Source organism: Callorhinchus milii, unplaced genomic scaffold (genome assembly GCF_018977255.1).
Source record: "Callorhinchus milii isolate IMCB2004 unplaced genomic scaffold, IMCB_Cmil_1.0 Scaffold15, whole genome shotgun sequence".
In the NCBI taxonomy this organism is placed as follows: Eukaryota; Metazoa; Chordata; class Chondrichthyes; order Chimaeriformes; family Callorhinchidae; genus Callorhinchus; species Callorhinchus milii.
The window spans coordinates 13,297,985-13,370,073 of NW_024704756.1; the positions used below are offsets into that span (position 1 = coordinate 13,297,985).

The 72,089-nt window shown below is 39.2% G+C and overlaps 1 protein-coding gene across 1 annotated transcript; it reads right to left on the minus strand.

Moving 5' to 3' along the window:
• Positions 1 to 7,776: 7,776 nt before the first annotated feature.
• On the minus strand, positions 7,777 to 47,223 carry LOC103178356 (melatonin receptor type 1B). The gene is made up of 2 exons (XM_007893042.1): positions 47,026 to 47,223; positions 7,777 to 8,687 (listed from the first exon to the last, which is right to left on the minus strand). Exons 1-2 carry the CDS (start codon positions 47,219 to 47,221, stop codon positions 7,825 to 7,827), a joined length of 1,059 nt encoding a protein of 352 aa, XP_007891233.1. The 5' UTR covers positions 47,222 to 47,223; the 3' UTR covers positions 7,777 to 7,824.
• Positions 47,224 to 72,089: the final 24,866 nt, after the last annotated feature.

Below are 72,089 nucleotides of genomic sequence, written 5' to 3' on the forward strand. Positions count from 1 at the left end.
TGAGAGTTATTATAGGGAAATAACAAATAATAAATATATCAATCGCCATCTCTCAATTATATTCATTTGCACTGTGATTAAAAGATATTCTGTTCTGATGTTACCTCATCCTTCTGCACAATGCACAGGTGCACAAATAGACAGAGGAACAGGAGAAGCACAGCTGAGTTTAGTATGTGCAGCGTGCTGAAGAAGCAAGGCCACAATACAATTGAGGGATGGAAGCTGGCCATGAACAGAGACAGACTGGGATATGAGCCATTATTCCGAGGGGATGCAGTCAAAGTCCATCTGTCAGATCAATCAAAGTGAGGTCAAGAGCCAAATTGAATCTAACTTCAGAGCCGAATAGATGCTGAGGTTCAGTTCAGCTTCAGAATCACTGAGCCAATTGATTCTTTTAGAAAATGTGTCTGTTAATAGCTTGCACACTTCTAACTTCATGAATTGCTCATAAGTAATCCAAGGCACTCATGAGATACAGATGTTAAGCATCACCTTAGCTCAAGCATTTATAAATTGTACGATTGAGTCATGAAACAGCAAGGTTAAATGAAGTCTAATTGAGCTACCAGTCCAATCTGCATTTTAGACCCAATGACAACATTCACTGCTTTTAACCTACTTTCTGAATCGATTTCAAGCCGGTTGAAAGCAAGTAGCCATATTGTTGTTTAAAACTTAGCTATTATGTAGATTAACAGCCACTGGTCATGGCTAATCAAAATAGTCCTCTGTGAAGGATATCTTTTTAGACACAGAGCTAGGGGGTGAAAATAATAATAATCCTTGCATTTATAACCTTGCATATCGTGCCTTATCACATCACTGCTTCATGTTTCATTACACATTGCTTCATATTAAAACCCTTATTTAGTCCACGATTACAAAAATAGTTTGAAGAGATAATGGAAGGACAGTAGAGTTGGTATTCTAGAAGGATGAGATCAGATTATCCAAAGAGCTTTCTTCATCTGAACTAATCTAATGATGTTGTGATGCCTTATCTTTAGAAACAGTTTAGTTGCAACAGCAAAAGGAGAGCCAAGATTATTTGTGAAATATTGATACTGGACTTGAAAACGTGAATCATATGACAAGCTGCATAACTGAAGTTTTCTTCATCTGAACTAATCTAATGATGTTGTGATGCCTTATCTTTAGAAACAGTTTAGTTGCAACAGCAAAAGGAGAGCCAAGATTATTTGTGAAATATTGATACTGGACTTGAAAACGTGAATCATATGACGAGCTGCATAACTGAAGTAAACAGGATGTCATCGTCAATGCTTGACATGTGTAACATTGGATTTGTTACATACATTTTCAGTGAAATGCATGAGATTCTCTGCAGATATGACTTAGCAAATGCAAATCAATTAGGATGTAAAACATAGTGGGTGTCCATTGTGCCCAAGATTGGTAGATAAGCAGCAGGCTTGTGCTCACAATACGTACCATTCTTAGCTTGAGGATGACTTTGAGAACACGATTCAATACAAGATTCCCCTCACAGCAACATTTATTTTGATCCTTAACTGATAAAGCAGTTAAGGAGCAACCAATGAGAGTAACAAAACGTTTCATCACCACTTTGTCCTAACCCGAAAGATTACTTTGTCTTAAAATTTAAGATTGATCAGAATCGCAAGGAATTATTACACTCAATCTGAATTTCGAAGCCGGTTCTTTTTAAGAGCGGAAGAAAATTTGGCTTACAAATTAAGACAGAATTGAAGAATTTTACATAATTTCTGCGTGACCATAAATTGTAAGGCAATCTGTTTTTTGAAACAAAAACAGGCTAAGGCTAGGTGAAATTTCCGACACATGTCTAAAGTTATCTTCTGGTCTCTTCTGGAGTATGAGCTTGTTGGCACAGCACAAACACCAATAATTTCAGATTTGTATGACAGGAAACTCGGCTGCTGATTTCTACAAGTCAATAAGATGGGACAATATTAAATCGACTTTGGAGAAAACACTTTGCACAAAAGATTCTTCCGAACGGTAGAAGCATTCTGCACTCTTCATCATCTAAAAATTGCCAGTGGCATTGACCCATCTATTGCAAGCAAATCAATATGATTGCTTTGAATTACAGTCTAAATATCTTGCACCATTGGTTAATGGTGCGTTTATACAGCACACTTGGCAGCAGATTGTCGTGACTTGCAGAGTGAATCACTGCAACACATGCAATACAATACCATGGCTGAACCAGTGTGACTTGTGCTGAAAGCTGGCTTCTGACCCCACCTGCAGGAGGAGCTTTTAGGCGCAGTGCGATTTGAACCCGCTGCAATATAAATCTCACTCTGATTGCTTAATTCTGTATCTCTTGGACAGAGAGAACATGGACCAGATTGTGTTTCAGTGTTTACATTTAAAGTGCTCCAAGTCGTTACCCCACGTGAAGTGTACTAGATAAATGCAAGTTGTTATTTAGGTCCATTAAAAACACAATGAGCCCATTTTTGTGTTCTGCTCACTAGTGCAACATAGCCAGAATGGGACAAAAGTTGTTTTTTTATTCAAAAGTGGATGCTAATAGCATTGGTAGTCAAACACACATTTTGAAAAAGTTACTCGATCTTTCTCCCATTTGGAAATCCAGATGGTGAGGAAAAGATAGGTTAGGAGTGCAGTGAAAGGCAGCTAATGAATAACCTTCCTCAGAAAGTACTGATTGGCTATTAGAGTTTTAAATCCTAATATTTTTTTCTTATCTAAGAGATAAGAGTTTAACAATTATATCTGGGCACATCCAAGCTGTAAGAAGATATGGAGCACTAGCTATGGGAACTAACGGTATCAATAACGATCTTGTAAGCTCCTATAGCTGGTTATCCACTTGATATGAACCATCAAGATCAATCAATCACTGGCAAGTAGAATGTAACTATCATAGAGACTCACATCATATAGATTGAAACAGCCATCATTTCTGAAACAGTTAATTGAGTAGAAAGGTTGTCATAGTTCTGCTTATGTACATATGTAACCACTGGAGAACAAGACTACGATGAACATATACCATAGACGTTTATGGTTTACAAAGCCTGCATTTAAGTATCTATAAGATGAAGTCCTTCACATCATATGGAAAGAGAGGACCACAATCTAGCAACAGTGAGAGGTAGTTCTGATTCACAGAGGTTTCAACACCTATTGAAGATTGGAAAATGTGATTCTTGTCTTCTTGCCAAGAGATAAATTGTGTCTAACACAGAAATGGCAATAGTAAATCAATAACAGGTGCAATGTTTATTCTTTTATTTGGGAGATAGTACTTGATTTACAGTTGTCAAGATCAAATAGTATTCTCATGTAATTTTTTATGTTGCTTTTATTGTCCATGTGTAGCTCTGGAGAAATTCAATACCAATTAATTAAGCCTGGCATTGGTTTTGGCATTGGAATTACTGGTTGTGTACTCTAATATGGTAGAGAAATGCTTCAATCTATTTCAATTGCAATCATATCTTTTTAACTCAAATAGTCAGCAATGCTTTACTGGCGAACCTGACATTTGTTTTTTTTGAGACTTTGAATGTTATAATCCAGGTTCACATCCCAATACAGTACATGTGGAGCATTGTGTTATTGGATTATGTTCAGGTGCACATGAAGGATCCCATGGCTCTACTCAAAAACTGAAGGGAGTTTTTCCTGGTATTGGACAACAATCCTCTTGATAAAATTGGTCAGTCACTTTATGGCTTTTTTGGGACATTGCGTTGAGTAAATTGACTGCCACATTTGCCCACAAAACATAGTCACTGCACTTTACAGTCATCACGCTCTTTGAGATTCCTCCAGAGTGACAGGCATTATATCAAATGCAAGGATTATTATTATTATTGTTATTATTATTTATAATGAGTTGGTTGTAATCGAGATGTGTTTTATTCAAATCATTTACCTCCCATTGACTTTATTCTCCAATGATCAGAATGACTTAATTTATCTGACGCTCCCAAAGAGACTACTGAACGATTTTGGTTTAATTGGTAATGTGATCAATTGTTTTTTTTAATAGCAAGAAACATTATTCCACTCCACTCCAAGTGCTTATCCTAATGTCTGCAAATCAACGTAAACTTCCTACAGGCTTTGGAGCAGAAAAAGGAACAGAGGAAGAAACTGCTCCTCTAGTCTTCTGGTCATTTTAATGAAGTTCAGACTGCATATGCAAAACATTATTAGACGTTTTGAAATATATATGAAAAGAGCTACCCAGAGGATGTGACTGCCCTAACTTATTCCTTGTGCACTTTTATGATTCCCTACCAAGCTCCTACAGACAATATGAACTTGTCTTACAAATGGAAAAAATAACTAGAATCTATGCTAAAATAGAAATGTGTGTCTAATTCCAAATGTCTTTGCAGTAACAAGATATTTTATATCAATACGATTCTCCTGTGAGCTTCTAAAAGATTAGACAAACCTGTATTTTCTCAACACTGACTGGAATGAGTGAAAATTTCTTCTTACAACTATATGAAGTGTCATTGACAAAATCTGCTGATAAATAGTGGATACCAGTAGTACATTAAAAATGTTATTATTCCTTTGCCATTATAATACTGCAGTGCTGGCTGCTTCATCACTCAAAATGAGGTGTCAAAAATCCTCATTCTGAATCCCATTTGCACTATCCAGAGAGAGAGCCATTTAAAATAAGAAACTAATATTAATATTAAAAAGCATCATGTTACAAGCTTAGAAACGAATTATTCGGGCAGTGCAAACAGAATTAGACTCTGGACTTCTGTTTCTTACTTACTGAGGGCTAGTTATTTCTGAACGAGCATTTTTAAATTCAAACAGCGGAGTTTGTCAAGGAACAGATTAAAAGCTATAGTCCACACCCTTGGAGAACAAGTCTTCTAACTAAACTTAAAAAAAATTGGTCACTTCAATCCACGATTGTTTGTGGGACACTGCTGTGTGCAATTAATTGGCTGCCATGTTTCACCCACAAATATAGTCAATTCACTTTACATTATATTCTGTGAAGCGCTTTGAGATGTCTAGAAGACGTGAAAAGCTCTGTATCAAATGCAAGGATTATTATTATTATGATTATTATTAAATAAAGTAATTTTGTTAACAGCTGAAGCACAAGAGGAGATTAAAAAAAATAAGTTTCAAACTTTATTCACATAGATTAGTTTTCGGTACAAATTTCAAACATTTAGCCCACAATAAATGCTTTTAAATGTAATGGCAGTTACTGTTCATGCAGGTATGATTATCCATTATCTGCTCTTATTTCTCAAAGCTTGTGCAACAATAGTTAATAGAGACTATCACAAATGGGACTGGTTGGTACCCTCTTTTAGGGGATTTTAGCATAAAATGCATGTTATACATTCAGACAGTTTATTAAAAAACAGACATACCCCATAATGACTCGTGGGAACTCCATTCTGACAAAAATCTGCTCTCAGAGCAGAGTTCCTCCAGGCTCAACGTGATTTGTGTTCTGTATTTCTGGTTATCACAAGGTGTTTCCACCTGGATCCCCACATGAAGGAATCCTGCTATAAATCACCATCTATTAGATCCTCGTTGTTTAATTCAATGAAACTGACAAACCACCTTGAACAAAGCCCATTTCAGGATCATCTCCTGTCAGAGTGGCCACTTGACCTGCCAGTGCAAACCCACCCACCTTTCCAAATATTCCAACACACAAAATACAAGGTACCGTAACAAGTGTGAAGAATTTCCCATCAAGTGATAGTGACCTGAATCTAGAACGAAAACTTTGCTTTGGCACATTATATTAAAATAATGTTCAGCTTCAGTCCAAAACTGAAGTAGAAGCATCGATGATGAAGGACAATGAGGGAGGGAACAGGGTGATAGAAGCGGGGTGATAGATAGCTCGAAAACTGAATATTATGTTATGTCGGCTGTCGAACAATGACTCACTGAGCAGCCACACAATCTTATGGTAGTTGCAACACAGATTGATGCAACACTTTTGGACTATTGGTGAAAATCATTTTAGCTCACTAACAAGCAGCATTAAGGCAAACAAGCCACTGTGCTCTGAAGAGACTGCTGAGAGGTGTCAGTTCTTTTCCTTCAAGTTACCTGCCTGTTGCAAACAAGATGCAAGGAACAATACCATCTCACACTATACAGCCAAGTTGCCTCAGATAGTGGCACTGTAATTCCTGTGAAACTTTGAAGAGTATCACAAATGTGCATGTTAAACATTGTCATGTACACATACTTGTATGGATGAAGCATTACAAATATTAGAAGGGAACCTAAGCATCTGATTTTACTTGATTTAGTTAACATGGTTATTCTGTCAGCCTAAGAGGTTGGGAATAGCATCCAATAAGCAAATATTGATGAGTCAATGTGCATCTTGCATTGAATTGCATTGGAACTTTCTCTAATACTATAAGTCCGCAACACTATTTAGGATATTATGTATTCTATTTATATCAAGGATTTGAATGTTTAAAATTGTGCTTCTAATGAACAAGTTAGATGGTACCATACACTGACACCATACTTTTAACAATGTGTAAACGTTTTATCTCCACAAAAATGTAAGAAGTTAGAAATTGTGAAAGGAATTACAAAACAAAAGCAAATCGTCAAAAGCACTTCGGACAAAAAAAAAGGTCATTTACCATTTTGTTGCCAATTGATATCTCAAAGACTTCCTGCATCTGGTCATGTTCAATCCTTACATTGTTTGTTTGTGCAATGTGTTATCTTCAATGGAGAGAAAATGATTTGTACATAAAGGAAAATAAGTAGAATGGAAAATTGATGCAAAGTTCTGAGTAACATCTCTAAAAGGTTTTGGGATGATACAGCCCCAGTCACAATGAGGTACTTAAAAAAAACTCTTTTTTAAAATATATTTTAAATGATGCAGTCAGTTTTCTGCCCAAGTATAATCGAGAATAAAACTTTAGGTCTTTCTCTTCAAGTACTCTTTTATTTAGCCTTTTCAGATTTCAGCAGTATCTCCGAGCCAACATGAAGATAAAATGAGGAGAATTATTTTTCTATGTTCAGAGAATACTGTAAATTAAAAAAAAAAGTTCTCTGGGATACATATACACTGTCATTGTACTTTGCAAGAGTTAGCATAAGAAATTTACAAAAGATTATTTTTGCTGGTGTTCCACATCCAGGAAGTGTATGCAAACTCAGAAATTAAAGGGTTACACACATAGACATCCATCCTCCTCATTCAATGTGGTTGCATCTTGTGAACCTTCTAACAACTAAGTATGGTCATGATTAATTAAAAACTACTGATCTCAGATCTGTTGGAAAATGAATCAGGACTCCGTATTAAGGAATACTGTAAACAAGCCTCCAAAATCATAACAAAATGGCACACTGGATGCTTATATTTGGTTTACAATGTGATCAGCCAACGTCATTCAAGACTTCATTCGTCTTAGCAAAATAAAGCAAGACTAATTCACGTTAAATATACTTTCCTCTTTCTTAAAAAAAACACATGTCCCAAGTAACAATGAAGCCATCATACTTGAAGCGTACTATCAAAGCAGTGCACAGACATCAAATTCCTTTATAATGCTGGGTATTAAGCTTAACATTTCCCGCAAAGACTGCTGTGCTCAATTTTTCTAAGCAATTAAAAATTGGATATATCCAAGAGTAGAGGCACATGGTGAATAAAGACAGTAAATTATAACACTTGTAATAGAACGGATAGGGTAAGTACAAATGATTTATTTGCTGTTTCAGGAGATCTCTTGGAATTGATAATGATATTCAGTCACAACAGGTGTATTTTCAAGCACTGGTTTACACATCCACTTCTGCTTGGTTATTATTTGTTGCCGCAGGTGAAGGTTTGCTCTTCACTCCCTCTGTTCCGACCTTTGATAGATCCATGAAAAACAGCCTTGGAGACCACAGTGACAGCAGTATTCTCTTGTATTCGTTTCTGAAGTTTTGATTGAGGAGACCGTAGATGACTGCATTAAGGCAGCTATTGAAATACGCCATAAAATAGCTCATAATGAACAACCATTCTGGGATTTTTGGTGCAACTGCCAGAGGATTTATGGCCACAGCTAAGCCAATAAAGTTTAGAGGTCCCCAGCACACTGCAAAAAGCACAAAGACTACAAACATAGTGAGGAAATTTCGGAAATCACTTGGTTTCAGCCTTGCTTCCTCCGGTTTAACGCGTCGCTTTACCTGGATGACCAAAACCCAGATTCTCAGATAACAGTACGTCACCACGGCAATGGGGACCAGAAAGTGAATGACAACCACGGCTATTGTGTAATACGAGCTCACAGTTTGGGCGAAGGTGCAGGAATATACACGTTGGTCATACTTCAACGATCCCACGAAAAAGTTTGGCACGATTGCGAGAATGGTTAAAATCCAGGTTAAACACAGGTAGCAGATTGTCTTTTTGTGGTTGTACAGCTTATCATACTTGAAGCTGTGGCAGATGTAGCAGTATCTGTTGATTGCAATCGCTGTGATGTTGAAAACTGATCCAATGACACTCAGACCCATCAGGAATCCACTAATCTGGCAGTGAATATCACCAAGTGTCCATCCATCGTGGAAAATGGCAACTAGGATGAGAGGATAAGGGTACACTGCCACAACAAGGTCAGCTACAGACAGACTGACGACAAAGATGTTGCCTGCAAAAGAAAAACAGAGAACATGTATAAGTGATAGAAATCATTGAATTAGCTTCCTGTCCAAAGGAGAGTAACTCCAATAATGTATCGCTCTCTCAGCTCTGGGTTATTCTGAGCTGAAAACCCGTGACATTCAGATCCAGAGATATATGTGCTACCAACTAAACCAAACAGCAAACAAGTTTGTTCAGAAGCCATAAATTCCTGGTAATAGTCTCTTGTTATCCCTTTGAACTCCAGAGTAATAGATTGCTTTGTGTTCATCACAACTACAAAACTCTACCTTATAATCCACTTGGGACCATCCAACGGAGACTTTCTTTTACAGAGATATTTCCACAGTTCTATTTCCAGTAGACATGAGTCAATACTGATGGGCTTCGTTCAGTAGAGAAAACCAATTAATAGAGATAAATGGGAAGTTTAATATCTACCAGTGTATCTCAGCTAACGGGCTTCAACTATATTTAACAGTCAGAATTTGCAGAAAATCATGTTTCCCGATTAAACGTACAAGGAAAATGCTATAAAACTGTTATTTCGCACTAAATGTAATGAAGTCAGGAGCATGCACTAATGGTTTATTTTTATATAGTTTCAGTCACGCTAATTATTTACCATCTGTCCATCCCTGCAAGTCCATCTGCAAAGCTGGCTAAAATCCACGCTCATTATGTAGTCAGAAGTCAGAAACCAATGTAACTTAGTCCTGGCACACAGAATGGAAACTATGGTCTTTAATAGCATATTCCCTGAACTAGCACAATCACTGGGGTTAACTATAATCCACTAATCAGCAAGCATCTGCTCACTGCTAGTCACAAATATATCTAGCTCTAAGCACATTTAAAGCCGTATAAACTCTGCTCCGATTAAATCATATGTTAAAGGCGTCGTATGAGAACATTTGACGTTATAATAATAATAATAATAATAATCCTTGCATTTGATATAGCGCTTTTCACGTCGGGAGGACGTCCCAAAGCGCTTCACAGAATATACTGTAAAGTGAATTGACTGTATATTTGTGGGCGAACGCGGCAGCCAATTGCGCACAGCAATGTCCCACAAACAGTCGTGGATTGAAAATGACCAATTTATTATTGTTTTTGGTTTTTGGAGGGATTATTATTAGGCGTGTGGAGTAAGGAAACTTGCCCAAGGTTTCGCCCTGCCTGGAATTGAACTCAGGTCTCTCACTTGCAAAGCGAGTGCTCTAACCACTGAGCTACAGGACTCCACGTTCTTCACAATTGTGACTAAATCACAACAGGCAAATGCGAAACTTTTTTCGTCTCTTTAAAATTATACAATTGTTTTCTCCTCCAACTCCTTTTTTTAAAAAAAAATTGTGGGCTCCAAATTCCTCTGTTCGATAAAGTCAATGAAAATGTCAACATCTACTGCCTCCTCGAATAGTCTGCTCCACATAGTCACCTCTCTCTGTGTAAAATAATTCAATCCAAACTGTCTGTTCATCTTCACCTCTGCTGTGCTCAAGTCCTTGTTCTAGTCTGAAGAGACTCAAGCCTTAAACAACTAAGGTTGGACCTGGGGTTTGCCACCTCATCCACATAAGCCTATAAGGAAACATCCACCTTAGGACAGCATTATCAGTAAGGTCACCAGTGCCATCAGTTTTGGACAATTTAGGGCCATCCAGATAACTCCAAGAGAACATCTTGAGATTCAGCAGTTTGCTTTGTCATGTTACATTCTGACGGTTACTGAAGCACAGTAAAGTAGCACTACACAATACAGCATTCAGAATAGCACAGACGGGGTACCAACAGATTAGAAACATGATGAATCTGGACAATGTTCATCAATTTCATCATAGAACAATAGGAATGCCCTATATAGAATGCAGACAGTCATTAATAATGCATATCATCACATTCCAGTTGATATTCAATTTTTCACAAAATTTTTGATGAGGTCAGGATGGAAATTCAGTTTAATCTTGGAAGTAGTATCTCTGGCTATTCACATTTCCCTAAGCAGATTAAAGTTTCTTTAGTGAGGTAAATTGTGCACTAGAAGATATTCCATACTTTCTGTATTTGTTTCTTACTTTCTACTTACTTCCTGAACAGTTGAAATCCAGATTTGACCAACATTCTTGATGATTTTGACAGAATCTTAGCAATAGAGAAGACTGCATTTTTCACACAAACAGCAGATGAACTACATATCCCACTGAGTTTGTTCTCTTTTGTGTCACGGATTTGTAGCATGAGGTTATGGGGAATAACCTGCCAAATTCCATCCCTATTGCTCATCAAGGGGACAGAAAACCTATGTTGGATTGGTGAATACTTTTGTGAAATTATTCATGATTGAATTGGAATTCATACTTGAATGCATTTGTTGAAGTAATAAATAATAATAATCCTTGCATTTGATATCGCACCTTATTATGACTTCTAGACTTTTCAAAGTGCTTCACAGAATATAAAAAATATGTAAAGTGAACTGACTGTGTATTTTGTGGGCAAAGTGGGCAATTGCGCACAGCAGTGTCCCACAAACAGTCGTGGATTGAAGTGACCAATTTATTATTGTTTTTTTGAAGGAATTATTACCCCCGGAAAAGCGATCCATCAATCGACTAACAACCCGGTTCCTACTTACTGCTAGGTAAACCAAGGTGTGTGGAATAAGGAAACTTGCCCAACATTTCGCCCTGCTGGGAATCAAACCCAGGTCTCTTGCTTGTGAGGTGAGTGCTCTAACCACTGAGCTACAGGAAGTGAATCAATGATGCAAACAGTGGTATAATTCCACTATCCAATTAATATCACATTGCAAGTCCTTATAATTTTCCTCAGAAATGTGGATTGGGGTGGCTTCTTTCTCACTCTTTATTCAATCCAATCACTCTTTATTCAGTCTATACTGAGCCAAAATCATGTGATTCAAGGGTTTAAAATTGGTCCATAACTTTAGTTTCAAATAGACACATTTGAAGACAGTATATACACTGAGAATTATGCAATACAAATGCATTCAAAGGGATCCTTTCTCATTATATTATAATGCAGCTTTACTTAAAATAGATATCCTGGGAAGATAATTAAATCCGTTGGTCATGTACCAATCCATTCTTAGAAACGTTCAAAATGTCTGCTGAGTACACTTTAACACAACTTTAGTAATGCATAACTGATTTAATATCAAATATAGAGACTAAAATAGCCTTCTGAAATGTTGCAGTTTTGGATGGTACTTCTTCAGGCTTTGGGGAAAATATTATTTTTCAAATTAATTCCATTCACATTTATAGAATATATTATTTCAGTAGTTCATAAAGTAGATGTACTTGTTAGACTGAATATCACAAATATCTAGTAAAAGTGGCAAGCAAATACCTTTGATAATATTTGCTAATCAGTGTGCCTTTTGTCAATATATTTCAACGTTTGTTTCTGTTTTGAGGAAGCAAGACATCTCACAGAGATTGCAAACTATAACTATCATTATTCATTCATTGCGCCTTTGACATCGGAACTTTTGTTAAGACCCCCATTGTCTGGGAAGCAATAAGAGCTGGAGTCTCTTTTCATCCTGTCAGGTTTCCAAACAGGAGTGCACGCTTTCTAAATTCATCAATCCATCTATTCGATCTGCATAGTACTGAACAGTTGTGTAGATCAGCATTCAGTTGGCTGTCGCAGGGAACATCAAAAGCCAAGTTTGTAAATTAATGTTCTGGAGGATCTTGTTTATGATGGATTTGTGCCAGGAATCCTCTGGGGATAATAGCAAAGACTTCAGATTTAATTTTAAAGTCCGTTTGTTATTTTGTCTGTTTTCTTTTCCAAACTTGCCAGACTGAATGAAACTTACCCGCTTTATTCAATTCTGGTGGGGTGGATACTTGAATGGTAGCTGGAGTGAATTCCTTATTTAACAGTGATACTTTACCAGGTACAAGTAATTTTTATCCAATATCACCTCTGCCAATTTCACCAAGCAAATTGAAAAGATTGTTTTATTGGAGCTTGCGAGACCTCATAGCTGCTGGATTCTTACAAATGCTTTTCCGATAGATATTTATCTAAAATGTGTGTTGGGGTATAGAAGATTTTTAAAGAACTACTGTTTTCCTCATAATGTTCTTTGCTGGGGGAGTGAGAGGAGAAAGACTTGCATTATTATAGTGCTTATCCCACATCGAAATATCTCAAGACATTTCCTGAGTTATTACTCTTAAGTACAGTTTATAAAATAACATGAAATAAATGAACTGAATCATCTGGAACATTGGTGATCAAGACATACTCAGAAACCCCGTTTGCTTTTCAATTGCATCATGAGATCTTTAATACCCATCTGATCGGGCAGATGATGCCTTGTTTTAGTAATAATAACTAAGCATCTGACCGCTCAATTATGTCATTAGTGTAAGGTACATGCTTGCTTTCTCAGCCGGAGTATGAGTGCCATTGGGGAAGGTTTATCACTAATTCCTGGTGACCTAATTGAGATTTGCAGTGAGTCAATGGGCCTGAAATTCCACCAAGTCGTAGCCTATAAAACTATTTTATCTTAACTGTTAAGAGCGGGCAGGAAAAAATGTGGACAATTCTTAAATTCAGTCTCAATTTGAAAGCCGGCTCTTTTAAGAACTGCAGAAAATTGGCTTCCAAATCAGTACTGAATTTAAGAATTTTCTACAATTCTGCACAACATTATGTTTCTTGGTGGTCTGCAGAACATCAGCCGGGTTTATTAGAAATTGGTCTTTGACTTCACAAATTCCAATATTTTTTTAAGTGTCTGTAGCCGGTGCCAAATCCTTATCTCTCAGCAATGTTGAGATAAAAGGGTTGATCAGATAAAAGGGATGTTTGTTTTGCTGTGGCATGGTTCCCAGTAAAAGGCTTCATTTTTAACAAGAAGGATAAAATATCTCTATTTGCATTTTATTCACTACAGTATTTAGTTGTTTTTGTTCAAATATTGTGTGCATTTCTTTTTCAATTGCCATGCCTTTCCCATGTCCACTTCAGACACAAAGAGAACCGAAAAGCTCTTGCGTGTGGATCACTGATTATAAATAGATCTGTTATTTTATCCCCCAATATCTTCACACTCTCAACAATACTGGTGGTCTCAACAATGGAGGGTTACCAGGCCTGATCTTCTCCTCCATACCCCTTAACTTGACCTCTCCCCACCCCAAGGTTTTCAATTAACCTATTAAAGTTCAATATGTATCATTATAACTTACATGTCTTTTCTTCACCAATTGTCTATTCTTGTAGCCAAATTATGTGTTGACTACAAGAATAGACAATTGGTGAAGAAGATAGTCCACTTTCATTGAATTCTAATCTTAACGTTTTCTTGAACATGGACTTTGCTTCAGCTTAGCTTACAGGCATACTGCAATCTTCAATAAAACACAATTGTTAGGACAGCAGGTTGTGATCATGATTTCTGATATTACTGTCCACTGTGCCAAAACAAATCTGCTAAATGTAATTACACACCTTTATAAATTTAATTGCCATCAGATTATAGTGTTAGGTGTTGGTTCTCGTGGATCTAACCGCAGCAAATCTAATTAAGTGTAACTTTAATTAAAAAGCCTTTAAAGTGTTCATACACCCATCAAATTTTTAAACAGAGTCTGAAAAGTACAGTAGAGCCTCCTTTAATTCTGGAAAGAATGGTGTCAGCCTGGCTCAGTTGATAGCACTCTCAACATGAAAGCCACAATATAAAAAGCACAATTAATATTATTAATAACAAAGATTATTATTTGATTATTTAGAATCAGATGCTTGGCCCATCAAGTCTGTACTGGTACTTTTATTCACATGAGCCACATAATCTAATCCCACTCTCCTGCTCCCACAGTCCTTTAATATTTATTTTCCAAACAACCATCTGATTCCCTTTTTATGGACTCTGCTTCAACTGCAGTTTACAGCACAGAATTTTGCATTCCAATGACCCTCTGTGTAAAGAAATGTTTTCTAAACTTCCCCTTACTTCCTTCAGTGATCAATCATCTTAAACTTGTGCTTCTCAATACGAACTCCGAGGTAATCTGTTATCATTTATCCTTTCACAATGTTTCCTAATCTTGTAGAACTTTATTATCTTGACTTATTAGTACAATCAAGGCCAGGACCAAAGTTTATGTGTAATTGTAATCCCGTTGTCTGTGAATGCATCTTTAATTCATAAAACTACCCACAAAGTAGTCAAAATTGCTCAGAAAGAGATTAATGGAGAGTTTACTGCTAGATGAGTAGGTAGGATCTCATTATTAACAAGATAATGATATAATAATAATAATCCTTGCATTTTGATATAGCGCTTTTCACGTCTTCTAGATGTCTCAAAGCGCTTCACAGAAAATGCTGTAAAGTGAATTGACTATATATTTGTGGGCGAAACGTGGCAGCCACCAACAGTCGTGGATTGAAAATAACCAATTTATTATTGTTTTGTTTTTTGGAGGGATTATTATTAGGCTCTGTGTGGAGTAAGGAAACTTGCCCAAGGTTTCGCCCTCTGCCTGGAATCGAACCCAGGTGTCTCACTTGCAAAGCGAGTGCTCTAACCACTGAGCTATAGGACTCCATGGGAAAGTAGGCCAAGGAAGAGGCCATTCAGCTATCAAACCAGTTCCGACATATCCAATAAATACTTTATTTAAAAAAAACACAAATTGAGACTTTTTGAAAGAAAACCAGTGTACTCCAAAACACAGTGAGGGACGAGAGGACCCATGGGATTTGGCTTCTAACTGGAACAAAATCCAGCACTGTACGAACAACCTTCGAAATCTCTAATGGCCACTGATAGTCCTAAATAAAATAAGGGCAGCCAGACTCAATCAAATAACCAGAAAAATGAAGTCAACAGCAAACAAAGTACACACTAGTTCTTGAATCTCACTTAGAAAATCTGAAACGCACTAAGAGAAGGAAATCAAATCACCACATTCATGCCGTTTCAGTGCTCTTGAGAATTTGTGCGTTGCACAGGTCTATGTTTAGATTGCAAAAGGTGAACAATTCACTTTGTGCCTGTTTGTGGGAACCTATTTTTGCAGATCGGTTTGCAAATACAGAGTCATTACACTTGACAGCAATTACCTGTGAAAGGCTTTGAGATATTGAGACATGCAAGGAATATTGCAATATTAACTAATTCTATCAAACACATATTCCTTAGTGACTTTTAGTTTTAGATGGCTGATATTTTGCAGAAACTTAGAAACAGGAGTAGGCCATTCAGCCCCCTCAAGCCTGCTCCACCATTCTATAAGATCATAACTGATCTGTAACTCAACACCCCCTCCAGAACCAATATATCCTTCCTGAGGTGAGGTGCCCCAAACTGAATGAAGTACTCCAGATGAGGTCTGACCAAGGCTCTATACAGTTGAAGCATAATTTCCTCTCCTTTATATTCCAGCCCCATTGAGATAAAGCCCAACGTCCCATTAGTCTTTTTGATAACTTTTTGACACCTGTGACCTTGTTTTTAGTGATTTGTGTGCGTGGACACCCAAATTCCTTTGCTCCGCCACAGTTCTTATTTTCTCACCATATACAGTTAATTCACTTTACAGTATATTCTGATTTAGAAAATATTGTGTATGGTTGATCACTGCCCCAGGCAGTTCTAAATATTGTACAAAGTGTTGCCTATTTATTCAATTGAACGTTTGAACGTTTAGGAATTTATCCGCCAGTAAAAAGGTAGTCAGATGAACACTCTATTTGATTAGATGCCTGCCTACATTAGCCTACGCTGAAGAGACAACAAACAAGGCGCCAATCTGTGTAATGATAACCGTGGAGTGACTTTTTACGTAATGAATGTCTTTATCAAAGATGTTTTTATTTGTGCATTTAATCAAATTTTTATAGTGTGGCTTCAATTACACTGAGGTGAAGCAGATTTGACGCACTTTGTGATGCAGATTGATAAATGCTGATATTGTAGTACATTGATCAGATTTACTGTGACCTACAAGTCATGGTATCACACCAATGGTGTTATTCCAGTCCAAGAACGCTTTTCATTGTAGAAGGTAGACTCAGCCTTGAACAGCTGAATAAACAGAACTAACCAGCAACAGACTGGATTCCTAAATGTCACGCTCAGGCTATTTATAAGATATCAGCAGATAACGATGAGAGCATCAATGTATTTTGTGCTTCAATATTTCAGGTGTATCTACCTCCTCCTCCCGTTTTGCCCCCAGGGATGTATTTTTTTTTAAAAATCTACTTAAATTGATTTTGGTCTTCAGATTCTCCACATATCCTTTCATAAATGCCAGAGAAATGATGGATGAATTTGGGTAAAGTCTGTCAAGGTAAGTGTAAGAATTGGTCACTGATGTTGAAACAACTGACAGCACATCTTTTGGGTTATCTCAGTTCATATGAACAAGTAAAACCCAATCAATCTGTCCCTCTCAAAATTGTGTGTACCAAAATGATAGAGAATACCAAAGTATTCTCTGCCTCAGAAGTATTAAAATGGAGGGCGCTGATTGTTTGCCAGAGTTGGCAGAGGGTTAACTCCAAACCAGGTTTTCGGAATCTGCACAGAACGCACCATTCCATCACTGTGCTACTTGAGTGATACTGAACATTAATGGGAGAAGGGATTGCACACATTGAATGTGTTTAGCATCGCTTTATGCTTCACATTTCATTTTAACCTGACTTGATGTATAACACAAATCAAAAAGTAAAGCATAACAGGTAACAATTGAACTAGAGTACATTAGCAGTCAGCATAGTAATGTATTTCATAGACTCTGGGTAAATAAGGCACGAAGAGGAAAATTGCTTTGCATATAATATGAATAGTTTAATTGGAAAAATTAGCATTCTTCCTGTGTCTGATTACTCAGTAGGTTAATTATTGAGGAGCGCACAGAACCAAAGCACATAGGTATAATCCTCGAGCAAGTCTAGAGATGAAAAGATTGTGTCCCTAAAGAATAAAATACATTTGGAACAGATTCTCAACAAAAGCAATTGATGCTCTTCAATTAACTAACAATTTTGATGTATGTAAAGGCAGTTTCCAATAAAGCTGGACAAATACTTGAAAGGATGGAGTGGGAGTGGGAGTGGGGGTGGGGGGTGGGGGTTATTCTATTAAGGAAAGAGACAGGCTTGAAGGGATATGAGGATAAGATTGAAGGAATATCCTTGCTCTAAGACCCAGTGCAGGCTTGATGGGCCGCAAGGTCTCTTTCTGTGCTGCTTAAGATTTTTATGTTTCTATGTTTAATCCTAAATGGCAATAGAAACGAGAGTTTGCGTGTGAATGAAAGTTTGCAGGAATGAGACTATCACATTCCAGTGACTCTGACAAAGTGATCCTTTCCCTTTTGTTAAGAGAACACAGTTTAAATATGCAGTTAGCATTGTAATCAACTTGCACAATTGTATGAATAAGACATCATTGGCATTTTACCACAGTTAATTCTGTTGTTAACGAAGCTTTCATTCAGCATTACCTTGAAAATATTTCTAGAACATCATCAGCACCAAAAGGAAATGTACTAGTAAATAGATGAAAAACACTTAAGTCTATGAAACATTTTTTTATGAGATCCCTCAACTTTGCAGAGATATTCGCCATCTGCACAGAGCCTGGGGAATGAAACAGAGATAGAGACAGCTGGGTAGTTCCAATATGATTAGGATTATACTGAGCCCTTGTAGTATTGTGGATATGGAAGCATGATAAAGTAACACACAAAGTAACGTAGTGGCAAAAAGAAAATGAGAGAGAACAGAACTAAAAGGATACACATTTAAAAAAATGTGGATAACAACAACAAATGACTGCTATTCATCAACAAAATATTACATTTTAAGATCTATAGATTAAAGGAAGGAGCTAGTGTGATAAACCTTTTTAATCTCTGGATAGACCAGAAATCGATCTTTTTGACCTTAACGCATCAGACAGCTTTAGGAGAAAGTTCAGGATAATCATATAATGTAAGCGTTAGGTCACGGCAGTGAGGAAGCCTAATAGTTGGGGCCCTTGGCCTGTAAAAGACTGAGAACTAACAGTGTGGAAGGGAGCTAGAGGATTTGGATTGTACCTGAGAGAGAGTGGGATCTCCAACACATAAAGTGGGTGAACAAGACCCACAAAGCTCTGGATATGTTTGCTCGTTGCACCAATTGTCTCCTCCTGCCTCAAAATTTATGGAGTCCTGCAGCTCAGTGGTTTGAGCCCTCGCTTTGCAAGTGAGAGACCTGGGTTCAATTCCCAGCAGGGTGAAACCTTCCTTACTCCACACGCCTGATAATAATCCCTCAAGNAAAAAAACAATAATAAATTGGTCACTTCAATCCACGACTGTTTGTGGGACACTGCCGTGCGCAATTGGCTGCTGAATTTCGCCCACAAATATACAGTCAATTCACTTTACAGTATATTCTGTGAAGCACTTTGAGACGTCTACAAGATGTGAAAAGTGCTATATCAAATGCAAGGATTATTATTATTATTATTAAAATAATACTATTTTGGAGATCAATGCAATTAGTTTTAACCAGAGTGGCAATTGTTATTCAAGCTAAACAGCAATTCTGACACCAATGATGGGTTTTGCACCTGTGACGTGATAAACAGCGTCGCCCAGAATACCTTTAGGAGACGAGCAGAGTGGAGAAAACGGACGAGGACTGAAGAAAATATCGCTCATTGTTTGATAGACAAATTACAGTCAGGCTGTCATCTCGCTCTGTGAGAACAGGGTATTCAAACATAACCTTGCCACCAGTCATACAAGGCCTTGCGCAAAGTAAAAGTCATGTCCACCTGAGTGATTGTATTGACCTGCAAGCTAACATTTTGCTTTCGCAAAAGCATTGCTACCCATATTCAGGGGCATCGAGCTCCTAGTGTGCCTGATTACAGGTTGAGGGATGTCAAGACGTTATGGATTATAATGTCCGTGTCTGCCCACCCTGTAAATCCTTGAGTTCCTATCACAAAGTGTTGTCTGTATTAGCAACCTCGCTACGATTGCTAGGGTTAATTCAATCTTAGAAAAAAACGATTTCTCACACAAGTAATGTGATACAAATACCAGCTATTGCTCTTTTCTAATGTGTCAGCTGTCCATGGAGCCCTCACTCTCGGCATCATTGACGGAGTTAGTTAGTGCATTTTGGTCATCATTCTGTAGAGTATTAGTGCATCTGTCATCATAGTAGCAACTTCCTCTATTCTATAGATCTTAAAAAGTAAAGTTTCCTTGAATCTGACACCAAAACTTTTTCCTCATGCTCTTATTTCTTGCAGAGACTGAAACTTCATGTGATTTCTAACCTTTTTCATCTTTTATTTGAAACACTCAACACAACATGCACTAATATGAGGCTAATATCATCAGACATACTATGATGTGCAATGCCTTCCAAGAAGCAAAGTGAACAATCACATAGGGAAATAGATGACTTGTTTATTTTACCCTACTTATAAAGTCATTTCCCTAGTAACTGAACCCATTCAATCTCTCCCCAAACAATGACATGTGTCTGTTCTTGGTCAACGGCTAGTGGAAACATTTTCAGCCAGTTATATTGCGCATTTTGCAATGCTCAAAAGCGAACATGGGATAAAGTTTGCAATAAGAAAATATGTTTTCCTAACGTACTTTGCACTCTGAAAGTATATTAGCTTTGGAATTATTTTTCAGCTTTACCCAATAGTTCACAAATAAATGGCTGACACATTTATCTAACAATTGTTGTCACCTTTCATCTTGTTCTCCAGACTCCATGATAAAACGACAAGAGATTTATTGTCTGAAACTACAGAACTGTTTCTCACAAAGTTTCTTAGAGACATGAACATTCTGATAATTGGTCACTCAATCCACGACTGTGTGTGCAACACAACTGTGCACAATTGGCTGCCGCATTTCACCCACAAAACACAGTAAATTCACTGTACAGTATATTCATGATAACAACCACAACAACAACAAGATTACATTTGCATCGCGCCTTTCACGTCGGGAGGATGTCCCAATGTGCTGAAAAGGTGCTATGTCAAATGCAAGGATTATTATTCACAGAAAAACAGGGCAATTGTGTTACTCTTTCGGGTCCCAGTAAAATAGACAATCATGGGGAGAAGTGTGGTTTGTGGGAGGAACGACTTTTTGCTATTATTTCATTGACATGCTGTCTGTGCTGCTGCTTGTCAGATGTTTTGTTAGTTGCATTACAATAGCAGTCGGGTTATTTCATTTTGTTCTTCACTATTTCGTTTACCAGCAAAAATAAAAGAAGCAAACACGAAGATTTTTCCTTGCATTTGGCCTATGGCAATATGACTCGTGCATCACAGTATGCTTTCCATCTACATTTATTGTGTTTAATTGATGCACCTTTGTTCACCATGTGTGACATCAACCCTTCACAGTCATTTCATTGTATCCTTTTGAATAAAGAAAGTGTTGCTTCAGTAGGCAGCAAATCACTGCAATTGAACTGAAGGAAGTATAGATCTCTAACATAGCATTGTACGAAGTTCTTATATGATCTCTCTTTTACAACCATTTATGGTCAACCATGTGTCAATGTCTTCAATTGATATGAATTATTGTAAAACACTCTTGTTTGTTAATTAGAGGACTCAGAGCCAGCAGCTATTTTATTGAAGTACTTTCCTTGTATGTTGTCGGTATATGCTTAACATGAAAGCTCAACTGCAAAAAACACAGTTCAACAATAGGATTTATGTGTCCCAAATGAAATGAAACCTCTGGCTTTGAGTATTCAGAAACAACTAAATTCATTATACCCCAGCCATTCTCAATTGCATAATCCCATCATGTGATCCCCACATCTCCTTTCTAATTGTAACTGAATGTGAATATAAATTTGTGGTTGAAACCCTGTACTACAAAAGTAGTACGTTTGTTTCTGTTTTAACATAGTAATGAAAGAGAAATTTAATTTATATACATGGTTACCCATTTTAGTATAAAAACCAAATTGGCTCGTGCCTAACTGTATTTAACAGGAATGCCATTCATCGCTCTCTAATCTGGAATAATCCATTTGACTATCCCAAATGCTTAGTGACTCCAGATGACATTAGGGAACAAGGCCCTAAAATGGCCAACCCACGTTTCAGTTCATTGAGATGTTAAACAGTGGAGTCCTGTAGCTCAGTGGTTAGAGCACTCACTTTGCAAGCGAGAGACCTGAGTTCAATTCCAGGCAGGGCGAAACCTTGGGCAAGTTTCCTTACTCCACATAGAGCCTAATAATAATCTCTCCAAAACCAAAAATAATAATAAAAAACTGGTCATTTTCAATCTACGACTGTTTGTGGGACATTGCTGTGCGCAATTGGCTGCCGCGTTCGCCCACAAATATACAGTCAATTCACTTTACAGTGTGTTCTGTGAAGCGCTTTGGGACGTCCTCCCAACGTGAAAAGCGCTTTATCAAATGCAAGGATTATTATTATTATTAACTCTACAAAGAAAAGAGTGAATTTTCAATTTGGAATCAATAATGTTGCAGAAAGATAATATGCATTGAAGGAGCAATGCCAGCACAGAAAATTAGCCCGCCAAATTGCTCGCTTAAATCCTTTGGATTTCAAGGAGTTAATTACACAGAATATTCCAGGACGAGATAGAGCAACATGCAATAGGGTGTATAGGCCTTGTTTTATTTAATGCTTTCCTTCAGCCATAATCTTAATTCAGAGTAATGCAACTAAAAGTAAATGATATTCTATTCACTTATGATTTATGCATACATTAACTTGATCTCACAAAATATTAAACTGAAACAACTGGATCCTAATGTACCTACTTTCAAAACTGGACTCCTTCTGGATATAATCTGATCATTCATTTTAATATATAAATCAGTTGCATGAGCCTGTATGGTACATCCATATTAGTGGATATGAAGAATTTGAAATGACTAGTCTCTCTATTTTGCTCCTTAAAAAAAATGTTTAGGAGATGAGCCGAACATTGAATAGAATGTAAAATGAATCTTTCCCCAGATGCTTCAGATGCTACATGGCCCCAATGTAAAAGCTACTGCCACCAAAATATGTTTGATGTGTGCTTGAGGTACACCATTCCCCTCTAATAACCTCCAAACCACTGCATAATCTACACCTACAAAGAACTAGAAACCCATTTCTTTCTGCCAAAAAACTGCTGACATTGCATAGTTGTTTCCATCATGATTCACAATTACAGCAATTCATTCTGTGACCCAATTCTAGCTTTGACTTGGTTTCCTGATACAACAGCACAATTTCTCTTGCAATACTCTGGTTAATTCATCAGCAAGTCTCCCAAAACTATGAACAGCCTTGATTCCGAAGCCAATATTCCAGAAGATTTTTTTATGAACCACATAAAAATTAAGGCTGTATTTAAAAATTTCCCAAATTCTGGATATAAATTGAGCCCCAGGTGGATTTTTACCCTTATAGAGCTATATAAATATGAGTTTGGGTTGATACAATGCCCAATGTTAACATCAATAAATTATTGATATAACAGTTAATACTGCTATTTTACAATCCAATCTGTCACACATTTGTGTCTTCTGAGTATCAAACCTGCGGGTATTATGCTTTAAATACAATACAATCTGACAGCCTTACGGCAAAGGATGAACACTAGTGTTGGCTGATGACCCATTCCACCCAATTCATTCCACTCAGAAGCCACTGCACAATATTTTCAAAGTCATAAAAAAAATCAAGAAGGCAATTCATACTAGTATAAAGGATAAGACTGTAAAATGATCATAGAAATATCACACACTTTAAAATCTGAATTTTGTTTGTAGTTCAATGAACCATTTGATATTTTCCAGAATATAAACTACTGAAAGTAGTTGCCACAGAAGAATCAAATGTGTTAGACATTTCTTAGAGCTCAATTCAATAGAAGTAAGCATACTTGGGGGTGTTCATGTTCAAATATCACTTTTAAGTAAGTTTCAGTCCTCAGCCAGACCTCAATTTGGTGTGACAGTCCATCTTAGGGGTGAGATAGAGCAACTATCTATCACTTCATTTCATTCATTCAGGAATCTAGTTGAAGGACCAAGGTTGATTGTGCAAGGCATCTTCAAAGTTGAAAACAGCAGAAGAGAAGATGAGATACGTAAAAGCTGATTGATCACAGGCTCGGATTTCAAAAGCCTATAGTTTGCTAGAGGAAAGCAAAACTGTGGAAGTCTTCTTTCAATGAGTGAAGGAGGCCAGAGTTGAGTAGAGTAGAGGAGATGTGGGGATAAGTATTCTGGAGCTTTAGCTTGACTGCCTTTGGATTTCAAGGAGTATTTACACAGAATATCCAGGATGAGATAGAGTGAATGGTGTGGCAACATGCAATAGGGTTTCCTTCAGCCACAATCTTAATTCAGAGAAATGCAACTAAAAGTGAATGATATTCTATTCACTCATGATTTATGCATACAATACTTTGATCTCCACACTGGTGAATTATTCAACCGTAATATTTGTTTTAATAATTGGTATCGGGATAAAGCAAATGCTTTTCAAAGCCTGATTTACAAACCAATCTGAACCACAACCAACCATTGAACTCACCAGCATCCTTTACAGTCCACAGGCTACTGGAAACTCCACCCGAGTCTAGATTTACCCTATTAACAAAGCAGTGTGCAGAAGTTGACACACTGTTGAATTCAGTTTTAACCTTGAAGCTCATTTTTCTGTAACTCACAAAACAACTTAGACAGAACTGACTTCGCAATGAAAGAAATTGACAAATTCTGCACCGTCTAAAATGCTGCATTAATGGACCCAGGTAGCGTTTCACCTCATTTTGGGGCTATTTGCATTTCTTTGCATTAAGAACACCCAGTCGTACGTACATCCAGCTACTGAGCTTCTTCCGATCCACCTTAATAACTGCCTTCACTTTGCAACTGACGTTTCCTACAATGTTGCAGCATCAGTAAAGTTAGCAATTGTACTTTTAATCCACTCTTCTAGGTCATTCATGCAGAGCATGAAAAGTTATCAATGTACTAATCCTGAAGTGTAATTTCATACTTCATTTTGGAGCCTTAAGCGTTCTATTGCCTTCCATGAAACCTGCCAAAATTAAAGTCTGTTTGTGTGTGTGTGTGGGGGGGGGGGTGGGGGTGGGGGTGAGGGGGCAATGTGGAGGGGCTAGAATCGAGGATAAAACTTCATATATTTAAAAAGGAAAATAAATGATCTTTGGGTAGTTCTGATAAGTGGATGAAAAAAGCATGAATTTGCATGAATTTTTAAAATCTATGTCTGCTAATTACTGGGAGTAATTTACAGACAGTGAAAATAATTGCAGCCCAGAGACTGTTTTTGAACATATTATTATTATTATATTTTCTTCTCATACATTCAGCTATATCAATATGATCAGCACCTCTGCACTCAAATTATTTTACTGTATTCCCAGCAGTTTCTATTGGTTAGATCCTCTGTTAATACTTCAACAGAACCTTCGTTGATCCAGAAAACAGTCAAAAAACTTATAATATTAATCCTTGCAATTGATATAGCAGTGTGTTGGTTACTTATAGGTTCACTGGTGACTTTTAGGTCTAGAAGTATTTTGTTCTAACCCTTTGATCTCGAAAAGCAAATGACACACTCCACAGCCAGGGTCACATCACCCATTCCATAGCAGCCTGGGAATGGATCATTTTTATGTTGCTTATATATATAATTTAACTTTTCATTTGAATAATGAGGCACACCGTACAAATAAAATGTAATTCACCAAATCTCCCTCCCCCCTCCACTCTACCCCCCCTCCAACGAGATTGAAAAACTGAAACATTAACACATACATTCATGATAGTTTCATGCTCTGAACCAGAGCTGGTAGGAAGAGGGTCTTGAAAATCAATCTGCTGAGAGATATGGAGCCAGTGGGAGCCACGGAGACACTAGGTTAATATGTGATGAGCTCGTGACCACTGTTACTCCATCAGAGAATGCAGACATCAGGGAAAGACTAGGTAGCAGCCCAGAAGTGCTCTGAGATACAATAATTGGGTCGTGGCCTGCTCAAGTGAAACTGGAAAATGACCTGACCAGCTCGCTATAAGGAATTTTGTGTGACCCAAAGGTACTAAAACATGAGATGAAATATTTTTATATCTAAATAAAATAAAAAGCCTCATGTAGAATTAATGTAGGCAGAAGAATAGAATGTATGGCATATTTATCTGAGAGTTTGAGAGACCAGTTATAACACTGAACAGTTGAGATAGTCTGAAGCCAGCAACCAAATGTGTGTTATCTCCTCTGGAGTCGTGGTGAGATGCTGGCATCATTCCTTGGAATTCCACTGCCATTTACTCTGATCTTCATCTTTCACATCTCCTCTCGCTATCTTTAAATTATTCATGAAAGGAAAACTGAGAAAAGATATTTCATTCCAGCTGTCATATTGAATCACACCGGGTTGATATTAAACTCATTCAGATTTGCAAGAATCAGGACAAGGAACAGTGAAGAAGTAAAAAGCATTGGACCTCAAGTACTACTTCAAAAGTAAGGCCAGCAATTGTATTTTACATTTTTCTGTTGTCATCAGAGGATCACATAAAAGATTCACCTATTCCATCATTTTTGATTGATTCTTTGGATGGGTTGGAGGGTTCATGAACTCCCACTGGATCAGTCTGCAGTGCATTCTTTGCACCAATAAGGAGTTGTTGACCAGTAAACTCAGCCACGAGTTCCAGGTCGGCTCAGGTAGTGCCGAAATTGTCCATGGGAGCATTTGTATGACAGTTTGTGGTACTGCTATAAATCATGGGCTTGCTCACAGCTTGTGTGTATATATAACAACAAGATTACATTTGTATAGCGCCTTTCACGTCGGGAGGACGTCCCAAGGCGCTGGACAGAGTACAGAATTTCAGATCCGAGCTGGAGTCAGGGGGGGGAGAAGGGAGGGGAGGGGAAGGGGGGTGGCCGATGGCATGGCCGAAGAGGAGAGTCTTGAGGCGGGACTTGAAGGAGGCTAAGGAGGGGGCGAGGCAGAGTGACTGGGGAATGGAGTTCCAGAGGTTGGGGGCTGAGTGGCTGAAGGCTCTCCTGCCAATGGTGGGGCGGGTGGGTCGGGGACATGCAGAAGGCCAGAGCCGGCTGAGCGGAGGGAGCGGGCAGGTTGTTAGGGGGTTAGGAGGTCGCAGAGATAGGATGGGATGAGGCCATAGAGGGCTTTGTATGTGAGGACCAGGATCTTGAACTGGATCCTCTGAAGGATAGGGAGCCTATGGAGTCGGGCGAGAGTGGGGGAGATGGGGTCACGGAGTTTGGTGCGGGAGAGGACATGGGCTGCAGAGTTCTGGACTATCTGCAGCCTGTGGAGAGAGGAGTTGGGAAGGCCGACAAGCAGGGCGTTTGCATAGTGGAGCCTGGAGGTGATGAAGGCATGAACAAGAGTTTCAGGGGCCTGAGGGGTGAGGTAGTGGCGGAGTCGGGCAATGTTACTGAGGTGAGGGAAGGCAGAGCGGGTCATTGCTTGAATGTGGGGGGAGAACAAGATACCTAGCTTCCTGACTGGCTTGGTGAGTTGTAGTGTGCAAAAATTGAGTTATATATATATATATACACATACATATGTTGACAATTTTTGTTTTATAGTGAAGTCTAATTTTATTCATTAATGAACTTTCTCCCCAGTTTCTTGGAGCCAGTTTTTCTGCTCATTTGTTTCCAATATCCTGAGTTTCCCTAAAAGACTGAGATCTGAACATTTTTTGAAGCTTTAAATCAGACCAACAAACGTAGGAACAGAAAGTGGAATCCAAGAATGACAGGTGGGATGCTGCTCACACGCATGTAATCAATGATAAAATTCTGAAACGATTAATTATTAGGCACAACCCGAAGGGAAGGATTCAGAAAACACTGGATTAATAGAGGGTTGAATGTAGCAAAGTGCCTTTTGACAGGGCAGTCATAGAACGCAACATTGGAAGGTTCACGGTGAAAATAAAATTACACTCACTTGAAAAGCAAGCCTGAAGTTGAAAATTAGATGTGCTGAGACACCTGAGTGACATTAAGCTGCTGGGAAGGTATTACAGCAAATGGAATATATGGCACAGCCCTAGTTGTGCAAAATCCTGTGCCATTTCTTCATAGCAAGATTTGAGGCACGGTAGTATGTTCCCGCGTTAATTGTTGGAAATTAGTTTTAAAACAGCTTACTCCTGACATTAAACTCTGGGGAAAATTAAGGCAAACACTACAACAAATCGCCCAAAGACATGTTGAACAACGGTGATACTCTATCCAATAATGATTACAGTCAAACACTCTCCTTTCAGGAACAAGAACTGCAAATGATTAGCACAGATGGCCATTTTTAAGTCAGGCACTCAGTGATTAGAATTTACAAGGAAACATGATGTGACCAAGTTACAAGGCACTGATTCGATGGAGATCAACTTAGCCGCAATTTATTAGCATAGATGTTCATTATTAAATCGACGTCCAGTGGTCAAAATTGACAAGGAACACGTGTCCAAGGTACAAAGCAGCAACTTGACAGAGATCAACTTTGATATTAAAAAATCTTGCCAAGATTCATATATTGTACATACAGTATTCCTGCTCACACTCACATACAGGAGAACAACAGATGCTTTTGCATTTCAATCACAATAAAAAATTCAAACAGCAGTGTTAGTACCTGCATGGAAACAGAATTTGCATACGAAGGGAGGAAACAGTATAGAGCTCCAGAAAGAACATTGATATGTTAAAAAAAATTGAATTCATTTGATCTTCATGGAGATAGCTTTCATTGCACATGAAAGAGAAACAGGCGACCGTTGAAATGGATAAAGGGAAATGGTTCAAAGAGGGCAAGTAATTCCAATGGGAGAAAGTAGCCTTAAGTTATTTGTTCATTTAGTTTCACAATTGGCATTTGGCTTGATGGAAAGGCCAGGAAAGTATTTTAGAGTTTGTGAGTCTACTTAGCAGTTTCTTCCCAGAGGTCCAACCTTCTCATGGCTTTAGACTTGGGACAATTGTCTAAAAAGTTTAAGATTGTGCATGAATCTTTGAGCAAATTCCTCCATTCAGGAAGCCGATTTTCCATAGTTCTTCTGCCTCGCTCCACAACTTCCAACATTGATGTCTGTCTCAGCGATACCGGGGAGGAGAAATGTTTTGTGTTGTTCAGGGTAGACCGTTCAAAAAAAACAAGATCTGACCTAAGCCTTTTTTTAAAAAAAATCAGAGAATAGGACTGGACAAAGGAATGTCAAGTTCAATGGAAAATATCTGACAGCATCTAGTGGCAGATATCAAGTACTGCATTTTTCAATGGCCCCTCAACAGTAATTACTGTTATGTGTAGAGTCTGTGTAACTATAGGCACACAGACATTTTTAAGTTGAGTTAAATTGGTTGCACCAGACTGCAAGAGGCAACCAATTTAACTGAATGAATATTGGAGAAACTCCTTTAATTTCTTTTTGAACAGTGTCACGGGTTCTATAAAGTCCACTTGAACAGGCAGACCGGACCTCAGTTGAACATCTGGCATAAAGTTTTATCTCCAGCAATGCAGACTCTTTGCCAACACTGCACTGGCATGTCAGCCTAGAGCTCCAGATCAGATGCAACTTACAATGTTCTCTGATATACTATAATCTTGGTTAAAATGCAATTTCTTTGCAATCCACTTCTCAAGTATCACATTCATTCTAAACTCTTTTTATACTCCATTATGCGGATCCTCATAACAATTCATAAATTGGAGTTGTTGCTTTAAGTCCCCTGAAAGTTGAACAATATTTGACACACTCAAGTCAAACTGACACTGGGTGCCCTTTTAACTGATGGTTAAGGTGCATGGGGTCCAAATAAAGTAAAAGTATGGGTGATTTGGTTTGCAATGATGAAATTGCCATGATATTGAAAAGCAGATATTTTACCATTCATTTCATACCCTGAGTTAAAGGTACCGTACTTATGATTCTTGCAACAATATCAGCCCCTATTATTCATTTAAGTAGTCTTAAGAACATTTTGCATTTAGAAAGCAATTATTTGAGAGATGATGACCAGGCTGTCAGCACAAGTTCCGAGAATCTATTGCCGAATCCTATTGTCGTCCACTTATTTCACTGACAGTAGCAATCCCTGATACTGCCCTTCACAAGCATCTAGTTACACAATACTGATAAATATGGAGCAATTATTTTGGGAATCAATGTGATATAACTCCTTCGACATCCAGCACCTAACTAATCCCCGACGACCATAGGAAACACTGCAGGGCATAGGCACCCGTCAGTCACCAGGCTGTCTCAGGCCAAGAAGACATGAGCAATTAGTCAGGTCGTCTTAAATCCCTGCTGATGAAAATATGTAACTCCCCAAATGGAAAACGCAGGCAGAGTTGACTGCAATGGAATGCATTAAGCTGGAAATCATTGGGCCAGTCAGAAAAGTCAAAACAACTCAGTTAAAGGCTCAGATGACAATCAGGTAGTGAGTACACTGGAATCATCATTTTGACTCTGCTCCTTCTCCATGATCAAAAACTGGACTACCTTGATATGTAAAGTCAGTCAAACACAATTTAGGATCATTGGTGGATTTAGACGTCTAGAAGACGTGAAAAGCGCTATATCAAATGCAAGGATTATTATCATTATTATAGACGTGAAGAACCTGTGATCCCATTTTTAATAAAAGTTCTATTTACTCCCACCTTTCAGACTCAATCCCTCTTATTATTGAATGAATCCATCCTCTGTGAAAAAATATATATTTTTATATGTATATATATATATATACGTGATTCTCAGTAAGCCTTGGGCATTCATTATTAAAGTCATCTGTCATCTCACTAAACAGTGGTTTCTGGATGATACCAGGGGACAAGGTTCACTGGAATATGGTAGCTGGCAAGCTTCCAAATAGCTGACCTTTCAATGGAATAATTACACCACTGCAAGGAGATTAGATAAAGTATTCAGGAGATTGAGCTGCATTATGCCCAACTCTGCCCCGCTCAATTTAGAGCAGTCCACCAGGAAATGCAAAACTATTTCCACTTGCCCACCTGCAAGATGAAGAGAAATTCTGGTTAGATGTTGGAGCAGCTGTTGAAGTGAAGAGAAAAGAATCTAAAGATTTGCTCTCTCATTTAGAGGTACTGTATATTTAATGATTTTCCGATGGTGCAGATTGTCCGTGTACAAACAACGTCCTTGTTGAGCTGTTGCTTAATAAGAGGTGCTTTCCTACAGATAAGGAAATCCCAAATGGCAAAATCCCAATAAGAACCATTTTGCCCACAAAATATACAGTCAATTCACTTTACAGTATATTTTGTGAAGCGCTTTGAGACGTCTCGAAGACGTGATAAGGAACTATATCAAATGCAAGGATGATTATTATTACTATTATTATATGCCAGTAGATTAGGTGAGATGCTGACAGCAGACATCTGCCCACAGCCAAGAGTCTGAAGTTCAGAGGAAAAGAGATTCAATGCTCCTCTCTCAGCAGCTCATCGCAGTGATCAACATCAGCAAAGAACTGGGCAACCCGCAACCAGCACAGAATGGTGGGTGAGAACAAATGCTAAAGGAATGGGTGCAAAGTAATACAAAATGGTTCGGAAGAGAAGAATCAATAAAATAAGCCCTTAGGTTTAAAGATAAGGATTTAAGGGCAGGTAACTTACAAGAATTGATTTTATTGCATTTGGGCTTAGCGAAAGAGACTTTAAAGTTACTCAAATCTCTGTTGAAATCTAGGTCCCTAGAGATGAAAGTACAGTGTTCTGATTATCACACTGCACACCCTTGCTCAGCTTATGATTAAAAAAAGGTTTTTCATCCAAATACAAAATACCAGAGACATTTCAAACATTTCTCTTTATCCAAGCACTGTAGATATGTGTTGCCCACCAAAATAACCTGTTGTCAGGAGAGCATTAATAGAATCTGAAGGACGTTGGAAGCTCTCAACAGTCCCAAGTGAGCTAACTACCGTATTAAAATGGATTCCAGTGCGGCAAAAGTCTTTCAGTTAAAAATAAACTCCATTTAAATTAATTCAGCATTAATGCTTCTTGTGGCACAAGACCATTCACTAAATCTGTGCTGAATAAAATTAAATGTCATTCAGGACAGAAAGAAAAGCGCCTAGGTCTCACAGACCCCGAATAATAATAACAATCATAATAATACAAAGGATCTGTGCTAAAATTTACTGTGAAATTTATGCTGATCCAAACTGCAAAAGCCCAGGCTGTTGGCATTTTAATGTTCTGCTTCATTAATGTTATCAAAGGCCTATGTTCTGTCATACATTCCGCTGCAACAGATACTTTAAATAACCTGCTGCAGTTATTGTAGGCAGGGTAAGGTATGCCCTCTAACCCTCACAATACTGTTTAATTTTCAACGCAAACCCTCAATTACTAGAGGTCTGGCCATTCACAGACATCAACACACACACACGCGCACACACACACACACAAGATTAGCAAATTTTGAATTGCAAATGGAAGAGGACAGCGATGATGACACAAACTTTTATGGAGACCATTCGGTATTATTTAGTAACATGCGTCTTAATACATAAACTACATGGGCTGCTTTACATCAATTCAATTCATTTATTCAACATGCTATCTCTGATTTGCACAATGCTGCATTGAACAAAATAAAGTAGAACACTTCATTTTAGCTATCTGTTATAAACTGGTCATTAACATTTAATAAAGCTGTAACGGCTCAAATCTAGTAGAGTAAACCAAGTTAAGCACCCTGAAATAATAGTACTATGAAGGAACATGGAATTGATTAATGTAATCTTAATGGCCAACGGGTACCATATTGTACGTGTTGGAGAGTGACTGACTCGAATATTTCCGCTCAATTTGCTCACACCAATGATGCAAAAATTATAAATGCATTCGTGCACAAGATACTGTGATTTCAGAAGGCTATTTTTAATTGGGACTTTAAACTCATTGAATCTAGGATGACACACTAATACATAGATGGGGGTGCACTGCATTGCTGGAAGCATCTTCCAGATAAAATGTTATACTGAGACCAATTGCTTGTTCAGAATGGTAAATGTTGGATGTTAAAAGAGGCTGTGGCGCTATTCAAAAAGAGAAGGGAGTTTCTCCCTGTATCTCAGCTAACAATCATGCTGGATAAAATTGGTCTTCCCTTCACGGCTGTTTGTGGGACCACTGCTGTGTGTAAATTCGCCAACAAAATACACAGGCAATACACTTCACGGTAAGTCCTGTGTTTTGAACTTCTGACATGAAAGGCGCTATAACAAATATAAAGATTATTGTTATTATAGCCTATTATTATTTCTGTTACCCAGCCAGTTTTCAACAAGCTAACTTCCTCTTAATTCCGCACTGCCTTAACTTCTGTGAAATATAAATGCAGCATGAGTGGGACTCCTCATCCACAGAACCTCATCAATCCCTCCTGAAAACAGAATCTTTTTTACATTCACTGAATCTCTCTTTTCTCCACTAATTTTGCGAGCTGCCTGAAGTATGCCAGTAGAGGCATAATATATTGCTTCTAAATAAAATATGCCCCACCACCCACCCACCCCCACCACCCCCTTATAGCCTCTATGCTCTTTAACTGAATTCTATGATGTTTCACATGTATGTGAGTATTTTCTACAACAGCGTCTAACATAATTCCCTGTCTTGAACTCATTCAATAATCTTGTGAGTCTCCAGATGAGTCTTTTTAATATTGCAATATTAATATTTCATAGTTTTAATGTGCCCATGCTTATCAGGGCAAACTCTGCTCACCCTCCCCAGCCCCTCACTGTTCTACACCACAAAAATGCTGAGAATAATAATTTAACGTGTGCCATATTTTGATTGCTATGTGATATTTCAAAGCAAAATGTCTAGGCCTTAATTCTATTCTTTTGTCAAGCGTATTGGTTTCATACTTAAGAGAATACTGAGCCAATGCAACCTATTAAAGTGTCACCAGCTTTATTTACATTCTCATTTTCCTGAATTACCCTGATGTACATTTCTCTTGTGAACTGACAACAAGAGATAAAGTAGCATTTTTTTCTCCAGCACTGAAATTCCACTCATACAAAATTGGTCCCATCATTGCAGATGCGAATATTTGTGTAGAAATACTATATAAGTCAGCCTAGTTCTATCACAATATATTGGCATATTTTCCTTCCTTCTTGATACTGAATGAAGCACATTTATCCACATTCATCATTCTGCCATTTGCCTTAAAAAATAGTTGCAAACTTCAAGTTTCTCCCTCAAAAATACAGTCAATCCACTTTACACTATACCCTGTGAATCACTTTGAGACATCAAAATAACATGATAAGGTGCTATACCAAATGCAAAGTTTATTATTATTATTACTATTATCATCAACCCTTGCTGGTAACAATGCCAAACTGATAATCACACTTTTGCAGAACATACAGACCAAGTAAATTCAATAGGGTAAATGAGAAGGAACACGAGCTACAAAATCTGAAACCCTTGCAAGTAACTCTCACATGAACTTTTCAGTCTAATACTGAATTTTTCATCAGCACTGAATATGGTATCCAATTTTATGTCAAAAGACATTATCGTTGAACATCTGAATTTCAGACCTGCCAATAAAGGTATAAAAAGAAAATGCAATATAAAAGTTAATTTGATTATGAAGAAGATAACCAAATAAGCCAATAGTCTGAATGCCCAAAACCATAACATTGAACACACAAATTGTAGAAAGATCAAAGGAACCTATAAAATATAAGATATTTTAAGTGAAATCCAGGGCAAAGATTTTACTGTTGCATTCGCAGTACAATTACTTGCCCAGGGCAAACACAAGCCTTCATGTGTTTATCGTAGCAAATCTTTCGATATGCAATCTAATAGAAAATCCTATTATAACCACACATCGAACGATTCGCTACACTTAATCGGTCTTATATAATATACACTTGAGCAGCGTGATTTGGGAGTAAATTTCACTGGAGTCTGGCGGTCGGGAGGATTTTGAGAAAGTGGATGCAGCAGCATTGTCTGCAGTGTAAAATGCAGTCACGACGAATCAATTCAGGCTCCGCTCAGAATTGAATGTCACCCAACTCTGTGTTTGATAATATTAAACAGCTAACATCCATTAGCGAAGCTCAGCGCCTTTTCAATTCTGAATTCCCCTGCATCCTGGACAATGCAATTAAAAAAGTATAAATCAGTCATTCTGCCTAATCATTGTACTGTACTGATGGGAGGGATATCAATTCACTTCCATCTGTATACAATGAGCAGCGGTGAATAGAGCAGAATAAAACTCTGTAGTAAGATCCGTACCAGCCAAGCAATGTCCTTGTTGAAGAAGCACCATTTCTGATAAAATTCATCTGGTCAAAAATATTTATTTTATTTTATGGTTGATTTCGTGCTTTTGCAGTGTCTGGATGCCAGGTAGTGACATATATTGTTCCTTAAACAGTCGAACATTCCCATTTCACACTACAGCCACCTTTGTTGATTTCCCGGAGTTAGATTCCCAATTTAGTGCCCATCAGTATCATATTATGGATATCTGTATGCTATGCACTTGTCAAGTGCTGCATTGTCAAAGGGACTATCCTTCAGATGAGACCGTCAAACTAAAGTCTGGTCTGCCAGTTCATGTGGACTTATGGCACCATTCAAAAATAGAAGATATTTTCTCCTGGTGACCTGGTCAACAATCTCCTACATAAGAAGTTTTTTCACTTCATTGGCAATTTGTAGGACATTCCTGGGCATAAATTGGCTGCTGCGTTCATCTATAAATGCACAATCATTACACTTTCCAGTAAAATCATGCAGGGAAACTTCACTTCAATGACATGATAAAACACTACAGCAAGTCCACAGATTATTACTTTACTATTTAATCATTCCCCGTTATTAAGATTGATTATATTCATTACAGTTGATAAAGTATCAGGAAGAGCACGGTTGGTTTCCCTTGTTTGGAAGTAATGAATTTGAATTAGTTCCAGAATCTTAGTTATAACAAGGGCAGAAATACCAAAGTTTCACAAACACAAACTGCAATTAAAATATTGTCAGACTTTAAGATGAAATAACTTAAATCCTTTTGGTGGTAGTAATTAGACATATGGCTGCTTTCTCTGAGGAGAAAACCGCCACAAATAAAGGAAGTAAAAAAAAAGGAACTGCTTTGTAATGTACACAAACAGTCTCGTCGTTACCAGATGGGAATACTATCAAGTCCTTCCTTTTAACCTTCAATTCCTGTATCTGTCATTATCTGTATTGCACCCAGAGGAGTCACTCTTTAGCAGGTGTTAAAGCAAAAAAAGTTGCACCTATTCAAGCTGTTGACTCGATTGATGCTGATAAATGTACACTGGCAACAAAGCTACAGCAAAATCACCTCTGCCCCTGAACTTGGCTGAGGTCCTCTTCCTTACTGAAATATGCCTTGTGGTCTCAATTAGTTCTCGCTGCTGTTGCTGACAAGTCTTTTTCTGCTTTTCATCCTGTTTCCTGCAGTGTGTCCTAAGGCCTCCAGCTAGCCTTGGTCCTGCTTCTGACTAGTCACATTCCATATCGTGAGCTGCCAAAAAGATGTCATGGCTAGAGGTTAATTAGCGCTATTGCTAGTGCTAGCGTAATGCTTAGTTGTAGGAATCAAACTGCACATAAAGAGTATATGACAATCTTGCAGGCAATTATCCTGTACACAACACAACATATGGAATAGGCGTTAGAGAAACATTTTAGGTGAATAATTTGCGATCCTGATCCTGTAGGGCTAATCTAAGACCCTTACAGAGGATTTGCATACATCCTGCCAGCAGTGTGCATCTCCTCAAACTCTGCTCAACCTATTCCGTTAGATCTGGATTCAGCTCCCCAATATTTGCTGTCACGTCACTGTGCCAAGTTGTCTGTCCATCGCAGCCCTTCTGAGAGAAAAGGTAGCCATGCATTGCTTGTCAGCTGAAGATCTTTACAGTTGCACATGCACAAATTCCAGCAGCATCTGCTTTTTGGAAGTTGAGGTATGGCATACCACAGTCAAATTGGGTTGGAATTTCCTGAGCAATTTCTGAACCTGTGCTCGTTGTCATTTATCAGGTTATTTTCATCCGTTTTGCTTCCAAAGATTTAATCCATTAGTTTTCCAGAAATTGAGGTCAGGTTAATAGGTCTGAGGTTTCCAGGTTTAGCTTGGACATTTTTCCTGACTATGGGAACCATTTTTGTTGGAACAACCCCAGTGTTAATCGCCTTTGCCTGGAGGAGGTGGTTTCAGGAGCAAATGTAATTGACATCTTTGCAGTGTAAATGAGAGAAGGTTTAAATCTAGTGGGCTCACTTAAAAGCACTCAGTCGCCTGTTAGACAGCCCAGTAACTTTGAAAGGAACATTTTTAAGATATTAAAGAGCCGATCACAGGACCGATTGATGGTGTGTTGCACGAGTCACATAAAATCATCTCCAACCTTCAAACTTCTAAACTGCTGGCTGGCTATGCTCCCAGCAATGTAAAATCACCACTAACAATCAGCTCGAGATTGACACTAGTGTCAATATCGTCAGACTTACTGATATTAAATATATAGTGTCACGAGGTTAAGTTGTCAAATATTGATCCACAGTCTTGAATTACTGCCTCTATTTATACACACATTTACTAATTATGTTTTGTATTCTGTTTCCGTTCGTGGCAGATTGCGCTAACATGATATTGTGTCACACAGCACAATCCAACAAAGGGTGACTTGAGAAAGCAATGTCAAACTGGAACAATTTAAGTCCTACGGACAATAACATTTTCCCTCACATTTTCAAAAATGTAAATGAACGCAATCTTGCCTCAAGGCTTGCGATAGCCATGATATCATTCCACATGACCAATTTGTTTCTCGTGGCTCAAACAAAAAAATGTTCACTGCACAAACTGGCAAACCTAAGATATTTCTCTCACCAAGAAATGATTGAACATCTCTGTCTCGTCTTTCAGAACTCTTCCACATTCCTATTCAAATCTGCTCAGTCTTTATTTCACAAGTATGGCTGAGTCAATAGGCAAGATTAATTTGTTGTGTATTCAACTGAAAAACTGAATTGCGGCTGCTTATTGCTCACGGATTCCCTTGGGTGCAAGGGAAATGTAAAAAAGATATCTGAAGTGTTTGTAAACCTGTGAAAAACTGATAAAACCAGGCAGTGCATTGGTTAGATATTATTGTTTGGTAAGGAGAATGTCTGACACAAGTGGAAACCCATCACCATGTTTAACAGTAGCCAAACCAAGAGCACTCAATACCAATGTAACTGTCCCTCAACTTGTGAACACTTTTAGGAGAAAGTCAGGAACCAGCTCTACTGAGATTATGCCCGTAATTGCTGTAACACAATATTCTCTAAGGAGCATCAGCACAATTTACCAGCAGCCAAAAGACATTAATTAGTTCGGAGTTCCAGTAACCACAGTTTGGAATCTTAATAAACTCCACGACTCCTGTAAATAACCTCCTGCAGATTAATTTGATCACCATTAACTTGACAAACTGGTTTATTAAACAATAGGGTCTACACAGGACATTCTGTAGATGTTCACTCTGTCCCTCCCTCACACATAGTCTTCTGACACTTCACTTGCGTTCCAAACCTCCCATCCATCTTGGCCACATATAGTGAATAGTGTCTTGTCATTCCCCCTGCCGGTCTGACTTTCACATGCAAACCGTTTGTTCTTCAAATATACCCTCCACCCTTTAAAAATCCATCCCATGTTCCCTTCGTCTTGTTCCCTCCCTTGTCTCCTTCAGTATCTGAAACAATACACACAAGCATCATACAACGATTATTGTTTCCCCTTAGACTAAGGTCACCACACGTCAATACGTGCAGTCGTGTGATATAGCACTGTCCGATTTAGTCTCCTTTACCACACAAAGTGGCAAAGATTTAGAAGAAGAAGCACTTGTGCAATACACTTCCTAAGAATGTTAGCTGAAGACTATCTATCAGTCGCGGCGTGACTGATAAGAAACACTGAGATCTTTGAGAAGATAACAGTAACTTAGAATGACTTACAATAAGTCAACAGGAATGGAAACACAATGAGACTTTTGTCACAAACTATATTGCTGCTTTCAATCATGTAATTATAAAAAGCAAGACATATTCATTAAAACCTTGAACAAGCAATGATTTGAATCTTGACAGCAGCCACCTTAAGGCTACATTAATGTATCTGTACCAGAATAACTCCTTCATGCACAATCATGCATTACCAACTCATCCAAGGACCTCAAATCCATTCATGTTCTACTCTGCTTTACCGCCACATTATACTACTTTGGTATGACATGAAAGAAAACGCAGAGAACGTGAAAATGAAGCTACTTGTTTAAAGATATGCAGAGTACTTTACTCGTTTACCCCTTTGAAAGCCTCAAATTTCCACATTAAGATAAAATAGTATAACCTTAGAAAGTGTCCAAAAATCAATAAACGAATAGAAATTGCTTGTTGAGGTACATCGATATTTACGGTAGTTCTGGTTGAACTAATGTGAATGAAGGCCATCTGTAAGAGGTACACGGTTTACAGGATTGGAAGAATGTTTAAAAAAAATTGAACTAGATTGCTCCCTTATTCATTTAAAAGGACAGCAGTCACGAGGGAGCATGCTTAAAGACATTTTCAAATAATACACAAAGGCTTTCCAAGCAGCGATTTTGCAACAGATATTCTACAAACTACACTTTCAATACAGAAGCATTTTGTTTATGACAGTTGGCAGCAGCAAATGGTTTAAAGTTCCACAACAATTTGGTTTCTTGGCATAGAGAGATTTATGAAACGCAAAGCACTTGAACCAAGAATACAGCTGATTTGCCAATAATCTGAGTAACAGTGTGTCCAATACTCACATGTATTGAGATACATCAAAAATAATTGAAGATTAACCTGGAGACTACTTTCTGTCATCTTCACAGATTTAAAATAACCACAAACAATATCCGTAGGTCATGCAAATTTGTTTAATACTATTAAGTCAGAATATATGGCATTAGAAAAATTTAAATTCAAAAATTGAACACAAATAAGGCAATATACAATGCTTCTAAGTCAATCTATACATATTTAGGCTGAAGTATAATTCTGATTTTGTTAGTACCAAAATATTAACTTGGTAATGACTGTTTCAGGTACCAAGTCAGTGGCAAGAAGTAGTTTGCATCAGAATGAAAATAAGTAGATTTGACTGCGGCTTCAAGACATTGCATCTACCAAAAAGTCTACAAAAATCTAAGATCCCTTTATGAAATGGGAAGTTAAAATATTTATCTGAACATTGTATCTTGTGGTCTATCATCTGTTTATTGTGGTCTATCATCTGTTAATTGGAGTTGACAAGACTCCACCACAGTCTCATGCTGCAGGCCACCGAAACCCTCATACATGCTTTCGTTACATCGAGGCTTGACTATGCAAACTCCCTGCTTGTCGGCCTCCCCAACTCTTCCCTCCATAGGCTGCAGAAATTCCGGAACTCTGCAACCCGTGTCCTCTCCCGCACCAGGCCTCCATGACCCTATCACCCCCATCCCTGTTATGGAGTCCTGTAGCTCAGTGGTTAGAGCACTCGCTTTGCAAGCGAGAGACCTGAGTTCAATTCCAGGCAGGGCGAAACCTTGGGCAAGTTTCCTTACTCCATACGCCTAATAATAATCCCTCCAAAACAACAAAAAACAATAATAAATTGGTCATTTTCAATCCATGACTGTTTGTGGGACATTGCTGTGCGCAATTGGCTGCCGCGTTCACCCACAAATATACAGTCAATTCACTTTACAGTATATTCTGTGAAGCACTTCGGGACGTCTGGAAGACGTGAAAAGCACTATATCAAATGCAAGGATTATTATTATTATTATTATTATCCTCACCCGACTCCACTAGCTTCACATCACACAGAGGATACAGTTCAAGATCCTGGTCCTCACCTTCAAAGCCCTCCATGGTCTTGCTACACGCCTACCTCTGGGACCGCCTAACCTCTACCATCCTGCTCGCTCCCTCTGCTCAGTGGGCTCCAGCCTGCTTCTCGTCCCGCGTCTCGCTTGCCCAACTATTGGCGGGTGGGGCTTCTGCCACTCTGCACCCACCCTCTGGAATTCCATCCTGGGGTCCTTCCACCTCGCCCCCTCCCTTGCTACCTTCAAGACCCATCTCAAGACCCTCCTCTTCAACCATGCTTTCGATCTCCCTGCTTCCCCCACCTGCCCTCCACTGACCCGAACCCCAGCTCGGGTCCTTAACTCTGTCTGTCCAGTGCCTTGGGATATCCTCCCAACGTGAAAGGCGCTTCACAAATGTAATTTTGTTGTTGTTGTTGCTGTTGAGTTACAGATCAGCCATGAGTTTATAGAATGGCAGAATAGGCTCGAGGGGCTGAATGGCCGATTCCTGTTCCTATTTTCTTAACTCAACCATGCACCGTACTTTGTAGTCAAAAGCGTTAGTTCAGATTTCATACACTTTCAATGAGAACAATTTATATTAAGCTTTGTTCATGAAGAAGTTACACTTGAAAAAGATCACTGGTGTTGTAGGCTAATTAGAAAGTTAATATTATAGGCACAACTTTTATATGCTAGTCTTTAATGCAGTTATATTATTTGTCATCATTCTTTTGCACAGTAACAGAAAAATCTGCAGTTAAAAATAACCAAGTTAAACACTTCTGTAATTGGCATAAAGAGTTAAATACAATTACTTCTCCACGTGAAATTCCACCTTTGCTACATGCAAACAAAATTGTGTGCGATTCCAAACCACACTATCACACCTCAACCAGACAAACAGCTGTCTTCTCAAATCACACTCATAATAATAATCCTCGCATTTGATATAGCGCTTTTCACGTCTTCTGGTCATCTCAATGCGCATCACAGAATATACTGTAAAGTGAATTGACTGTATGTTTGTGGGCGAAATGCAGCAGCCAATTGCGCACAGCAGTTAAAATAATCTTAATTATCATTTAATAATATTAGTTAAAATAATTAGCTAATACTTTTTTTTAGTAACAGTCTTCGTGTCTTGATGTTAAACAGCTTGACTTTGAGCTCGCATTGAAGGGCGCTAAATAAATGCAAGTTGTTGTCGTTGTACGAAGGTGCAGTAGTACAGTATTGAGGAGCGCTGCATTATCAAAGGTCCCATATGCCTGTTCATATGGGCTTTAAAGATCTCATGGCACTATTTGCATAGAAAGAAGCTTCATCCGGTGTCTCCGGATAAAATGTTCATTTATTTTCATAGCGGTTTGTGCAAATTGTCTGCTCTATTCGCTTAAAATCACACAATCAAAACACACGACAACAATTACCTATGAAGCAAGCGCTTTGAGACATTTCACCCTTCTGTGCACTATATCACGTGCAAAAATTATTATTATTATTATTTATTTAATACCTTGAAGGAATGTCTCAAAGCATTTCACAAAATGAGGTTAATTAGAAACCAAGTGACTGTCATGCAGACTAGCACAGCCACTCATTTCACGAAAGTAAATTAAATGTGATGTACATATCTCAAGGGAGGTGATAAATTTGAAATTTAATTTGTCCTGGTTACACTTTGACTGCTGTATTTGGTAGGCAGATCAGTAGTTAACTGACTAGTATTCAAGATGTGTTTTAAGACTTAATGGAAGACAAATTAAAAATGTACCCAGTTAACCTTAATTTAGAACTAATCTGCAAGTACTGGGAATCTGACCTCTCACGCTGAAGACATTGTCGATACCACAAATGTAGAATTTATTACTAAATGCAGAAGCAATGACCCTCAGTAACAGTTAACCGTCATACAAACTGATTCCATATCCCTCTAACCTGCATTTCTTTTGCCTGTGAAGTAACTTTTGCATCAAAAAGTTTCATTGCTCACTTGTTCCGGTGCAGTCTACGATTGGCATGATTACTTTAAGTTAGGCAAATTAGTCACTCATCTGCTACTCAACATTCCTGTTTAGTTTATCTTGGCTTTTATACAACCAACCTTTCATTTCAGATGCAACTAACGATTGGCACACTGCAAGATATCAATTTGGATAAATGTACAGATCAAAACGTTGCAAATTTGATTCCTGAGCAGAGTTGCCTGATCTCAGTTGGATTGCTACAGTTTCTCTTAGCATCCCTGGGTTTATGCGGCAAAACTGATCCAGGATTTTCACTCCTGATACTGCTCGATGATCCCTGGTGGAAAGTGCAAGTCGGCGGATGTTAGATGAGAAAACAAAAAAGGATCAGCTGTGTTTCTCTCAATGGTTGAATGCCTTACTGTTTTAGCTCACACATGAAGCATAGCCGGTTGGGCAAAGAACCGAAGGGCTCATATCACCCACACCCACACCGACACTCATACTCATACTCATCGTAGCTCAATATTAGCTTCTGCGGTGCTAATATGTTTAATGGTCAGTCTCAACTGGTGATTTGTTTTGGATAAATCATTAGTCTCTAATGCATATCCTCAATTACAATAATCCAGTTGAACGTGTTAGCACATACTGTATCAAGAAATAAGTCAAAGGAATTGGCACTAGGACAGCATTCGTTGTGTTAACAGTATTTAACACAATAGAATAAAACTACGGTATAAATATCTGCATTTTGATCAAGGCACGTATTCCAGCATTCAGTGCCACTCTGTATTAAGCAAACTTTATTACACTACAGATGTACTACAAGTCTTGTACACACCTAATGTAGCATCAATCTAAAATCTGGATATAATCACCTGATATAATATTCAGCCATTGAGGCATTTAACCAACTGGTGCTGTTTTAAATCTTCAGTCTGTAAATGGAAATGCTTTTCAATAAAAAGTTGAATTAATCCTCAATTTGTGAGGAAACTGGACCCTGGTTTACACGTGAGCCGAGTATTTCTTCACTCATGATCCCATCTTCTACAGCAAACCATGTGTTATTCAGAGATGTGATTTTAATATTCTATATAAACCTGGTTAAGACCACAACTGGGACAGTAACTGCAGTTCTTGTTCCCCTACTTCAAAAGATATTCCCTTAGCCAAAAAGAATAATGGAAGTCTACGAGAATAAGTCCAAATTTTAGGGGGGAAACAGAGGGATTAGGAAAAAATGACTCCTCTCTTGAAAATAGAAGATTAACGAAGGAAAAGGATCGGGGACTTTAAAATTTTGAAGGGTTTAGAAAATTTAGATGCTGATAAGATAACTGAGGATGCAGTCAAAGAGGATGATCTTGAAGGTCTGGGTAGGTAAAATAAGATCAATAGCTAATCTGTTACTATATATTCGTAATAATAAATAATACTCATCATGCTGTGGAGCTGTCTCAAAGCGCTTTACGGAATTTTTACTGTACATTTGCAGGCAAATGCAGCAGCCAATTTGCACACAGCAATGTCTCACAAACAGCCATGAAGTGAATAACTAATTTTATTTGGGGGATTGTTGGTCAGGACACCAGGAGAAACTCACTTCTCTTTCCGAATAGCGCTTTAACATCCACCTGTACAAATCACAGCTTAACATCCCAACGTGGAAGTTGACCCTACAAACCTATTGACTCAGAGGCGAGAGTACTACCAACCGAGCCGGGCTGACAGTCATCTTTACAGAACTGTGTTTAATTATTTGGAAGGACTGGGCGGGGCTGGACACCAGCAAACTATTAGATCTACAAAATATAGTTCTCTACATTTCTTACACTCTCTGTATAAGTTATATCTGATACCTAATAATGTATCTAAATGTCTATAGACGTTGGACTGCTTCACAGAAAAACAAAAATCTTTACTTGAGTTAGTGTTTTTTTCTCTATAGGTTGAAGTGAAGATTCCTTGCATTGATGGCCATGTGCCAGGAGTATGAAAAGGATTACTTGTCTGAGAGACGTCAGAAATGAACAAGATCTTGACATAATAAGATGCATCAAAACTTCAATTTTTTTGAGTATCGTTTGTTAAGATGAGCGCTAACAGAGTTTGTGTTTTCACGTGAAGGTACTGAGCAAACAGCTGTGCAATAATCACTTTGAATCATACGTTTTAAATTCTATTACATTAGGTAATAGGATAACTTCAGTTTTCAGGAGAGGCTAGAGAAGCTAGGATTATTCTCCTTGGACCAGAGTAGGTTAAGAGGAGGCTTAATGGAATTTTTAAAAATTATGGACACCAATTTAAAATAGCTGTTAAAAGAAACAGAGGAGGCGATGAGAATTTTTTCTTTTTTTACGCGCAGCAAGTTGTTCGGATATTGAATGCATTGCCTGCTAACAACTTTTAAGAGAGAAGCAGATAATTATTTGTGAGGACAAGTTTGCAGGGCAATGGGGAGAGAGCGGGGGAGTGGGATTGATTGGATAGCTCTTTACAAAGAGCGAGCACAGATACAATGGGCCGAATGGCCTCCTTCTGTGCTGTATAATTCTATGATTAGGGACTTGAATGATAAGCTGAATGTTGTCAACATCTTAAACACATTGGTGGATCCAAGCTGCTTGTCGAGCAATTTTTGTTACTCGAGGTGCTTACAGTGAAACTAAGTATAAGGTTCTCCCATCGACTACTGAGGAAAAGGGGGAATTTGCATCCAATCTATTCTTCAGAAGTTTCATTTTCCATCCTTAACTAAAACCAATGAAGTAGGCTGCTTAATTTATTTACATTATTCCAACTAGTTTTGGTTCAAGGTACAGCTGTAGTCTATAGATAAACACACTTTTTAAAAAGTGTTTGTAACTTTGTTCAATCTTTCACTCTGCCTCTCTATCACATACAGTACTTTATCTTTCTTAAGAACATAAGAATTGCGAGACAAAAAAAGTCCAAGGTCCATCCAGTTCGTCTTCCACCATCCTGATGCCCTCCTGACATGTTATGTCCCAAACTATATACTGTATCCTGAAATATTATTTCTCTTTAACTCTGTCTGAAATTCTACATTTTTTAAACCTTGTTGTGTAAGAGTTCTTACATCCAGCACATCCAGTTACTTTTGGATAAAGGAAGCTTGGTGAAAAGTTTTACTTCAGCAACAATATTTCTGATTTAGATGTGAGCAGGAGAGACAAGAGTTTGCTGCTTTGATCACTTGAATCAAACATGTAACCACGGTCCTCTTCTGGGATTATTAATTAGACTTGTTCTTGCTCTAAATTACATATTTGAATAAGTTTGCAAAATAAGCCGTTGTTATTCAGAAACTCGTGTTAGTAATATCTTATTGAAATTCAACAACTGAAGTTCATGAAACCACTCACGTGTAAAATGTGCTCTCATACTCCTGGACGTCAAACTAATTCAACAGCCAGCAATGCCATTTTGCAAAACTTTTGTCTTATTTTCTTTCCTGCACTGTATCAACTTTTCACAGCCCTAGCAGGTAGTTGCGTGACTTTTTAAATTTTATTTTAATTTAAGACAAATCGATAACTCCGACTACTTGTTTTTTAAAAAAAACTCTTTTTAACGAAACCTGAAAAGCGAGGGTGTGGTTGTAATTGTTAAGGCAATTTGTCCCTTAGCGCCTTATTCTATTGTACACCATCCTAACATTAAACCCTCCGCACAACGTCTTGACTGTTTTCAATACACCGCATAATTCTATCTCACTGTGTGTGGCTCGTGTGGTTGACTTGACTTCTGCTTTGCTCCGATGGCATTATAATAATAATAATAATAATAACCACAACAAAAACAACAACAACAACAGCAACAACAATAACCCTTGCATTTGACATAATAATAGCAATCCTCACGGTACAGTCAGCGAGGGGGCGCTTTGAGACGTCTCGACGACCCCGGCGACAACGATCCTTGCGATCGACGCAGATGCCTCGGGTGGGTCTTCGAGACGCCTCGAAGCCCTCGGAAGGGGACAGCGCTTGTTCGAGTGAATTCGACAGCCCCCCCCACCCCCACCCCCCCCACCCCCCACCCAACCCCCACCCCCCAACCCAACCCCGCGCCGGGGCTCCAGGCAAGTAGGAAACCTTGCAGAGCAACTTTGATGGGATTCTGCCTGGAAACATCTGGACGCAGACAGACAGACAGACAGCCAGACAGACAGACAAGTGGCTGAGACAGAAGATCTCAAGCATTATTTCCCCCCCACACCCACACCCACCCCCCACCCCACAGCCCCCACCCCACCCCACACCCACCCAAGTTACCTGGGTTTCTCAGTTTCCTATTCCTGAAGACCGAGGTGATGACCAGGACGTTGCCCAGGATGTCCACCACTATGGTGAAGATCAGCACCGTGGCCAGCGCCGTGGTGACCCCGGCAGAGGGCCGGTGGGACCCCACCCCGCCATCCCCGGACCCCCCCCAGGGCAGACAGTCCGTGCAGTTGGCATCTTGCGACATCTCCCCCAACCCTCTGGGCTCTCTCTCTCATTTGGCGACACTTCCAACCTCCTTCTCTCCTTCCCCCCTTCTTTCTTTCTTTCTTTCTTTCTTTCTCTCTCTCCCCCCTCCCTTCCCTCCCCCTCTCTCTCTCTCTCTCTCTTTCTGTCTTTCTCTCCCTCCCTCTTTCTTTCTCTCCCTCCCTCCCTCTTTCTTTCTTTCTCTCCCTCCCTCTTTCTTTCTTTCTCTCCCTCCCTCCCTCTTTCTTTCTTTCTTTCTCTCCCTCCCTCTTTCTTTCTCTCCCTCTCTCCCTCTTTCTTTCTTTCTCTCCCTCCCTCTTTCTTTCTTTCCCTCTCTCTTTCTTTCTTTCTCTCCCTCCTTCCCTTCCCTCCCCCTCTCTCTCTCTCTCTTTTTCTTTCTCTCCCTCCCTCCCTCCCTCTTTCTTTCTTTCTCTCCCTCCCTCTCTCCCTTCTCTCTCTCTCACTGATCAGCCCAAACCTTTTTTTGGTTTCGCGAACCCACGTGTGATTGGAAGAGCAGAGGATCAGGTTCAGTCCCTTCTCTGCATTCACACTCACTCTGTCACTCTCTCTGTCTCTCACTGTGTGTCTCTCTCTCTCTCTCTCTCTCACTCACTCACTCTGACTCTCTGTGTCTCTCTCACACTCTCTCTGTCTCTCACTCTGTGTCTCTCTCTCTCACTCACTCACTCTGTCTCTGTGTCTCTCTCACACTCTCTCTGTCTCTCACTCTGTGTCTCTCTCTCTTACTCTGTCTCTCTGTGTCTCTCTCACACTCTCTGTCTCTCTCTCTCTCTCACTCACTCTGTTTCTCACTGTCTCTCTCACTCACTCTGTCTCTCTGTGTCTCTCTCACACTCTCTGTCTCTCTCACTCACTCATTCACTCTGTCTCTCTGTGTCTCTCTCACACTCTCGCTGTCTCTCACTCTGTGTCTCTCTCACACTCTCTCTGTCTCTCTCTCTCTCTCTCTCTCTCTCACTCTGTTTCTCACTCTGTTTCTCTCTCTCACTCACTCTGTCTCTCTGTGTCTCTCTCACACTCACTCTGTCTCTCTGCGTCTCTCTCACACTCTCTGTCTCTCTCTCTCTCTCACTCACTCTGTTTCTCACTGTCTCTCTCACTCACTCTGTCTCTCTGTGTGTCTCTCACACTCTCTGTCTCTCTCTCTCACTCACTCATTCACTCTGTCTCTCTGTGTCTCTCTCACACTCTCGCTGTCTCTCACTCTGTGTCTCTCACACTCTCTCTGTCTCTCTCTCTCACTCACTCTGTCTCTCTGTGTCTCTCTCACACTCTCTCTGTCTCTCTGTCTCTCTCACACTCTCTCTGTCTCTCACTCTCTCTCTCACTCTGTCTCTCTCTCTCACTCACTCTGTCTCTCTCACACTCTCTGTCTCTCTGTGTCTCTCTCTCACTCACTCTGTCTCTCTCACACTCTCTGTCTGTCTCTCTCTCTCACTCACTCTGTCTCTCTATGTCTCTCTCTCTCTCCCTCACTCTCTCTCTCTCTGTATCTCTCACACTCTCTGTCTCTCTCTCTCTCACTCACTCTGTGTCTCTCTGTTCTCCTGTCTATCTGATCACATCTTTATCTGCCCATCACTTGTTTTTGCCCCACGTCGCTCCGACAAAGTCGACTCAAAGCGATCTGCAGGTTAAAACCATCGTGAGGTCATTTTTTTCTTTAGTGGAATGGGCTTGAGATCTTCATCAAACATCCTGATCTGGTTGGAAACGGCGACACTGGAAAAGGTCCGGACAGGAATGATACCCCGGGACTGCCGATGGACTGTGTACATGGGTAAGTGTTGCTCTGCTCTTTATATGGATCATTTTTCACTGCTGGTTGGTTGGTTGGTTGGTTGGGTTGGGTTTGGGATGGATGGATGATGATGATGATGATGAAGTGCCTTAACAACTTTCAGAAGCCCCAAGTCGATTCACTTTTGTCGCTTGCTGTCTTTCTCCCAAGGATATACATTTTTAAAAAGATATTGGGTCAATTGCAAACCTGACGCTTTTAAATGCAAAGTGAGTCTATTTGTTTTGGGGTTTTTTTTTAGGGTTTTTTTTTTTTGACAGATCGCCCTGACGTTCCCTGCTTTGTCCTCCCCCTCTTCCTCCTCTGATCGACCACCTGCATAGTAAGTAGCAAATAGCCTTGGAAGCTTCTCTGTCTCCAGCCTCACAGTTTTCCCATTGCTGCCTCCTGAGGGCTGTGTGAAAACATGTAGAAACAGCGCCATCCAGTGAAACCACTGAAGGCTTCCAGCTGTCCAGCCCCAACATCAACTTGGGTGTTTTGTGGAAACCAGGACCTTGTTAGCATCTTACGTTACCCAATTCTTACGATCATATTATCTCGGGAGACATTATTATAGTTCGGGACATGACACGGGAGAGCGGCTGCCTGGATGGTGGAAGGCAAACTGGATGGACTTTGGTCTTCTTTCGCCTCGCAAGTTCTTTCTGGCACGAGTCGAATGTTTTATCAACTTTCAAATCGTTACAGGCTAAAGAGTAAACTTCTGAGTCATCCAGCCACCGTAGAATTGAGTTGCCTACCTGCCAAGATTCTTGGCTTGAATCACCGGCTTATGATAAAAGAGTTAAGACGAGAGCGTCCGTAACAAGACTGTTCTGAACCGTTGCAATCTGCCTCAACCTCGAATTGTCGAACAGAAATATGCGTTGTCTTCTTAATAAATGCGTTGAAAATTCTAATTGCGTTTCTAAATAGTGTTTTTTTCCTCCCTGAGTATAGTATTATCCTCGCTCTACAAGGCAAGAACGCCGCTGAGCCATAAAGGCGCACTGTCATTACAGAAACGTTTTCCAATGACACTAATAAGCAGGGTATTTTGTGTGAAATGGAATATTTACCCGTCAGCACATCTATATTCTTAGAAATGCATCAATATTTAAATACCCAAGTGTTGACCTATTTTGCGAATTGCTCTCGTTATTGTTATCGACTGAACCACAAAAGAACAGAAGCACAGTGTCTGAATAACTTTGTCAGCATTGTTTTGGGGGAAAATCATTAGGTTATGGTCTCCGGGACCATTGGCTACATTTGTTTTATTTTCCTGCTGTGTATTCATGCTGTTTTACGTTTTGACTGCCGTTTATTGATTTCTTTTTTAGAGTATACATCTTGGAGTATTTATCAGAACTGATGCTTTGTTCTCCCTCTTCCCCATTGTTAAAAGGAATCCATTGTTGCCTTCAAGAGGGAATTAGGCAAATACCTTGAAAAGAGTCAGCTAAAGGAGTATGGAGAAAGGGCAAGTAACATGGAACTGAAAGGATTGCTCTTGAGGGAACCAACACAGACACAATGGCTTTCTTCTGTGCTGTAAAGTTCTAAATTTCCCAAAGAAATTAGCCATGAAGAGAAACTTCACAGTTTCTACTAAACTCTACTAATCCCTTTGCCATTCATGACGGTAATTCAAGAATTTCCACCCAAATCTCCAACAACTCACAACAATATTACTGCCTAATTTCAATATTGAACATATTTGCTTTGTGATCACATACCAAGGTCAAAGAAGTCTTGTGTCTAACAAGGGAGAAATCCGTTCGTTAGTAATAATAATAATAATCCTTGCATTTGATATAGCGCTTTTCACGACGGGAGGACGTCCCAAAGCGCTTCACAGAACACACTGTAAAGTGAATTGACTGTATATTTGTGGGCGAACGCGGCAGCCAATTGCGCACAGCAATGTCCCACAAACAGTCATATGGATTGAAAATGACCAATTTATTATTGTTTTTGGTTTTGGAGGGATTATTATTAGGAGTGTGAAGTAAGGAAACTTGCCCAAGGTTTCGCCCTCTGCCTGGAATTGAACTCAGGTCTCTTACTTGCAAAGCGAGTGCTTTAACCACTGAGCTACAGGACTCCACAATGTGTGTGATTATCTGCATCAGATTCACTTAGTGATCGACAATATATCTTATGTATATTTAGTGCCAGTCAATAATGGCCTAGAGGGAAGTATTTACCACACAAACCAATAACATGAATGGGAGGTTGTGTAAGTAAAGGTTCTTGTGCTAATCAATCCAAGAAATTAGTTTAAAAAGACATTTAGCCTGACATTGCAGGTAAAGTATATCAAGATGCCAATAATAAATGCTGTAGTTAGACTGAATAACAGTTTTACACTGGTATCAATTTTGGAACCTTGTAAGCATACTTTCCGCCCTAATCAAAGTAGAACTCTGCACAAGTGGACTTAAAGGCACATAGAGATCACGTCACCCTTGTCCAACCAATGGCAAATTTTTGAATTAGCCTATCAGTTCTTTCTGAAAGTAAAGGTTAATGTTTAATCAGCTTCATGTTAAAGACAATTACTTGGCTGCCTGGAAAGTTTCACATTTTAGTTTTGCACCAGGTACACTCATAACTTCAAGTCCAAAGCCGAAGAAGTGAGGTGAGTTCTTGGAATCCCAAACCGTACCAACAAATCGGGCTTCCAAACCGTTACCATGAAGCTGAACGTCAGCTTTCCTGTACACTTCCACACACTTCAATTACTCATTATATTCCACAAAGAGAGGATTTAAATGGTGATTGTGGCTTTAGAAGCGCTTAATGACACCTAATTTTATTTCTTGTGAGGCTGACTGCATAACAAACACACAATAATACCAATAATTATATCAAATATGTGCCTCAATTCATTACTTTAATTAACAAAGTTAATAAGAACCAGCACATGGGTAGTGGTTCTGAGCTTGATCCCCAGTGTCTGCTGAATTAGACGATTTCATGCAAGAATGACAGGGAGAGTAATCCAATATCCTCAGCATCTTTTGGCTGTACGGGGGTAAATTAAACAAGTTTCCCCCCCTTCCCCCATGATTGTTATCCAGGTACTGTTGTGCGAACATGATGAAATAGCTTCTCGACACTCACTCAGACATGGATAATAAATGCTTAGAAAATTTCAATGCAAAAGATTCTAAGGGCACAGAATGAAAGGTATTGGCAGCACAATAGCTCGAGGGACAGCAACAGGCTGTTCAGTATAAATGGGAGTCACTGCAATTAAAAGGAAGTACAGTATTAACTATCAACAGTGCAGTGTAGAAGACAGCAACAATCCAGGGTGGAAGATATCATCTGTAAAAGACAGAAAAGCAGTGAAAGAGTGAAAGCCAGTAAGGGCGGTATTCAGATGAGTTCCAATGCTCCTTTATCCCACCAATATATTGTTCGTCTAACTCTGATAGGATTGCCTATACGGTTCTCTCTGTGGTAGGTTTGCCTGCTTACTACATTTAATTTTACATTTTAAACATACTTAAAAGATAATTCAAAAGTTATTCTGGAATCAGATTTTTAACGGAAAAGTTCAGGATCCAAACATTTTTTGTTTAATGTTGTACTTGAAATTGTCCTTTTTTTCTTACATTTCCCAGGCTAAATCTTTTTAAGTGTTTTAGCAGTGCTGTAATAGTACATTTCAGAGCCTAGCTATGGGCTGCTTTAGGAACGACCATTTGACTGTTGTCACCAGATGATTTCTCACTGCTTGTTACGGTAGGCTAAAATATGGTGAAAATGTAATTGTCAACACAGGAGAGGATTTTTAATTAGGAGATTTTACAACAGAGGATTCAGCAGTGATTAAATGGCAGTGTTCTGCATATTAATTCTAAGCCATTTGAAGTTCGTTCACGATGGTACATTGAGTCATAATTCACTTTAAATAAACAGCACAATAATGGGTATTAAAAATGCCTTTGCACCCTTGAACAAAGCAATGAAAGATTGCGCCTGAGCACTTTGACTATAGAAGTACTAATGAAATAAATAGCAATTTCAAACTAGCACTCAGTTGAGATGTACTTCATGTTTTTCAATTAATAATTATTTATTGAGAAGATTTTGTAATGTTAATTAGTGGTGGGTCCAAGACACAACTCATCCAGTAACTGTATTTTGCTAAAAGGGAAGTGGTTCAATAATAGTCAAGAAAACAGTTACTCACATTGCCACTTGTGCAAGCGCTTTGAGACATCTTGAAGACGTGATAAGGCGCTAAGTCAAATGCAAGGATTATTATTTTTATTATTGTATTGTATGGAAGTCTAATTAAATGTGGGATAATTATCATCAATATGTTTTTTGTTTGCTAATCTTGTAGTAAGAATTTTTTTAAATCTGTCAATAAGGGCAAAAAATCTCCAATGAAGTTTTTAAGGCAAAGACATAGTTTGAAGGATTGAGGTAATGACAAATGGATTATGTGGTGCGGACAAAAGAGAAATTCCACTGAGGAACATAGCAAGAAGATAAAATAGCTTTTGAACAAACTTCAATTAATAGTGCACTACATACTGTATTTGTTGCGTGGTACTGATATAGTAGTATTTTGCCCACAAGAATACAGTCGTGCCACTTTACAGTGTATCTGTGAAGTGCTTTGAGAATTCTTATCGGTATAATAATGAGCTAGATCAACTGTTATTCTTAAGGTAGAGACAGACTTTGGGGTGGCAAAGCAGCCCAAAGAAATTCATCTTTTGATTCTAGTGGTACGTGTTTCATAAAAGCCAAAAGAGTGACCTCTGAGGAATTTTTGTTGCAACAATGCCCCTCCATACACGACTGCCAACAACTTCAAAGGAGCAGCTGACTTCAAGCAGTCAGACTGCAGCTGGGTCCTTTATCTTTCCATGCACTTTCTTCAAACGTCCTCACGTCCTCAACTTTCACGTTCTTTCTCTTTTGGAGTAAGAAGAGAAAACAAGAGAAACAACAGAAAGGGAAGAGAAGTTAGGGAATAAAGATCTATCTTTCTCTCTCTCTCCCTGTCCCATGGTAGCTGACTGAGCCAATCAGACCAGGAAAGCTCCAGGTTTGATCACAGACCCGATTTGGGATAATTGATCACCAAATTACACCATGAGTCAATACCTTAAGGGAGAGAAGAGGACATTAAAGGGGTGGAAGAGTACAAACATTAGAAGCTTCCAAAGTAAAAAAAAGCAAGCAACTTGAAGTGACACAGAAAGGAAGAAATAGTCCAGCAAAACCTTGAATTAAAAAAAATTAATGAGAACAGGTAACTGCTGCCAAGTGTCGTGTTGGTGCAATCAAGGCACCAATTTTGCACACTGCAAGACCCACAAAGAAGCATGAAGTGAATGATTAAATTAATTGGGGGATTGTTGAAAAGATTCACTGGGAAAACGTCCTTTCCAAATCACTGTAGCACAACAATAAAGTGTTCACCTGGACTATTGACTCAAATCCCAATGAGGATTACACACTCACTGACTAAAAGGCAACGACATATAAAGTGGTTCAGATGGTACCATGACACAGAAGAGAAAAGCTTTCAATAGTTCATTAAAATCTTTTGAATTTGTAGAGATTTTGAAACACACATCCCCCTTTATAAGATGTACAGACATAGTTATTCTTATGCATTGATTCTAATCTGTATTAAAACTTGTATCTCCATTTCAAATGGATTACAAGTTCTGGTAATTAAATCATATGGCTCAGACTGAATTGAAATTGTGATTCATACAGTGGTGATTACATTGTAGTTTACAACATGTTACAGAATGAGCAGAAGCTCTTTCATTAATAACCATTAACTGAGTTATCATCAACACAGTCCAAAAAAAATTCTATCTCAAGACTCATCAAGGATGCTGAGCTCAACACCGTTCTGTCCTTCAGTAGAAATGGATTAAAATCAAAGAGATGAATGTGAACAGAGTCAAAGCATTAACCAACCAACCTTAGTTGGACTACATAAGTCTCATTACTGTTTTTTTCCAAATCCGATTTGCAGGCGAGATCATTTCATTTCCAGGATATCATAATGTTCATAAGATAGAATGATTCAGGTGATCATCTAAGATTGCAACGTGGGTGTGATAGTCAATGAGAACAACAGAGGTTATGGCTGTAACACCAAGATATAGAAAACCATTCAACACAAAAACACCCCCCTCCCATCAAACCCATTCCTTCCACAGATCACACAAAAAATAGCCTTTCTGAATGAATGCCACCCTATTTTTCCCCCATTTCCTGGGGAAAAGTTTGCAATAGATACTTCCTGATTCCCCAAAGCCATCAAAAATGATGCTAACTATTCATTCATCCATCCCAAATTCCTGCTATTCAATCCCGGTCTTCTTCTGTACACATGTCAAAGTTGAGGTATTTTTCTCCGTGTATAGGTGTAACTAACAGAATGCACAAACTCAGCACAAAGTGCTGAATACTCCCCTGACAACCGCAAGGTCAGCAATAACTAAAAACAACTAATTAGGACATTCCCTACAGACACAACGATGATGCCAAGAGTCAAGTTAATTGCTTTTTTGCTTTAAGAAACCAGTTTCCCAGTTTCTTTGATGCCTTGACCTCATCATGGGTACTATCACCATAATCTCAGGTAAATCCACCGACCTGACTGATACTCTTATTTATAACCTTTTTCTAATTGCAATCTTTGCAATGAATTACTATCCATATCATGGTGCAACCAGAAATCACATCAGGAATCCATTCGTACCTGCCCTTTGGACAACTGCTATATTCAGTTCGTGAGACACTGTAAGATCTCTAATTATACACACAGCGATGCTGGTATGTGGCACTTTGGTTTGTTACAGCAGTCCACGGCCATCAAACTCCTCAAATTCATAAGTGCAGAAGGACACTTTACAATGCACAATCTAATTTTTCAATTTTAAACCAAACATGGTAGAAGAAACGGTTTAGGAGTCTGCAGTTCAGAATGTTGGCCTTTTACTAATAACAAAATGCACTCTCACAGGTCAATGCTTACTCCTCTGGGCATTTCAAATAAAAACAGCATAACATCTCCCAGTAGTAGACACTCAGGTTGGGGTTAACCTGGGCTAATGTTTCTTTGGCAACGAGATCAATTTGTTAATGTGGTGCAATTAGAGATGTTACTTGTTATAGCAATATGTTTTCACATGGGCAGCCAGGTTACAGTGTTTTATTCATCACTGTCTACAGTTTTCAATGACAGTTTAGTAATTTACTTTGGTAGGAATTTGTGACAATCTTGACTTGGTTAAAAGGAAGTCTACCTTGATTTTTTTAAAAAGAACTGGTAACAACATCAGGCAAAGGGGGTGGGGGGGGGGGGGGGTGGTAAATGGGAATAGAGATTTGTAAGAGTGAGCTGTAATATCTAAACTGTGAATAGGCTGAGCATTCAGCGCTTTGAGACGTCCTCCCGATGTGAAAGGCGCTCTATAAATGTAATTTTGTTGTTGTTGTTGAGTTTGCTTGTCTCAGATGAGGTTGTGTGAGGAAGCTAAATTAGCCTTCCCACGGTTAGAGAGAGGAAAAACAGTCATGGTTCTGCTTCCCAGACCCTGTATAGCACCATCAACTGGTAGTGCATTATATTAATGCTGTACGGCAGCCAGCGGACGAAGTCAGACTTAGCTGTGATGCTCTCAATAGTCAAATGTCCTGCTGACACTCACTGCTAAGCCTCACACACAAACAGTGGTCACTTGAATCTGTGGAGCAACACCTAACGTAAAGAGGTTGCGACAGAGAGAGGAGCAGGAACATATGTCCAAAAAGAAATCTGAAAAGTAATTGGATATTCATTAAAGAATTAATTAAGAAAACAAGCCCATACATTACACAAGCTTATTCTAAACTTTTCAAGGAATTTATAGTAACTATTTTCATCTGTGGCTCAGAGCTTTTTAATAAAATTAGAGCAAATAAAAGCAGATGAAGTCGAGACACTTTTAGACATCACAGGTGGGATTTGCAATTTGAGGTTGTAATGATGATCCTAGTCGATAAAACAATAAAACTATGGATGGTTGAGAATGAGTAATTCATTTGAGGAACCAGGTGACATCATATGCCACAAGAGCAAAACTGAAATGATTTATGGATGTTGTAAGATTAAATTAAGGCCTTACATTCACTCTCTAACATCAATAATGTCCAACAATATTATTATGTTCTACCGTCTCAGTAAACAAAGACAATCCCATTGACAGTTCAAAGTAGAGCTGAAATTGCCTTGATTGAAGCCATTGGATGTTTATTGTAATGTTATTACTGTTGAATAGCAATCCCTCATGATTCACGAGTAAGTGTAATATTCAAGGTGATTTTTAAGATTCTCACTAACAGTTTTAAAGGTTTATAACATACATTAACAGGTTGCTGAAGAGCTACATAAATCTGTGTTAGACATTGCTTAGGTGGCTCACTGCTCACATTTAACATCTGTTGTTTCTCTCTCTTAGTAACACTCATGCTCAAACCATTCATTGTCAATGTGCAGGTCATATACAATTTACACCAACTGAAATAAAATTTTGCTTGTGAAGTAACCAGCCTTCATTCTTGCCAGATCAAACTGCTTTGTGCAGAAATACAAACGCTTGGATGATAATGCACGCGTGCACTGTTCTCAAATTAAATACCTTTGCAAAATAAAAACTTAAGTTCAAAAGAATATTTTGCACATCAGTTTGCACAAATGGTCACATTCCAGATCCAGTTCCTTTAGTTGAGAAATCTTTAAAGGTGTTATGAAGAAACTCAAAAGAATTGAATGCCTACAAACTGACTAAGCCAGATGGGATACACCCCCAGGATCTTAAAGAATATGTGAGAGGAAAGAGGTGCGACCCTGCTTAATATCTTTGGGAGCTGTGTAAATGCTAGAGCTGTGCCAGAAGCCTGGAAGATGACAGATGTTATCGCTATCCAGTGACCCCTGCTGGAGGTGTTTACGTGTGGGCGACAGATGACAACAGGATCAGACTCAGCTAGGATGCCCCCGGGCACTGAGCTTGGCAAGTAGTCCACTGAAAGCAACCGAAAAAAAACTAATAGTAATTCACAGGTTAGGAATTAATTTAGATTAATTCGATTTATTTTTTTGGTGGGAGGGATTCTAACTTGCATATTATCTAAATAACCGGTTATGAGGCTTGAAACAAGGTCCAGTGTCAGTGCCACCTGGTTAAAGGGCGTGGAAGAGACAAGTCAGTGTCATTTGTACGCAAGTTTCAAGGCACATTGCAGGCATCAGTCACCTTCCTCTGTGCAAAAGATATTCACACATGACCGCAGTATCCAAAGAAAAGAACTGATGTTCTGGAGATTATCAGCCGCCACCTAGTTGAACTGTAAATGACACTTGAAATTGATGTCCTTTGGTACCAATCTAATTAACTGACAACTGTGATCCTCGTTCATTAGCATGTTTAGGAATGTTGCATTCCCCCCAACCTCATATTCTCCCCATTCTCATATTGATATAAAATGGGATGGCCTCCTTAATCTGATAACGGATTTAATGTCGTGTGGAACAATTCCAACAATGTCTCGGCTCCTTTTGGTAATTCTGGTCTGTTTGCCATCTGGCTGTGAGCGGATTCAAATATCTTCTGCCTGCGTTGCAACACAGACTGATGTACCCAGGTGACAGATCTGGTACAACTCGAGTTCTTTTCCTCCCTTCTGATGAGTCCCAGTCTGATCTCATCAGTTCCAGTCACCTTCTCCGAAATCTCAAGAGGAGCCATCGATACTTATCCAGTTGTAACTTCTGAGATGACCTCAAGATTTTGCTGACTAATCTTTTGGCACAGTCTATCCTCACCTCTCCCGAGATGACAGAAACAGTGACAAAACTTGGTCTATGCTTCTGTAATTGCACCTTTTACTTTGTAAGTCTCAGGAAAATCTATTTTACTGTCAAATAAATATTTCCTCTTTCGCTACCTTGCTGTAATCTCCTGCCAGTTTCCTTGGATTCACGAGCGCTCTGTTTGCAGTAACATCTAAAAGAAAAGCAAACACACACTTCTTTAGGCTCCTTTTCTATGTTGTAAATGTATTCATCATGCAGAATTAAGGCACTTATTTTGTATTATTAATGAAGTGTGCCAGGTGTAATTAGCACGTTCTCTTTATTGACGTTGGGTGTACAGTACAGAACATTCACCATAAAGATAAGACTATTTTTACAGTTAAGACTGACTTAGCACATAGGAACATGAGATCTTGTGAAGTTCTTGTGTCTTTAACCCTTATACGGTTGGTGAAAGTGATAGGATTTCTAATGCTCCAGTTGTACTGTATTTACCTTTCAGGAAGCAGCAAAGCAAAATGAGCCAAATGGTCTTCTTCCGTGCTGTATAATTCTGTGATTCTATGAGGTGTCCCTTTTTTCCCCTCCTGTTGTCTGACTTTGCATAGCGCTTAGTGAGATTGTCCCACTCACAGCTCTGCCCATTCAAGGGCCATGTTACCCTTCAGCCTAATTAATTCCTTGGGAAGTTGACAATATCAAACCAGCGACGTTTGAAGTCTGGTTTACATCAGAATTGTTGGCAATCATGCCAGCACCTTCACCAATTATAATCTTCCCAATCGCAAAATAGGACTGCAAATCTGGTCTTTTGTAAATAAGAGTACTTACTAATAATAATATTATATTAATAATCGTTATATTTGGTATAGCAGAGCTCATAACAAAAATAAAATGTTGCGATTTCCAGGTGACTAAATACTAGCAATTCAACTGTGAAGCTGAGCAATGATCATTGGCTTTAATGCTGAGTTGGAAATATTGTATAAGGAAGTCAAAAAGATCGTGGATTATAATTACATAGAATTACAAAGATTTTACAGGCCATTAGACCCAACTAGTCTATGACAGTGTTTATATTCCAAGTGAGTCTACAGGCCTCCTAATCCCCTATCCCATACCCTTCTCTTCCCTTTTCCATCTTGTATACCTTGAGTTTCCTCTTAAATATGTAGATGCTTTCTGCTCTATTTGTAGCGATGAGTTTGCTAAGCCGAGACCTGGTTCAAAGTACATACAAGGTTTGTGTGGTTGAAATTAATCTGTAACTGAAGGTACGGAGAAAACAAGAGGAGAGCACCACTGTTTCTGACGGAGAGGAGAGTAAGAGTTATCAAATGTGCTGTTGAGCTTCAGATAATTGGAAGTCCTGGTCCACGTCAAGGTAATCGCCTCTGAAAAGAACTGATGTTCCAGAGATTAGCACCCGCCATCTAGTTGAGCTGTAAATGACATTTGAAATTGATGTCCTTTGGTACCAACCTAATTAACTGACAACTGTGATCCTCGATCTGAAAGACAATGCTGTAGAATCTCATGGCAGACTGAAAACGACTTTACAGCAGCTCAAATAGCTTGCAGCAGTAAACAATTAACTTTCTATTTATGGGCATTTACAGCTTGATCAGCAGGACAGTCTGGGAATCAAATTGAGGTGTGTGATCCATGCTTCTGGGTTTACTTTCAATCAATTTAATGGTTCAGTTACACAGTAACTATACTTTACACTAAATCCTCCCAAAGTGGAGGGGGTTAAACCAAATGTGAATGCAATGATTATTATTTACTGTAATGATATACTTTCTTCTATAGAATGGTGGAAATCCAGAGAGAGTCCAATGGCACAGTTTGCAGCAACATTGCCCTGATCTGATTTCACATTGTGAAACACAGCATCCACTATATTCTCCATGAGAGTTATTAATTACTGCACAGGAATGAAGAGAACGTGTCAGTAATCAGAACTGAAGTTGTTTTAGAGATACGAGGAGTTTGAGGAGACAATGGTTTTGTATATATCAAATGGTAACAAACAATGAAAGCTGTGTACGAAATTAGTATATAAATAATAATAATAATTGCACGTCAGTGGGCTTGACTGCAACCGGGTTTTCTAACATAAGCTGTGAACACGTATCATGATAATAATAAAACAATCCTTGCCTTTGATACAGCGCCTTATCACGTCTTCGAGACGTCTCAAAGCACTTGACAGAACGTACTGCGATGTGAATTGACTGTGTATTTTGTGGGCGAAACGTCTTTGTAGCCGAAGCAAATAAACTCGGTTTATATGTTTAATTAACTTCCACGAAATTAGTTTTGAATTTGAATGGCTAAAGGGATGTGTTTATAGACGCCCCACATCACCGCCCGAGCCGGATGTTTTGTTTGCACATTGCCCTGTGGGAACGGATCTTCTCCTCTATCGCTTCAGCACGTTTGTGTATCGCTGCTACATTTACAACTAGCTGATTGTCAAGCAGGTGTGTAGATTGTACAAAACGCTCAGTGCAGAACCAAACCATCTGCGCTCGTAAAAATAACAGCACTCCTGGTGCAGGATTCATTTGAATACCTGAAATTTCCCATTGGGCCACTTGCTCACCTCGGAGGGATGCTCCACTCAAAGGCAAAACAAATGAGAGAGTCATTGCGCACGCAGTACCAGCCAGTAACAGTTAGGCCTTTGTTAGGTCCTGATAACAGAGCACGACCCAGCCTCCGTCAAAGACTGAGGAAACTGACCAGAGAAAGAAAAAAAAGATAACAACATAAATTGCCCCAAAGAGTTTCGATTCGATTTTGAATTGTCGATTTTTAAAATGACGTTACATTGTGTTCCCAGTTGCTGTAGCACTGTGCTGTGGAACAAAGTCTTGTATCTCATAGTAACCTTCACCGTAAACAATTTAGTCACTCGCTCCATGGCTGTTTGTGGGACAGAGCTGCGCACAAATCTACTGGTCCATTTCGCCTACAAAATACACACACAGTCCCGTCACTTTACGGTATATCCTGTGAAGCGCTTTGAGACATCTCAACAATGTGATATCAAAAGCAAGCATAATAATAATTATAATCCTTGCATTTGATATAGCGTCTTATCGCAGCTTTGAGACGTCTCAAAGTGAAAATTTTACTGTCAATCAAAATGCATTAAAAAGAGATTGCCATCGTGCTGAGATTCCTGTTAAAAATCAACATTTCTCTATGTCCTACTTGGACTTCCGCATTCCCCTATATCTCTGGCTCGTATTTTGTCTTTCTTCTATGGCCACTGAACGCACCTAGCTGAACACTCTACAGCTGGTTTAGGGGTGACGGACGCTGCTCCTATGGCAAGTTAAGAAGCATTGAATTACACAGAATGGTTCTGAACATTATGAAAGAAGTTTCAATGCGTTTTGCTACTGGGCCATTTAAATCACTCGGAATGGGTTTTATAGCCATTGAGAAAGGCACTCCCAAAACCCACCTGCATTCAAGGAATTGACTGATGCACTGTTCAGGGATGATTGCAGGCTTATATATTTCCACAGATATGCAGATAGTGAAAGATGACAACAATTCTACATGTTTCCTGCTTCCCCAGATCCTAAGCTTGTGATCAACTGCCTTCATTATCTTACTTTCAGTAACTGTACACAGGTAATAATTTTGACTGTGAAGTCAAACCTCTATGGTTTTCCACTAATGTACACCTTTTATCTCCCTATACCTGGACTATTTGGAGTACAGATAACTCTTACTCACACTGTGCATCGCACCACAGTCAATAATGACCACATCTATACCATTATCCAGCACTTTCGCCCACAAAATATACAATCAATTCACTTTACAGTATATTCTGGGAAGCGCTTTGAGACGTCTCAAAGACGTGATAAGGCACTATATCAAATGCAAGGATTGTTATTATTACACATACCTATTGCCATTCCTACAAGTTAGAAAATCACCAACAGGTGAGCCCTTTGTTCAGCATGAAGCATATAGCACTGTAATATACATTTGCTGGTGAGAAACCTGATAGAGAGATTTGCTCCATTTATATAGCATTTTCGACTTGCAAATTGTTGAATTCAGCCTTAATTTTGAAGCCTTTTTCTTTGTTGTAGCTCTTACAAAAACTGCTTCAATATTACAGCCGGATTTGAGAATTGGCCAAATTCTGGACTCTCCAAAAGTAAAGTAAAATAGGTAGAGACAATAAAACATTATAAATCCACTGTGTAACATTTTATGTGTTGGAAAAAAAATCCTTTTGAAACTGGTGAAAAGTGCTGGTGTATGTGCCAACTGTCTAATACTAGATTTCAGCACTAGGTGGCAATACAATTCCTTTTTAGTGGCTAGAAAAACATAATTTCTTTAAAAATGTAAAAAAATCAACTGTCCTGTTCAACAGAGAGAGTTGGTTTCTTTCTTATAATAGACCTAATAACACACTTACGTAGAAGTATTAAATTGTGTGAACGAAATTGAATCAATTCCCACTGTAGTTTCACTGCACCAGCACATGCTGCAGTGCAAATTATTAACCACATGATGGCAGTATTGGACAGTGATTGAAAGCTTTTGGTCTATAGATTAATAAAGAAAAGATTGTACAGTAATAATAATCCTTGCGTTTGATATAGCGCTTTTCACGTCTTCCAGACGTCTCAAAGCGCTTCACAAAATATACTGTAAAGTCGATTGACTGTATATTTGTGGACGAAACGCAGCAGCCAATTGCGCACAGCAGTGTCCCACAAACAGTCGTGGATTGAGTGAGCAAATTACTATTTATTTTTCTTGAGGAATTATTATCAGGCGTGTGGAATAAGGAAACTTGCCCGAGGTTTCGCCCTGCCGGGAATTCAACCCAGGTCTCTCGCTTGCAAGTCGAGTGCTCTGATCACTGAGCTACAGGATTCCTATTGAATACAATATAACTCCATTATTGAATACTGAGTACAGTATTGTATTCAGCTGCGACCCTAAATGTTGGAGTCAAGTTAGTTTGTTAATTTCACATTAATTTAAAGTGTTCAATTGATCAGCCCCAAAATCCAATGGAAAAAGTAACTTGCAAACTAACAAGACACAAATTACCCGCTATCGCTTAAGATCTTTTTAATTATGTGGCTGCTTTCTGGAGGAGAAGTGACCACAATTGCCGCTGGCCACATGTTGTTCTGTGTAGCAGTATTATCCCTGTATTGGGGCCGAATAGAAACTTACCTGTATTGTGTGTAAAAAGAACTTTTATTTTGGGAGGATGCCTTAAAGAACCTAAGCTCGGTGTGGAAGCTGAAGGAAGTGGGGAGCGGAAAGATGACCAATAGCGTAGTCAAAACGCAGTACCTCTTGAGACAGATCATAAATGAGGGGAGTAAGTAAGTTGGAGAGACTCTGGGATGGACTTTCAGAGAGCGGGGGGGCAGAGTGACTGAATGCCCACCCACCAATGGTGGGGCAGATTGTGCAGGAGACATTAAGGTCAGTGATCTCTGAGCAGTGACAGATCTACTCCTCCAAGTCCTGCCAATGATCCAGGCTGGTTGATCTCTCATCAGCAGTGCCCCTGAGGACCGCAGGCCTGCTTGGCTCAGGAACCTGACTACTTTACAGTATATTCTGTAAAGCGCTTTGAGAGGTCTCGAAGACCTGATAAGGTGCTACATCAAATGCAAGGATTATTATTATCATTACCTGAGTACAACAACAACTTGGATTTATATAGCGCCCTCCACGCCAGACGGAATCTCAGAGTGCTTTACAGTAACGGATCCCGGGTCCGAGCCAGGGGGAGGGGAAGGAAGGTGACCAAAGGTGCGGTCGAAGAGAAAGGACTTCAGCAGGGACCTGAAAATAGGAAGAGAGGGAGCGAAGCGAAGGGAGCAAGGAAGGGAATTCCAGAGCCTCGGGGCATAGTGGCTGAAAGCACGGCCGCCGAGGATGGAGCGGAGGACTCGGGGGACGAGGCGGAGGTCAGACCCGGAGGAACGAAGGCAACTGCCACAGAGAATTGACTCTATTCCAACAATCCATTGCCAATAAATAATAATAATAATAATATTATCGCCAAGCATGTTCCCTTAGAGTCAGCTCAGCTGAGACCCCGCTCACCAACAAGGAGGAGAATGATTCCTAATCAAACCACATGCACGTTGCCTTTTACTTTAATTAATTCTATGACCTCAATTGCAGTCTTACATTCAACACTAATTGCCAGAATATTAATTCAACGAATTCCATTTCTCATTTCACCTCCTCCCCTAATCTTGCTTTTTTTTCCCCCCTTGAAATTAATGATTTTTTTCTTTCTATTTACTCACTGTCTCATAATCTCATATCTCACTGTCAGATCTCACCTACTTGTTTGCTGCTTGGAGAGAATTTATATGTACTTAATTTGTTCTTGGCAGGCCAGTCACATGTGAGTGGATAAGTAGAGATATTAAGGAGCTCGGAGAAAGTGAGAGGACTTCACCCACAAAATACACAGTCACTGCACTTTACAGTATATTCTGTTAAGCGCTTTGAGACTTATCAATGACGTGATAGAGGGCTCTATCAAATGCAAAGATTATTATATATTTCGGATGAAATGGCAAGGTCTAACAAATGGATGGAACTGGCTTGATGGGCTGATTGGCCTCTTTCTGTTCCTGTGTTACTAGGTTCCTAAGTGTCAAGTAACTCTCTTCAGTTGGGCAACACCATCAAAAACTCCACAAAATTTGCGATAGGTTAGTGGGACATTGATGAACGGAATTTAGCTGCCTCGTTTGCCTACAAAACAGTCACCACACTTCAACTGAATTCTGTGAAGCACTCTGAGACATCCATTATATATCAAATACAACAATTATTTTAATTTTACCAATATGACGATCAGTGTTTTTTTTTAATCCAAGGTGAGTTCATCTTTAGTGTTTCTCTAAAGGAAAATGACATCCTCTCCTAATGAAATGCTTGATAATACATTTACTCACAAACTGAACTCTTAGATTGGTAGGAGAATATTATATTTCAGACTGTGAAGCTGCAGATAAACAAGGTTACACAAAGTTATATCTCAATAGCCTTGTCACCTTCCTTCTTGTAGCTTCAGGAAACATTAGAAATAGGGAACCTCACACACACAAAGCAAGCAAACAGCAGGCAATGATATTTTATTGCGCTCGGTTCAAATAATATATTATTTAAAATAACAGATGGCTGGGAATGTGGGAACAAACTAACTCAATCTGGAGTTAAGATAGCATTAATAAATCAGAAACAGGGAGGGGAAAGAACCATAAAACAAATGGTGAATTCTGGAAATAGGAAATAAAAACAAGAGCTTGTTGGAAACGCACTGCAGGTCAGTCGATATCTGAAAGAGAAAATTAGGTTATCATTTCGGAATTCTATGACTTGTCATTGCTTAATCACTTCAGCTGTAATACTCCTTACACAGCGGCCATGAAACAGCAGCAAAGGTACAGTTATAGAAAGAGCCCAGCCAGCCACAGAAAGGAAAGGATTATAGTGGCAGACGACCTAGCTATTTCTGTGTTGTATCACTCTAATGTAGCTCTGTGCAACTCTATGTAACTGTGTGATTCCATGTAATACTACACCCTCCCTCTCCTCAACATGGAATCGTCTCGTTTGTGACATTCATTTGAAACCAGTGATCAAACAGCAGGTGCAGGACTAGGTCACAGCCTGGATTCAAGTGGTTATAAAACCCTCTCGGCTGAGGGGGAAGAGAGGAAAGAATGAAAAACAATTCAGCCACTTCCAGTTCCAAGTGCAGGAGACGGAGCTGTGAGTTCACAGAACATGCCTCGGAGGCAGGATTAGCAATCAGGCTTTGCTGTGGCAAGACCTGTGTGAAAGGGAATAATGGTTTAGGTCATAAGGGCCAGAGAACTGTCCGTCTGCAGTCCCTTGACACGAGGTTGGTGGAAGACAGGCGTTAGGAGCTTGATCTCCAAACTGAGTCACTCAAGGAATAAGTATTGGGTCAGAGGGTACTGCTCAAGTGTGGACGCTGGATTTCTTGAGGAGAGGAGTGAGTGTAATGCTGTGCAAGGGAATAATCTTGAACTGCATGAAGAGATGGACAGGTTAATCCTGGCAGGAGCTGGAATGAATGAATAGAATAATGAATGAAGCAAGCTGACAACAGTAGCAGGAAAATGACCTGTTTAACTTCCCTGAATGGAGGAACCATTTCACACAGCAAGAGAGAAAGAGAGAAGAGAGAGAGAGCATTGCAATTCCCAGACTTCACTTACATTGATTTTTTTTGTTGAGTGTTTGGAATCACGGTGCAGAGGCTTCTAAGTCTAAGCTTTCCTCTTAATTAGTCACTTCCCTAAAAAATCAAGCACTTGAGGACACCTAAGTGTTGGATTCATCCAACAATTAAGTCTGTTAGTCCTCAATGATCAAAGTCTCCTGCTGCAGCTACAGGGAGAGATAATTTTAAGCCTAAATGCCTCACAATGCCAATGTTTTTATTTCTTCAAGCAACAATACAGACAATAAATAGTGCGGCATATGGCAGCATGTTAATGTTGACAAACAAAATGCACAGTCACTACCTTTTACAGTAAATTCTGTGAAGTGCTTTGAAACAACCTCCGGATGTGAAACATGCTTTAGGTCGATTGCTTTTTTTTAAAAAAACAAACAAATAAATGCATCCACACACGCACACATTCTCGTTAATCTTTTCAGATCAGTGTTGAGCCAAGCAACATAAACTTTGTTCAGAAAGTTGAGGAACCATGGCCCAAGTCAATTTGATTCATATGCAACAATAAGACTGACTACCCAGGATATTCTATTCAGCATTTCATGTTACAGCTATCAGTTATTCTACATCAGTTGATTATAGGCGCAGCACATACTCTATAATGCTGAAAGCTGAAATACAAAAGTAATGTATTTTACTCAGCGGAAGAGATTGTATTATATTTCATTAAAGGGCTTTCTTTTCTTTCGAGCTGATATTCGTAAAACTGGCAGCGTTGCTTCTGATTTCAAATCGATTGGGATGTTCAAAAGAGAAATAGATACTGTACTCGGGAAGCAATAGCATTAAGGAGATACGGAGAAAGATAGGAAAGAGGGATTAAAACTTATAATTACTCATTGAGTTTGATACGGTTCCTCTCATGTCAGGAGGCCGTCTCAAAACTCTTCACAGGATTTAATGTAAAGTGCAGTGGCTTTGTAATTTGTAGGCCAACACGTCAGCCAAAATTCCACACAGCAAATGTCCCACAAACAGCCACGAAGTGTGCCGTGTTTTCATACCCCTGGTATTTGTTTTCATATCCCAAACGGCCATAACATAATTAATTCCTTCTCAGTGCAGTCAAGCCGCTAGTGCACGAAGGAGATGTTCGCAGACGATATAATATTTATACAAGTGGCTACAGCCAAATCAGGCACCAGTGGAAATTTTTGCGTGTACCAGTATTGGGAGCTTTATAAATAATGTATTCAACAAAACCCTGCCATCATGTCTCATCATATCAGTACTAGGGAAGTTGTATAATGGCCCTCAGTTTGGTTGGTACTTTAAGAGAATTTAATTTTGTTTCCTACTTAGCATTTGCAGATCGTATCACCCAGAGACTGGGACTTTCAGTGACACGACTCTCTGGGATGAGTGAGTGGCACAGTGTGCAGATGGAGCTTAACTCACAGAACCATTCCACTGGTGGAGGTGACGCGTTTCTACTCACTGTGAGGATGTTTTCCCCCCTGTGTTTTTATTTTCTCCCTCCCCTTAAGTCAGAGCTTCCAACTGCAGCTTAAAAAAAAAGAGTCAGCAATGCACACCCAAGGCCTCCACTAGCGTTGAACCCAAAGAAGCCACGAAGGGAGAGGTAAGAGCTCCTTTTTTTCCCCCCGTTAAGGGGTGCTTGTCCAGCTAGGACCACCCTACCTGTTTAGGGCTTTGGCTTGCAGGGTTAACAGGAGCTGAGTGGGATGACTCCCTGCCCCCAGTGACTGGTCTGCCCTTCCAAGTCCTGCCGATGAGCCAGGCTGGTTGTGCTGTCATCAGCTTGTCCTGGAATACTGCGGACCCGTCTGGCTCAGGAACCAGACTAGGAGACCCCGCTTCTCTCCCCCCACTCCTCCACACCCACATCCCGCAAGGATAGTCCTAGTTGGTTGATCGACCTCCGACAAGCGCAGATTTCAGCAGTCACTAGGTGGATGCCAGGTACCAGGAACTTAAATCAAGGCTGACTGAGATTGTCAGCTCAGGGAAGTGACAGACAAGACTGACTGTGCTATGCAAAACCCTGTCTCACCACTGCATGGTGCCACACACTTGCCCGGTCACTGTTGCTGCTCGATTGCCAGTGTCTGTAATGCATTTTCTTTTAAAGGAAAAGTATCTTCTAGAATTTTAAGCCAGTTCAGCATTAGGTTTTAATTTTTAAGATGAGTTACATAGAACAAGGAAGTGGTCTGGCACTCACCAATTGCCTGTTCTTTCCCTTCTCTTTTGAAGGCATTTGAAGCCCATTTGTCCTCTGGTGCCTTGCCCACTCATCACTTTCTGCAGCATAACCCGTTTCGATTTTCTGTTTGTGATTCCCTTCCCATCTCCCTCCTAACACACACCCACCAGCCCAATTGTGGTCAAAATTCCTAGTCTGAGCTCCCACATCAAGAACAACCACTTTGTCACAGTGCAGGAGTTACCAGGATCTGAGCAAAGTGTCAGGTGAGGAAATTGGCAGAGAAAAAAAAACCTCAATCTTGTTCTGGAGCTCGGATTGTAGTGAGGGAGAGTTTGTCGTCTTAGTAATTAGATATTTGTTTCTTGCTGTGATGACAGCCTGTGTGCAAGTGATCTGTGTGGCATTCTGAGTGCATCATGGGAACACTTAGATATCTATGAGACAGGTTTAACAAGTCTCATGGTAGCAGTTGCTTTACTTGGAGTGAAGTACTGATGTGAATATTCATATTCTGTAAATAAAAAGCATATACGCATAAGCCGAGACCAATGTTCAAGGTAAGTCGAAATTTGCTGTTACTGTGTACAATATAAAATTCATGTGTCTCGACAGAGAGATCTCTTAATTATTATAAGTGCAATCAGGACTCCTATTTGGGCCAATTCACTCAGAAGAAAATTGGGAATTTAAAAAAGAAAATGAACTGTTTTTGCAACAGTTAAAAATGTGGAATTGCTTTCTACACTGGAAATCTTTCAGGCGCAAGTTAAAGATCCCATCGATAAATTCAAAAAGAGTAGAGAGTTTCTCCCAGGGATCCGACTAACAATCCCCCAAATAAATTTGCTCATTCACTTCATGGCTGTTTGTGAGACATTGCTGTGCATAAACTGGCTGCTTGATTTGCCTACAAATTACACAGCGACTAGGCTTTACAGTAAATCATCTGAAGTGCTTTGAGACATCCTCCCGTGAAAGGCACTGCATCAAATTCAAGGATTATTACTCTTATCTTATTACTGAGCAGGACATGCAAAATTATCTTTGTTAATGTATTGCAAATGTAACCAATTTCTTTAATTTGTGGTCAAAAATAAGCAGGTAACATTCCATTGCCCCATGTCACAAGATGACTGCGTCTTCAAGCATCTTGTTTGTGGCTTTTTCCAAATGTCAACAGAAGTGGGGGCAAGGGACTCACAACCTTATATACAAATAATAGATATTCTTCTGAATGTCAGGCTACAAACTGGTCTTACAGAGTTCAGGTTATGAAAATAAACCATTTGAACTTCACTCCAGCAGTTTCTAACATTGTCTAATCTGATTACTATCTTGAAATGTGCTGAAAGCTATCCACTATCCTCCGTTTGTTTTGTAATTGTGACATTACTGCAGGTGGCAAAAGAAGAGATTTCAAAGAGTGCCTGATACAATTTTCTTTTATATTTGCATATTTGGAGTAATGCAATTTGCACTGTGCTCTCCGACAGAAGATAAAGTTGAACCGCTCTTTGTATTCTCAGCAGAACTCAAGTTTTGTCCACAGTTCTTTTACTAAACTGGCTCCATAAAGCTCTAATTCTGGGGCACAATAGGTTGGAACTGGACAATAAAGCACTCAGACAGCTGAAGTCTCCAAGTTGCTACCTGATACATGTTGCAGATTTTTATTCTACACCATACTGACCATTCATAGCTAAATAATCAGCAGCATTTCAAATTGCCCTATAAGCCTATTTAAACGCTAACAAAATTCTACCAACTGGAAATGCATAATTAATACAGCTACAGGCATACAGAGGTCTTGTTGCAGAAATGCTGGAGATCGCTTAAAAAGAAAAAAGGCCCAGCTTCCTTGTATTTAAATCTTTTTGACAGAGTACAAGTCTGAACAAACATTCGCAGATCACATTTCACCTCACCAGAACAAAACCTACTAGGCTGTGGTGCTTGCTTCATCAAACTAATTTGACGGCTACAAAAACAGATTCCACACAAGGCTCGGCGGTCCATGAAATATCTAACATCTCAAGGAAGTCTGTTGCCAAATATGCAGACTGGGAGAAACTATAAGTTACGATCTAAAGAGACAGTAGCAAGCATGTTATTTCCAGCCGGTGATGATTGAATACTGCACTAGGATCTAGCTCTGCTTGCACTTGGGCGATGTGTTTATTTGTGGATTTTATGTTGATCATCGGAGTGATGTCAATGCTGAGACAAGGGAAGACTCTCACCAGATTGTAATTAGCATCCGAGAACGCTAACTGATTATGATAATAATAATAATAGTACTGTACTTTCCAATTTTCATACAGTTCTAAGAGATTTCTCTAGGGGGCACCTATTCATGAAAAGTTATGCTTTGTTCTATGCTCAAAGTGCACAACATTTTCACTTACAGTATGAGCTTAGCAGAGTCCAGTGTTTCTAAATTCTAAGGAGTTTGCCAATGCATAATATCTTAAATTATACTTTTTTAAAATTCTTGTAAAACAGGAGTGCTGCAGAATAAATGAACTTCAGTGATTGTCCTTAATAAGTACATTAACACCCTCTAAAGCTCAGTTGACACTTATAGTGAGCTCATTGGTCATTCACTCCAATGGCTGTTTGTAGGACATTGCTGTGCGTAAATTGACTGCTGCATTTGCCCACTAAACACACGCAGTCACTGCACTTTATAGTATATCCTGTAAAAACCTTTCGGACATCCTCCTGACACGAAAAA

What these genes read in the sequence shown, in the direction of transcription:
- LOC103178356 (XM_007893042.1), bottom strand. Translation starts at nt 47,221, where the DNA reads ATGTCGCAAGATGCCAACTGCACGGACTGTCTGCCCTGGGGGGGGTCC. An exon ending in TAGGAAACTGAGAAACCCAG is followed by an intron (nt 8,688 to 47,025) that starts GTAACTTGGGTG and finishes TTTCTTTTGCAG; the next exon opens with GCAACATCTTTGTCGTCAGT.